The sequence below is a fragment of the Trichomycterus rosablanca genome, chromosome 10, assembly GCF_030014385.1.
Source record: "Trichomycterus rosablanca isolate fTriRos1 chromosome 10, fTriRos1.hap1, whole genome shotgun sequence".
Classification (NCBI taxonomy): Eukaryota; Metazoa; Chordata; class Actinopteri; order Siluriformes; family Trichomycteridae; genus Trichomycterus; species Trichomycterus rosablanca.
Genome location: NC_085997.1, coordinates 34709680 through 34781768, shown reverse-complemented (window position 1 = coordinate 34781768; position 72089 = coordinate 34709680). Strand labels below are relative to the sequence as shown.

Here is a 72089-nt window from a genome sequence, read left to right as displayed (position 1 = left end):
TTTAATAGCGTTTAATGTCCTGCTCTTAGCCATTAATTCATAGTGGCTGAGCAGCCAGCAAACATGAGGCAATGTTATATGACGAAAGGCGGACGGGAGGCGGGGAATGGGGTGAGATGGGTGTTATCATATTAATGCCTGTGTTTTTAAATAGGACATCAGGCAAGCTTTTTGTCATACTTTTGGCCATATAGTGTTACTTCACATTGCTGGAAAGGTAATAAATGTCCTTGGACCAGCCAGGTGGTGTCGGTAGGAAAAATTTTGGTCGTGCTTTGTAAAGACTGATTGAAGGTTCATGGTGTTGAAAGTAAACATGGCTGCAGAATCCTATCACAGAACTCTTACAGACTCTTTTACAACATGTCTGATTTTATATCAGGATTCTCTCTGAGGTTTCTCTGGTATGAGAAATAAACATGAGCTGTGTGAATGTGATCAACGACATGATGGTCTTGATTTCCCCGCCTCATGATGCACAGATAAATGTGTGAATATTTATGTTGATATTAATGGTTTATTGTTCTAGATGTTCTTTCTTGTTCTTAAATTCTGAATTAATTGTGAAACACTAAGGGTGCAGAAAAATGATAAAAAGCTCCATCACCCCACCTGATGGTAAAAACTCCAAACCACTGATTATAATCTTAGGAAATTTACAGTGTAGGAGACGGAACACAAGCAGGTTTTCAGTTGAAATGGAGACACACATACACTATATGACAAAAAGTATGTGGACACCTGACCATAAGATTAAGATCTTCTATGAGTCTGTGGTAGCGAGTGCTATCCTCTATGCTGTTGCATGCTGGGGAAGCAGGCTGAGGTTGGCAGATGCCAACAGACTCAACAAACTGATCCGCAAGGCCGGTGATGTTGTGGGTGTGGAGCTGGACTCTCTGACGGCAGTGTCGGAGAGGAGGATGCTGTCTAAGCTGCAGGCTATTATGAACAATGGCTCCCACCCACTCTATGACACAGTGATGAGACACAGGAGCACATTCAGTGCAAGACTCATTCTACCAAAATGCACCACAGAGCGCCACAGGAAGTCTTTTCTACCTGTGGCCATCAAACTCTATAATTCCTCCCTTAATGTGTGACACAATGGTTCATCTGTGCAATATTCATTATTCATATGTGCAATAATAATAATAATAATAATAATAATAATAATAATAATGTAAGTATTTGAATTATGTGTGAAATAACTTTTTAACTTTCTATTTGCAATTTTTTTCTTTTCTTTTTTCTTTGTTTTAAATTATTAGAGTGTTTATTCTTCTACATAAATGGGTGCTACTGTAAGAACTGCAATTTCCCTCTGGGATCAATAAAGTATTTCTGATTCTGATTCTGATAAACTTGGACATTCCATTTTGAAATTATGAGCAGTAATATTGAAATGTCTTTCCTTTTTCTGAAGAAATTTTTACCCATTTAGTCAAAAGAGCATTTGTGAGTTCAGTTACTGATGTCAGAAGACATTTGACCATTTGACCATAAATGCACATAAGTTTGTTTGTTTGTTTATTAGGATTTTAACGTCATGTTTTACACTCTTTGGTTATATTCATGACAGACACACGGTAGTTACTCGTTACACAAGGTTCATCACTTCTCAAGGTTATATCAAACACAGTCATGGACAATTTTGTATCTCCAATTTAACTCACTTGCATGTCTTTGAACTGTGGGAGGAAACCGGAGCACCCGGAGGAAACCCACGCAGACACGGGGAGAACATGCAAACTCCACACAGAAAGGACCCGGACCGCCCCACCTGGGGATCGAACCCATGACCTTCTTGCTGTGAGGCAACAGTGCTACCCACTTAGCCACCGTGCCGCCCTAAATGCACATAAGCATGCTAATCCAGCTAATGAATGAATAATACATTTCCACTTTCTGAGGAAAAGAATCTTTATTATTTTGTGCATTACACAGCCTGTAAGGATTCTACATAATAACAGAAATAAATTATTTTTCAAATTCTATCACACTAGCGTGAAAGATGAAACTAACAGATACATGCACTATAAAATCGTTTTTATAAAGTACAGTTGTACAATTTTATAAAATCATTCATCTTATTACTCAAAACTACAGTCAATAAATAAATAAATAAAGCAAATATCGATTAAATTTTAAACTGCTTTGATCAGAAATGATTCTAGTACAGAAAGAAACTTTATTCATAACAAACAATTCTAATTAATTCGTTTAAAATTATAAAGATCAACATGCATCTTTGTTCATGTCTTTTCTTCTCCATGCTCACACAGGCCTGATTGCAGCATCTTTTATTCACTGAAAAAGAATGAAAGGAACAATATAATTGTCACATCCTCAATAAAATAGATTTTTAAGCATTATTTCGGATTGGTTTAAAACTGGAAGAAACAACAAGTACTGTAGATCTTTAAAAATAAACAGCAACGTTTTCTGATCAACTTTAGAACCCCAGAAAAACAATTATGACCAATTTTAAGCATCATTTGTGTTAAAAACATCTTCCATTCACAGTTTGACTCATTATTAACCAAGAAGAGGAAAAACCCCAGACTGTTAACGCTCAGATGTCACGTAAACCAACAAGCACTAAACTCAGAACTAAACGCAAAGTGAAATAAATTATTTGTAATAAATTCTTTCACTTAATATATATATTGTTAAAATATTAATCAGAACAATTCACTACTCTCCTGACATTGATAAGAACATGTCTCTACCCTTCATACCAGAATCTACACCCACACTATTACACAAAGCAGATTTTAACAGCATGCCATCATAAATACCAACAGTCTCATTATTTCTTCCATCATCTCCATTCAGTTGAGTCACTCACCTTCCTTGGCGGTAACAGGCGAAGTACATTTTCTCCCTGCAGTCTCTGTTCTCACAGGTATTGGCTCCAGCTTTTCGGGCTCCACAAAAAAAAGGCCGATTAGGACATGAGGGCAAGGAAACCTGGCTCCCCACAAATTCCTCCTCGTTCACCCAAAACCATGAACCAGCAAGAAAGCGCAGACCAGTCCAGAAACTGCTCGTAATGTTCAGTCTTATGTCATTAACCACAAGCAGATCGGTCTGTGTGGTTACACTGAACAGATCAGTGTAGTAAGTTCTGCAGTGCTTCTGCGCCTCGTCCCAGGTCTTCTTCTCCTCAATCACAATCACCTCACTGTAGCAGAAGAAGGGCATTGGCCTGTCACAGTAGTAATCACACCATTTATTATTCTCTGTAGTAATACAGTGTTGATTGTTTATGTCGAATGCCTGCCCTGAGTCCCAGATTCTGAAACTCAGCGGGGTTCCATTACACCACTTAGTGTATTCAGTCTCACCCCGGTTCTTGCTGAGGCCGATCCAGCTTCGTACACCAGCATTCGCTGCTATCTGACTTGTGAATCTGTTATATTCCTGCTGTGTGTCAATGATCGACAGGTCAACATGATTTTGTCTGCAGTAGTCACGAGCCACAGACCAGTTCTTAGCTGTGCTCTCATGAACATGTTTTTTAAAGATTAGATTAGAAGCTGCTCCTGTTAAAGTTGCTACCAAGAGGAGAAACTGAGAAACCTTCATCTTGCTCTGGTGAGTTTGACTCTCCTCTGAAGATTCCTCCAGTAAATGGACAAGTAAGTTGGTAGGAGACAAACAAATCCAAAACCAAATTGCAGACTTTTGAATCCCAAACTATCAAGGTACGCATGGTCTGATACGGGTGTGAAGTCGTCACATCAATATAAAAAAATACCTACTTTTCTTGGAGCCTTAGTCACAGGATTACAAGATAGCAACAAAAATGGCTTTGTTTTACAATAATGAAACTTTTTAATGTTAATCACATTTGGGCATCAAAACCCTGCTCTTGAAGCCTTACAAGCCTAATATAATCATCCAAAACTGCTCAACTTACACCTTCAACATGACTGGCATCATACTTATTTAAACTTAGCACTAAATGAAACATTATCTGAATCATAAGCGCTGACCTTATTTGAGGCAGCAAGGCCTGTAATTTCTTCAATGGTCACCTGGGTTCTTTTGGAAGAAATTTAGTAAACCAGCTGCTTCTTTTAGCACCATTCTAAGTTTTCTCCCTTTGGCCAGGGATGGACTGGCCATCGGGAGGGTCGGGAATTTTCCCGGTGGGCCGCGCTGTATATGGGCCGCTGAGAGAGTGAAAAATAAATTCTGTTTTAAAATTTCCTGAATAATAATCCTGAAGTGTGCATTGGCCCACCATAGTATCCTCACTGCATGTCCATTCGCCAATCACAGAAATGTCCCTCCACCAGGATAAACCGTAATCACAACCACCGGTACAAAAAATACATAGTGAATGAGTGCGAGAATGAGAAAGGGTCGAAAAGCGTAAAGGAGGTGCAGAAAAAGCCCAGGATAAAAAAAAGAAGCTGCAAGCAGATGCAGAAAAGTGCAGGAAACTGGACAACCTGTTAGGCACTGAGGAACTACAGTAGAGCCAAAGAGCAGAAAAGGAAAAGTTAGTGTTCAGCACCTATGCTTCGTTAGTAACGTCGTTTAAGAAGAGACTGTGGGCCCATCTCAAATGTCGCCTATGCCCTACTTAGGGTACTTCTTAACAGTACAAAACATTTCTTTTAACAGTCACTGAATGATTAATAAGTAGATATCTAAGCTACTGTTGGATACAGGGGGCTTTAAACCAGTCGTTTTAAGGACTATTTTTGTAAAAGTTCTAGTATGTCATGTCCAACATAGTGCACTACATGGGGCAGTGGATATAATTTGAGATGGTACCATTAGTCTCTGCTCCTCAGTAAAAGTAAACACTATCTTGTCCTCTATAATACAGAAAGGAAAATGCAGTTGTTCAGGACATGTTTAGAGTGATTATGTGCATAGCTTACATGGTTCATTTCCCTTGTCAACATATTAAAGTATTTACACATGTGATTTATTTCTTTGCTCATCGGAGCAATGCGCTAATTTGGAACAAACGTGAATCACGTGTGAATAAAAGTGTGAAAAAAGCATATTTACCAGTGTTAAAGGTTTAAAGACTGATTTTATTTCTTGCGGTTTAATGAGACAGGATGGGGAAATCCAATAGAACCATTTAAGAAACTGTAAATTTTAAGAAAATTTGTTTGTAGTTATTTTTGTTATTATTATTTTAATTGTTATTATAGTGAGTTATTAACTTTAGTGGTAAGATAGATGAAAACTATCAATATCAATCATCTAACATTTGATTAGGGGGTGATATGTGTGTCACGATGTGCTTGTAGTGGGCTGGTCAGGAACAAAGTCCAGGGCTGAATTTTGTTCCCAGTCCAGCCCTGCCTTTGGCAATAACTTACTGTGAATGTTGGAGTTCCAGACCCATGCGAGTATACAGAGCATTTTTAACAGCATGCCATCATATATACCAACAGTGCCACATTGTTTCCTCCATTCACTTGAATCACTCTCCATTCTCAGTGTTTGCAGGCAAATGACAACAACAAATGTTGTGTTTCACTATAATGATATTTAGGCTGGTGGCATTTAATGTCCTGCTTTTGGTCAAATTAAGCTGTTTAACCACTATGGCTGAGCAGCCAGCAAACATGAGGCAATGTTATATGACAAAGGGAGAGTGGGTGGCAGGGAATGGGGTGAGGTGGGTGTAATATTATTAATGTCTGAGAGTTTTAAATAGCAAGCTGATTGTCAGGTGTCCACATATTTTATTCACATTTCTGGAAAGCTTTTATTTTCGTGATGTTTACATCTGACAGAGCTACAATAATCCAGTCTGGTGTATTTAATCTAATTAATTAAACCAGATTATTCATTACATTAAGTTCATTGGTTGTAACTAAGGGGGTGATTTCTACACAGGGCTGATAAATAGAACCAATAAATGAATAATACATACAGTGTATCACAAAAGTGAGTACACCCCTCACATTTCTGCAAATATTTCATTATATCTTTTCATGGGACAACACTATAGACATGAAACTTGGATATAACTTAGAGTAGTCAGTGTACAACTTGTATAGCAGTGTAGATTTACTGTCTTCTGAAAATAACTCAACACACAGCCATTAATGTCTAAATAGCTGGCAACATAAGTGAGTACACCCCACAGTGAACATGTCCAAATTGTGCCCAAATGTGTCGTTGTCCCTCCCTGGTGTCATGTGTCAAGGTCCCAGGTGTAAATGGGGAGCAGGGCTGTTAAATTTGGTGTTTTGGGTACAATTCTCTCATACTGGCCACTGGATATTCAACATGGCACCTCATGGCAAAGAACTCTCTGAGGATGTGAGAAATAGAATTGTTGCTCTCCACAAAGATGGCCTGGGCTATAAGAAGATTGCTAACACCCTGAAACTGAGCTACAGCATGGTGGCCAAGGTCATACAGCGGTTTTCCAGGACAGGTTCCACTCGGAACAGGCTTCGCCAGGGTCGACCAAAGAAGTTGAGTCCACGTGTTTGGCGTCATATCCAGAGGTTGGCTTTAAAAAATAGACACATGAGTGCTGCCAGCATTGCTGCAGAGGTTGAAGACGTGGGAGGTCAGCCTGTCAGTGCTCAGACCATACGCCGCACACTGCATCAACTCGGTCTGCATGGTCGTCATCCCAGAAGGAAGCTGACGCACAAGAAAGCCCGCAAACAGTTTGCTGAAGACAAGCAGTCCAAGAACATGGATTACTGGAATGCCCTGTGGTCTGACGAGACCAAGATAAACTTGTTTGGCTCAGATGGTGTCCAGCATGTGTGGCGGCGCCCTGGTGAGAAGTACCAAGACAACTGTATCTTGCCTACAGTCAAGCATGGTGGTGGTAGCATCATGGTCTTGGGCTGCATGCGTGTTGCTGGCACTGGGGAGCTGCAGTTCATTGAGGGAAACATGAATTCCAACATGTACTGTGACATTCTGAAACAGAGCATGATCCCCTCCCTTCGAAAACTGGGCCTCATGGCAGTTTTCCAACAGGATAACGACCCCAAACACAACCTCCAAGATGACAACTGCCTTGCTGAGGAAGCTGAAGGTAAAGGTGATGGACTAAACCCAATTGAGCACCTGTGGCGCATCCTCAAGTGGAAGGTGGAGGAGTTCAAGGTGTCTAACATCCACCAGCTCCGTGATGTCATCATGGAGGAGTGGAAGAGGATTCCAGTAGCAACCTGTGCAGCTCTGGTGAATTCCATGCCCAGGAGGGTTAAGGCAGTGCTGGATAATAATGGTGGTCACACAAAATATTGACACTTTGGGCACAATTTGGACATGTTCACTGTGGGGTGTACTCACTTATGTTGCCAGCTATTTAGACATTAATGGCTGTGTGTTGAGTTATTTTCAGAAGACAGTAAATCTACACTGCTATACAAGTTGTACACTGACTACTCTAAGTTATATCCAAGTTTTATTTCTATAGTGTTGTCCCATGAAAAGATATAATAAAATATTTGCAGAAATGTGAAGGGTGTACTCACTTTTGTGATACACTGTATCTCACTTTTTGTGAAGAAGAATCTGTATTATTACGTGCATCACACAACCTGCTTTAAAGATTTCCATAAAAGAGATGAAATAAATTTTTTCAGATTCTATAACTAGAGTGGAAGATGAAACTAGGAAATACGTGCCATATAAAAACAGCTTGTTTTTATAAAATCCATCACTTAATAACTAAGAACTACAAAACATCAGGTTTACAGTAAATAGAGTAAAAGTGAAAAACGTGTGTCTTGTGCTGGCAAGTTTGAGTTTGTAAAAGGACGAGTAAGAAAGTAGAAGACAAACAAATTCAAAACCAAATTGCAGAGGTTTGAATATCGAGGTGATTCAAAACTATCAAGCTGATGGTACGGGTGGCCTGATACAGGTGTGAAGTCGTCACAGGAACAATAAACAAATAGTTTATTTACATGGAGGCTTAGTCACATAATTCCAAGATGACAACAACAATGGCTTTGTTTGACACTAATGACACTAATGAACTAGATGGGTGTAATCATATTAATGCCTGAGAGTTTTAAATAGCAAGCTTATTGTCAGGTGTCCATATATTTTTGGTCATACAGTGTACTTCACATTTCTGGAAAGCTTTTATTTTCGTGATGTTTACATCTGACAGAGCTGCAATAATCCAGTCTGGTGTGTCTAATCTAATTAATTAAACCAGATTATTCATTACATTGAGTTTATTGGTTGAAGTAACTAAGGGGGTGATTTCTACACAGGGCTGTTACAACTAATAAATGAATAATACATCTTTCACTTCCTGTGAAGAAGAATCTTATTATTATTATTATGTGCATTACACAGCCTGCTTTAAGGAATTCCATACAAGAGAATAAATAAATTCTGTAATTAGAGTGGAAGGTGAAACAGCAGATACATTCCATATAAAAACAGCTTGTTTTTATAAAATCCATCACTTGATAACTAAGAGCTACAAAACCAGGTTTACAGTAAATAGAGTAAAAGTAAAAAACTTATATCTTGTTCTGGTAAGTTTAAGTTTGTAAAAGGACAAGTAAGAAAGTAGAAGACAAACAAATTCAAAAAACAAATTGCAGCGGTTTGAATATCGAGGTGATTCGGGTGAGGTGTATCGGGTGGCCTGATACAGGTGTGAAGTCGTCACAGGAACAATAAACAAATAGTTTATTTACATGGAGGCTTAGTCACATAATTCCAAGATGACAACATCAATGGCTTTGTTTGACACTAATGACATTTTAAAAATATTAATCACTTTTGAACACCAAAGCCCTGCTTATGTAGCCTGATATCATTTAAAACTGTCTAACTAAAACCTTCAACATGGCCAGCATCATACCCAACCCCAGCTCCTGACTTTCTGGATGGTGAGCCCACAAGAGGGTGCCATGTTACCATTTTGTTTATGGTCTGCTCAGTTTACATGAATATGCCACCCACCCAAATCTGTACTTTGGATCAGTCTGGCACATCACTGTAGAGGAACTCTGACCCAATACACTTAACATGAACTGCTTCACTTTAAGCTTAAACTGCTTATTTTACCACATCTTCTCAGCAGGGTTTAAGTCAGTTTATACTACTCCATGGTATCATTTTGTCTCCCTTGAGCTAGGGCTGGGCGATATGGCTAAAAAAATCTCAATATTTGATACGATATAATGAAAACCTTAACAAAGTATATTATGTTAAATTAACAGTATTATTTGTAACACCTAAAAAAGCATGTAAGGTCGGTTGCTTCCAACATAAAAAAAATCTGTAGGCACTTGTAAATAAAACTTACTTTAAAAAAATTAAAAAATTAATGAAAAGATGTTCATTGTGTCTTTCTAGTCTTTATCACATATAATCAAGCTGTTGGTGTTACCTGCATTTACCTGTCTCAGTGTTGCCAGGTCCGCTGTTTTTCCTCCCATTTTGGCTGAATTTGAAAGTTGGTAAGAGCATTGACGTGTCTCAGTGTTGCCAGTACAGCGGATTTTCCTCCCAGTTTTTGCTGCATATAACAGTACTGTACATCAAAATTGTCTATAAATATTATGTGCATTCTTCTCACTCAAATAACCCAAATGTCAGGTTATTTTCTTAACCCAGCACTTGGGTTAAACAAATAGAATAGAACGCCTTTATTTGTCAGATATACATATACATTTGTACGAATTCTTTCTTCGCATATCCCAGCTTGTTTATAAGCCGGGGTCAGAGCGCAGGGTCAGCCATCGTACGGCGCCCCTGGAGCAGAGAGGGGTTAAGGGCCGTGCTCAAGGGCCCAACAATGGCTGCATGGCAGAGCTGTGATTCGACCTCTCCTGTGTTGCCAGATTGGGCGAATTATATTTTAAACTGGTGGTGGAATTGGGAGGTTTTAAGGTATCGCCTTGAAATCAAATAAAAAATAATTATATTCAAATGTCTAAATATATATTCAAATAATTAAATAATTCTTTTCAAATGTCACTAAATTTGTAATTACTGATCTGTAAGATATCAGCAGTTAATTAGTATAATGTTTTTCATGCGTATGTTTCCATGCATTTTGGCGGATTTTGAAATACGTTTTGATACTTTAGCAATCTGGCAACCCTGGTAATGGCTAGAAACAACGGTTGGGAGATTTGCTGCAGCAGCATATTTGAGGTAAGTGTTTCTAGTTTATCTTAATACTTTAAATGCTCATAAAATAGATGTTTGAAATATTACTAACCCTATGTTTAAAAAACTTTCACTTCCTCTTCAAGTCATGAATATAAGTCTCCAGGAGATATTAAAGATGCTAACATTAGCGATAGATAAACTATCAGTGCAAGAAAGAATGAATTGTAGCTGCCTGCCTACTGGCAAGCTAACCAAAGATTAAAAAGTTATTTTAATTTTAATGGGATAGTATGTGGCCAATATAAGGAAAGCTAACTAAGCTGTGAAACACGATTTTAGAAGCTAGTTAACGTTACCTTATGCCAAGTTCACACTACATGACTTTCCAAGTCGTCAGGTCGCTGTACAGTTCACACTACACACCTGGATCTCTTGTAATCGGGAGTCTTTCAAGTCGGTGTGGCTTTCACACTACACGACTGATCGGCAATAGGGGGTTTCACACTACACCATCTATCACCAACTGGAATCGCAGGTGAGCTTCTCTGGTCTCCCAAACTACGTTTTGTCAAGAAAACAAACATGAGAAGTGACGAGGGGTTTAATGATTCCACGTCCAAAAATGCACGTCAACAAGTAGCGAGCGATCAAAATTTGTGCGCTGATGTGCTGCGTAAAATCAAAGAGAAAAAATAAATGAATCTGAGTGAATGTGGCTACGTGACCAGCATGGATTGTTCTATAGTGAGTTGTAGGTTAATAAATATTTTTTGCAATGCAGTGTTGGTGTTTTGTAGAGAACGATCAGGTCAGAAATACTGTAAAACTTGTGTGTGTGCTGATGTATTCTGATATAAACTATATTAAGCCCCGTTCCACCTTTTTACAACCTCTCACCTGTGTTTCTCCTCACACCGTATCTTGCGTTCTCACTGGCTGTTCGACACTACACTCATTGCCAGTTGTGCGACTGAGATCCAGATATTTGACATGCTAGATATCTCTCTTCAGTCGCGCTCCGCAAGCTGCTCGGATCGAGTTGTTGAGTAGTTCAAACATAGCGATTGAGAGCCGAGTTTCGATCCAGAGCCGGCAAATCTAGTGCCAACCAGTCGCAGAGAGGCAAAAATCGTGTAGTGTGACATAGGCATTACTTATCTAGCTACAGGGGAGATAAGAATTTACATCAGGGAAACGTTTGTGAGCACGGGCAAAGGAGTTCTTTACATTAAACCGTAATATCACTAACATTAGCATTTGCATCAGTAGAAACAGAGGAAGCCCTTTCCGATTGTATTATCCTTTAACGCAGCATTACCCTTGTCCAAGCATATACAAATAATATGTGTGCTGCAATCAAAGAAACGCATGTAACACTTAAATAAGTGTAAATGATACATTAACCTGTCTGATTTTATGTTAACATTAGTTTTTTTGTGTGTATCCATATAAATTTTTGTATTTAATAATTTATTTTTTGGGCATAGCCCAGTCCACTCGGATTCACTGATTTTTTTCTCCTTGATTTTACACACGTCAGAGCACAAACAACTTTGATCGCTCGCTTATTGTTGACGTGTGATTTTAGACGTGGCATCGTTAAACCCCTCATCACTTCCCGCGTGTGTTTTCGTGACAAGACGTTGTTTGGAAGACCAGACAGACTCGCCTGCAATTCCTCCTAAAGGTAGATGGTGTAGTGTGAAACCCCCTATCGCTGATCAGTCGTGTAGTGTGAAATACTCAACGGCTGAAGTGCAAGAGATCCAGTTGTGTAGTGTGAACTGTACAGCGATCGGAACAGCTTGAAAGTCATGTTGTGGGAACTTGGCATAAGGGAATTTAGCCAAATGGCAACAGGACATGGTAACCCAAGTGTTGGGTTGAGAAAATAACCCAATAATTGGGTTATTTGAGCGTGAAACAACCCAGCAAGGTGACCCAACTGCCTCAACCTAGCGTTTGGGTAGAAAAAAACATTCCAGCATTTTTAGAGTGTAGGTGTAAGCTGTGGTTTATTTGCATGGTTGAAATTTACTTATTACTTACTTATTAATTCCACTTGACAACTTTCCACATCACATGTCCTAGTTGATGTCATTAATTCGTTTTTAATCAGTTCGATTTATTAACACTTAATTGTATCAGTTGTAATCGCGTTTGTTTCTTTATATATTAAAACTATTTATTCACTATGGGTTAGTAGGCACAATACGGAAAGTGATACAGCAAAATCTGGGAGATAAATGACATATTTAAGGACTAAATAAATACGCAGCATGCCTGTTTATGAGAATAAAATTAAATGGACATATCTTTTAAGATTTTCTTAAGACTTTAGCATAAATAATTTACGACGTTCTGCTGTTTGTATTTGCGGAGCTAGAGGACAAATACGTATGCTTTTGGACTACTTTTTTAGTTAAACGGGAAGAATTTCAAAAGTATCTGGTCAATTTAAATTTATTTGTATAGCGCTTTTTACAATTGACATTATTATTTTATATATACAATAGATGACTTTACAGAATCCAGGACCTACAGACCAAAAACCCCTGTTGAGCAAGCCGAGGGCGACAGTGGCAAAGAAAAACTTAAAATTACAAGAAGAAACCATGAGATGAACCAGACTCAGCAGGGACCTCCTTGGGTGGCCTTACACAAATCATAGACTTACACAAATTATACATACACAAAAATTATTTTAATAGAAATTATAAACAAGCCGTCGGTGGGTAGCACTGTCGCCTCACAGCAAGAAGGTCCTGGGTTCGATCCCCAGGCGCGGCGGTCCGGGTCCTTTTTGTGCAGAGTTTGCATGTTCTCTCATAGTCCAAAGACATGCAGTCAGATTAATTGGAGACACTGAATATTGCCCTGTAGGTGAATGGGTGTGTGTATGTGTGAGTGTAAGTGTGTCTGCCTTGCGATGGACTGGCGCCCCGTCCAGTGTGTTACTGTGTGCCTTGTGCCCATTGTAAAGCTCCAGCGCACCCCCCCCCTCCCCCCCCAATTAAAGTTCTTCATTATTCTGCCAAGCCTGCAGTTCTCTTCGCATTTCGTACTTAGGTAACCGGGCGGGATTTCTGAAAAGGAATCAGACAACCCTGACCTGTTCTTTTCTCTGCGTATTTCACTGACTCAGCTGAGGATGGCGACGTTTAGGATGATAAAGTAAATTTGTCGTGCTGTGTTTTTACTGCATAATTTGCACAAACCTCTACAAATTTCCACACAGCCAACCCCTGCCGTTTATCATTGAGGTAGGCCTGAGTGAGCGTGATAAACGTGGTGTGTTTGTGTGTTTGTTATGGTTCCCACTTTTGTCTGACAGCAAAAAACCTGGACACTGGCATACCGATGACTGACTGACCGCTTTTGCGGTTTTACCATCGTGTTTAATTGAAACTTTTAACTCATCATGGGTTGGCTTTTTTAACTACAGTATGTGGTGTACTTTTCATTTCCCACCCAACTTTTTGACTGGCCGGTCAGATTTAGTCTCAGGTAAAAATTTCCAGTACTGACTGTTAAAAGAAGGACAATCCTGGGAAAACCGGGAAAATGAAAGAGAGCAAACAAAGGAACAGCCCTGATGGACTGACCTCACATGCTTTTTTTAATGAATGGGCAAAAATTCCCATAGACAAACTTCACTATTTTGTGAAAAGCCTTCCCAGTAGCGCTAAGGCTTTTATAGTTCCAATGAGTGGACAAGTTTATATTAATGCCTATGGTTTCGAAATAAGACGGCTAACAAGCTTGTGGTCAGATGTCCACATACTTTAGGCAACTTTATTTATGCATTTTTCTCCCAGTTTAGCGTAGTCAATTCGTCTTCTGCTGCTGGAGACTCTGGTTGTGTCTGAGGAGGGTATTTTTGCCCACCTCACACTCCCTCCGATGCATTCGCAGTTCACCAACCCCCATCTTATTCGCCCTATGGAGAGTCATGCCCTGATCTCCGTTCTCCTTCACTTTCTGTACAGGCGACTCGGCTACTAACCAGAGTCCTTGCACAGCGTCTAAGACCCCACCCACTTTCAGTCCAGTTTTTTTGCCACCCGGCCAATTTTTTCTGCTGCAGGCATTGGCAATTATGCCTGCTAGTGGCGCCTAGCCGACTTTCAAGATATATATACAGTATATAATTGTTATAAATAATATAATATAAAGAAGTTTTTAAATGTAAGCACATTTACAAAATAATGGATTCTATTCCTAATGGGACACATGCTTATAAATTTAATAGCATCTGAAAGTACAGAAGTTAAGTTAAGCAGCGGTTATAATTTTTTTTTTTGCTGTGTTTTGGATTTTGGCTGCTGTGCCTGATTTATTGCACTTTTGTTTTGCAATGAAAACAAAGTGTCAGTTTAAGCTTTTAACTGGTACCTTGGAAAGTAAAGGCATGAAGTAAAATGGATAAATACACTCGCTAATCTGTTGTTGTTTTTTACCTGAACTTACAGATTATTTGTTTATTTCTACGCTACATTTCCATTATATGTTTAGTGTTTATTATATTGACTCGTGACTTGACTCGGACTCTAGCCTAAAGACTCGTGACTTGTATGTTGTGACTTGTGAACATTTCTGATATGAGGACATTCCATAAGGTTGATACAGTGACCATTGCAAACTTAATGGGATGACACTAGGATTTTTTAGTGCAGAGTGTAGTGGTGTGGTACATCTGAAGGTTTTGCCTGCTGGTACAGATTCAGGTATTTTCTCCTCCAGTGTCTCATCCAATATCAGTGCCTGACTTCCACAAACACATTCTGATAGAAAAGTTGAGACGTTTAGTGAAATACAAGAAAAAGAAAAATCTGTGATTTGTTAATTCTTTTTAATCTTTATTGAACTGATAAAAGTAAAAAAGAAAATAAACTATTTCATTGTATTTTGTTAGTATTAACAAATTAAGAGTTTGATGCCTGCAATACACTCAAAAAGTTGGGACATGAGCACAAATACAAGCAAACATTTTACAGAATATTTGAGTTACAGCGTTTTGACATGTTTTACAAAAAGCCGGTGATTAGGTATAAAGGGAGGATTCAAAGATTTCACTTTATTTGAAATGGAAAACATCATCATGCATCTTTCCTCTCGTCTTTTCTTCTCACACAGGCCTGATTGCAGCTTATTTATTCTCTAAAAAAAGTTTGAAAAGAATATATTTGTCATATTCTTAATAAAAGTAGATTATTTTGCATTAATGTGGTTTGATTTAATATTGATAAAAACCACAAGTACTGTAGAGCACCTCTACCACCCATACCCAAATCTACACCCATGTTATTATACAGAGCAGTTTTTAACAGCAAGTCATCATAAATACCAACAGTCTTATTATTTCCTTCTTTATCTCCATTCAGTTGAGTTACTCACCTTCTTTGGTGGTAGCAGGTGAAGTATATTTTCTCCCTGCAGTCTCTGTTCTCCCAGGTATTAGCTACAGCATTTCGGGCTCCACAGAGGAAAGGCTGATCCGGACATGAGGGCATTGAGACCAGACTCCCCACAGGCTCCATGTTCACCCAAATCCACAAGCCGTTCAGGAAGCGCAGACCAGTCCATAAACTGGCTGTCATAATATTACTTATGTTGCTGACCAGAACCAGATCGGTCTGTGTGGTTACACTGAACAGATCAGTGTAGTAAGTTCTGCAGTGCTCCAGTGCCTCGTCCCAGGTCTTCATCTCCTCAACCACAATCACCTCACTGTAGCAGAAGAAGGGTAATTTCCACTCACAGTATGAATCCATCCACATATTACTCAGTGCAGTAACACAATCTCGATAGTATATGCTGATTGGCTGCCCGAAGTACCACTTTGTGAAACTCAGCACTGTCCCATCACACCACTCAGTGTATTCAGTCTCATTTGGGTTCTTTCTCAGGCCGATCCAGCATAGGAAACCAGCATGCAGTGACACCTGACTTATGAATCTGTTATATTCCTCCAGTGTGTCAATAATCGAAAGGTCAAAATAATTCTGTCTGCAGTAGTCCTGAGCCTCGGACCAGGTCATATAGTTGCTCACATGAACATGTTTTTTAATGACTAGATTAGAAGCTGCTCCTGTTAGAGCTGCTAAAAAGAGAAGATAGTGAGAAACCATCATTTTGCTCTGGTGTTTTCAATCTTGTCTCTGAAGATTCGCCTAGCATTAGGAAATATAAAAAGGCAAGAGAAAAACAAATGCAAAACCAAGTGCCAGAGTTTTGAATTTAGAAAAATGAGGTGTGAGTTCTTCATCGCAATAGTAAACGAATGGTTGCTTTACATAAAGCCTTCGTCACATGATTTGTTAGACAATTCTGACCTTTTAATGGTCACATTTGGGTATCAAACCCTTCTGCCATAGCACCCAACTCAGCTCTTGACTTTGCAGATGATGACCCCACAAGAGGGTGAAAGCTTGACCTTTTGTGCAGTGCCAGATCAGGTTACATGGATACACAAGCCACCCAAATCTGTTTTGGAGGTCAGTCTTTTACATCACTGTGGAGCAATTCAATTCATTTTCTATTATCATCCCACTTATTATATACGACAGAGTTTCATACCCACATAAACACTCATTCTTCAGTATGTAATGTGTATGCAATATGTTTTCTGTCTAAAACCTGATGAAAAAGAGTACTTAACCCTGGGATCGACTTTAATTCTTTTTTTATTATCAGGGTTCCTATGTTCTGAGCAGACCACCAGTCCCTGATGCTGCCTCTGCTGTGATTACAAAATAAATCAGTTTACAATAAATTAGATTATAAAATGGATAGAAAAGAAACTTTTATTTTTAAATTTGAAGGAATGTTCTATTTTCACTTCCTGATTATACAAATGCTCTTTTGGCTAAATGGGCACAAATTTGCACAGTTCGCAAAGACTAATAGTGATTAGGTAAATAAGGGGGTAAATACTTTTCTACTCAGTAGGGGTGTGCGATACTGCAAAATTTGGTATCGATCTGATACCAAGTAAATACAGGGCCAGTATCGCCGATATCGATACAGATACCTATACTTTTTAATAATTTAGGTAGATGCATAATCAAATTGCTAAATCTAAATGAATTTTTATCACATTTAAGTGTATTATTGTAATACATACATTTTTGTAAGTAGCTGCTCTCAGTAGGGTTGTAAATAAATCAGTTCTTTGAAGCAGTCAGATTTCTTGTTTCTGGTGCTTTACTTTCTCACAACGGTACCATTATGGCATATTAACACAAAGCGGCTAACTCATACCATTTAGTTGTGTTTGCAAATATGGATATTTTTAATAGTGACCGAATATATGTGTGCTTGTTAATTAAAAATAAAAAAAACGATGCTATTCTGTTTACATTTATAAGCACAATCAATCAAGTCAAAAGAAAAGAGCTCTCATTCATCAAAACACGGAATAAGAGCCTCACTACTTGTGCTCCAATTCATTTGTGTAGGGTTGCGCAATGTGCGTAAGGTGCTTCTGTACTTTACGTACGTATAGTTTACACTATTATTTCCATAAAGTCGTTCCTATTTCTGTATCTGCAAAGTATTCAAAAACTTACAATCTTCCAAATGCCTACCAGTGTACTGTGTAGGATTTTAACAACCTAACGTGACGGTACCTCAACAAAACACAGCAGAGCAGGAGGGGAGGAGCGAGGTGAGCATGTAAGACGTGAGAGGAGTGGGTCTGTACAGACATGGTGTTTACTTTCTAATGAAATGGGAGAAACGTGCTGAATGTAGCGGAGAAAAAGTGAAACTAAAGTATCGATTGAATCACACTAGTATCGATCCGATACCTATACCAACGTTGGTATCGATAATATAGGTATTTGGATCGATCCGCCCACCACTACTTCTCAGGGCGAGTTGATGTTGGGTAACTTTGTTTTCGTCTTGTTTTCGTCTCTTATTACATTTCATTTAAAGATGTAAAACAATTCAATATAACAAACATGCAAAGATTAGAAAGATTCAGAAAAACAATCTTTATTATATTGTGCATCAGCTTGATGTAAAAAATTCTACAGAAGAATAGATTCTACAGAAGTTATTATTCAAATTCTATCAGCTACAAAACAGTCATCAGATTTACAATATATAAGGTATATATACAGTGTATCACAAAAGTGAGTACACCCCTCACATTTCTGCAGATATTTAAGTATATCTTTTCATGGGACAACACTGACAAAATGACACTTTGACACAATGAAAAGTAGTCTGTGTGCAGCTTATATAACAGTGTAAATTTATTCTTCCCTCAAAATAACCCAATATACAGCCATTAATGTCTAAACCACCGGCAACAAAAGTGAGTACACCCCTAAGAGACTACACCCCTAAATGTCCAAATTGAGCACTGCTTGTCATTTTCCCTCCAAAATGTCATGTGATTTGTTAGTGTTACTAGGTCTCAGGTGTGCATAGGGAGCAGGTGTGTTCAATTTAGTAGTACAGCTCTCACACTCTCTCATACTGGTCACTGAAAGTTCCAATCTCTGAGGATCTTAAAAGACGAATTGTTGCGCTACATGAAGATGGCCAAGGCTACAAGAAGATTGCCAACACCCTGAAACTGAGCTGCAGCACAGTGGCCAAGATCATCCAGCGTTTTAAAAGAGCAGGGTCCACTCAGAACAGACCTCGCGTTGGTCGTCCAAAGAAGCTGAGTGCACGTGCTCAGCGTCACATCCAACTGCTGTCTTTGAAAGATAGGCGCAGGAGTGCTGTCAGCATTGCTGCAGAGATTGAAAAGGTGGGGGGTCAGCCTGTCAGTGCTCAGACCATACGCCGCACACTACATCAAATTGGTCTGCATGGCTGTCACCCCAGAAGGAAGCCTCTTCTGAAGTCTCTACACAAGAAAGCCCGCAAACGGTTTGCTGAAGACATGTCAACAAAGGACATGGATTACTGGAACCATGTCCTATGGTCTGATGAGACCAAGATTAATTTGTTTGGTTCAGATGGTCTCAAGCATGTGTGGCGGCAATCAGGTGAGGAGTACAAAGATAAGTGTGTCATGCCTACAGTCAAGCATGGTGATGGGAATGCCATGGTCTGGGGCTGCATGAGTGCAGCAGGTGTTGGGGAGTTACATTTCATTGAGGGACACATGAACTCCAATATGTACTGTGAAATACTGAGCAGAGCATGATCCCCTCCCTCCGGAAACTGGGTCGCAGGGCAGTGTTCCAGCATGATAATGACCCCAAACACACCTCTAAGACGACCACTGCTTTATTGAAGAGGCTGAGGGTAAAGGTGATGGACTGGCCAAGCATGTCTCCAGACCTAAACCCAATCGAACATCTTTGGGGCATCCTCAAGCGGAAGGTGGAGGAGTGCAAAGTCTCGAATATCCGCCAGCTCCGTGATGTCGTCATGGAGGAGTGGAAAAGCATTCCAGTGGCAACCTGTGAAGCTCTGGTAAACTCCATGCCCAGGAGAGTTAAGGCAGTTCTGGGAAATAATGGTGGCCACACAAAATATTGACACTTCAGGAACTTTCACTAAGGGGTGTACTCACTTTTGTTGCCGGTGGTTTAGACATTAATGGCTGTATCTTGAGTTATTTTGAGGGAAGAATAAATTTACACTGTTATATAAGCTGCACACAGACTACTTTTCATTGTGTCAAAGTGTCATTTTGTCAGTGTTGTCCCATGAAAAGATATACTTAAATATCTGCAGAAATGTGAGGGGTGTACTCACTTTTGTGATACACTGTATATATATACATATATATACTGTATATTAAATCATCATTATTATATAATAGGATATTAACCTCATGTTTTACACACTTTAGCTACGTTCATGCCAGGACAGGTAGTTACTGCTTACACAAGTTACTTATCAGTTCAAGTCTTTAATGTCAAACACAGTCACGAACAAAGCTCCCGGAGGAAACCCTCACAGACACAGGGAGAATATGCAAACTAGACACAGAAAGTGCTAGCCACCTTGCCATCCATATATTAAATAAACACAATTTTAAAAAGAAATGATTTTAGTACAGAGAGAAACTTTATTTACAACAAATGATTCCAGTAAATGTATTTGAAATGATGAAAATCAACATGCATCTTTTCTTCTTCATCATCACACAGGCCTGATTGGAGCTTCTTTATCCTCTGAAAGCAGAGCAGTTTTAACAGCATGCCATCATAAATACCAACAGTCTTATTATTTCTTTCATCACCTCCATTCAGTTGAGTCACTCACCTTCCTTGGCGGAGGCAGGCGAAGTACAGTTTCTCACTGCAGTCTCTGTTCTCCCAGGTATTAGCTCCAGCATTACGGGCCCCACAGAAGAAAGGCCGATTAGGACATGAGGGCATTGAGACCAGACTCCCCAGGGGCTCCTTGTTCAGCCACATCCACAAGCCATTCAGAAAGCGCAGACCAGTCCAGAAACTGCTCATTGTAACGTTCAATTTTATGTTATTGACCACAAGCAGATCGGTCTGTGTGGTTACACTGATCAGATCAGTGTAGTAAGTTCTACAGTGCTCCAGCGCCTCGTCCCAGGTCTTCATCTCTTCAACAACAATCACCTCACTGTAGCAAAAGAAGGGCATTATCCAGTCACAGTTGTAATTAATCCACAAATTATTCAATGTAGTAATACAGTTTTGACTGTACACATTGATTGGTGCCAATATGCCCCATCTTGTGAAACTCAGCAGAGTTCCATCACACCACTGAGTGTATTTAGTCTCACTCGGTTGCTTACTCAGGCAGATCCAGCTTTGCACACCAATTTTTGTTGCTACATGACTTCTAAATCTGTTAAATTCCTCCAGTGTGTCAGTGATCGACATGTCAACATAATTCTGCTTGCAGTAGTCCCGAGCCCCAGACCAGGTCATAGGTTTGTTCACGTGAACATGTTTTTTAAAGACTAGATTAGAAGACGCTCCTGTTAGAGCTGCTAAAACGAGGAGGAAGTAAGAAACCGACATCTTGCTCTGGTGTGTTTGATCCCGTCTTAGAAGATTCCTTTGGAATTAGGACATTTAGGAAGGCAGGAGAAAAACAAATGCAAAACCGAGTTTTGAATTTAGAGAAATTATGGTACAGGTGATTCAATTCAGGTGTGAAGTCCTCATAGCAATAGTAAACAAATGGTGCTTTACATAAAGCCTTAGTCTCATGATTTGTTTGACATTCCTGACCTTTCAAGGTGAATCACATTTGGCCATCAAAGTCTTGCTCTTGTAGCCTTGCAAATCTGATATCATCCAACACTGTCCAACACACAACCATCACAGCACTGGCATCGCACCCAACCCAGCTCCTGACTTTGCCAATAATGAGCCCACAAGAGGACGAAAGGATGACATCTTGTGCAGTGCCAAAACAGGTTACACTGATGCACCACCCACCCAAATCCGTTTTGGAGGTCAGTCTTTTATATCACTGTGGAGCAATTGAATGCATTTCCTATTATCAATATGACAGAGTTTCATACTGTATTGAAATATGAATGTAGTAACCGTCAACTCATCCTTAACCTGCTTGCAACATGTTTTTGTTCACGTGAGAGGTAAGGGTCATCCTGACCCACTTAGGAATTTTTTTTTTTTCATATATTGACACAGATGTTATTTATCAGATGTTCTTCGCATACTTTTAAGTTTTTATAAAAAAAACCTCAGAGGTCCACCTGACCACGATGTGCACTTGTGTCCAGGATTTTTTTGTCCCATTCAGCTGAGATCCTGCCAACAGCCGAATGAAGGTCCGCAATGGAAATGGCAGAATGAAAGGGTGGCTGTTTGATCTCAGTGCTGTTTTAGGATTTTTTTCAGTTAAGTTTAGATTTTACTTGATACCAGTTTTGTAACACTTACCAACAGAAACTTTTTTCAGTATTTTTCAGTATTTAATGTGAACCCTGGGCATTTTATAATATAGAGATTTATATACAAGTTTAAACCTGGGATCAACCACAATTTTTTTAATTACCAGGGTTTCCGAGAATGTGAGCCTGTCCAATTTTAGTTGCCGGGACCAAAGAGAATTATTTACAAACAGAACAAAGTTTATTATTTATTATGGACACATTAATATTTTACCATCATTTTGTTCACAGGATAAGCTGATGTTGGGTAACTTTTTTATTTAGCTTGTTTTTGTCTCTTATTGCATTTTATTTAAAAATGTCAGTCAAAATAAGCAAGAATAGAAAGAATCAGGAAAATAATCTTTATTTTTATGTGAATCGCACAACCTGCTGTAAAGAATTCTATATAACAGTAGATATAAATTCTTATGTAAATTCTATCAGCTACAAAACAGTCATCCGATTTACAATAAATAAAGTAAATATCTATTAAATAAATGCTATTTCAATCAGAAATGATTCTAGTACAGAGAGAAACTTTATTCATAGCAAATTATTCCAGTGAATAATTTGAAATGGAAAAGATCAACATGCATCTTTCCTCCCATCTCTTCTTCACCATCCTCACACAGGTCTGACTGCAGCTTTTTTTATCCTCTAAAAATAAATGAAAGGAATATTATAATTGTCACGTCCCTAATAAAAGTAGATTATTTTGCATTGGTTTGGTTGAATATTGGTAGAAACCACAAGTACTGTAAGAGTGCCTCTACCCCTCATACCCAAATCTACACCCATGATTTTATACAAAGCAGTTTTTTACAGCATGCTGTCATAAATATTGTAGCGTCGCCACTAGGGGGCCGCCACGGGCTTTACCCAGAAGCCCTTGCGGCCATGCTGTCCAGGCTTACCGTAGTCGTGTAGCCCAGTGATGGGGCTGGGGTGGCTGCGGTGAGAGCTGGATAGGCAGCTTCTATGTTTGTCTGTTGTATGAATGTTTGTGTGTATGAATGAGTGTATGTCCCAAACCACTGAGTGAACTGCCAAGGGCAGTTCACTCGCGGCCCTGACGCTCTCCTTCCTACTCGCTGGCACCACATTGGTGTCAGAAGTGGGATTGTGGCGTTTGGGTGGCTTTGGTGGTTCATTGGACCAATGTTCTCCATCTGCCTGAGTGCGCTAGCCCAGGTGGCTGTTGGGGCTGGGTGCCCGGTCCAGCAGTGGGTGGAAGGGCGGCTCGGCAGTGTAAGGGGGCGTGGTGCGGACAAGGAGCCACCCAGTGAACGCTGGTGAGTTGGTCACCGGGTCGGTTGACCATTAGGGAGGGGGCAATGTAGCGTCGCCACTAGGGGGCCGCCACAGGCTTTACCCAGAAGCCCTTGCGGCCATGCTGTCCAGGCTTACCGTAGTCGTGTAGCCCAGTGATGGGGCTGGGGTGGCTGCGGTGAGAGCTGGATGAGCAGCTTTAATGTTTGTCTGTTGTATGAATGTCTATGTGTATGAATGAGTGTCTGTCCTAATCCACTGAGTGAACTGCCAAGGGCATTGGTGTCAGAAGTGGGATTGTGGCGTTTGGGTGGCTCTGGTGGTTCGATGGACCAATGTGCTCCATCTGCCTGAGTGCACTAGCCCAGGTGGCTGTTGGGGCAGGGTGCCCGGTCCAGCAGTGGGTGGAAGGGCAGCTCACTCGCGGCCCTGACGCTCTCCTTCCTACTCGCCGGTGCCACAATATCAACGGTCTTATTATTTCTTTCATCACCTCCATTTAGTTGAATCACTCACCTTTCTTAGCGGAGGCAGGCGAAGTACATTTTCTCCGTGCAGTCTCTGTTCTCCCAGGTATTAGCTTCAGCATTTTGGGCTCCACAGAGGAAAGGGTAATTTGGACATGGGGGCATTGAGACCAGGCTCCCCAGGGGCTCCTTTTTCACCCAGAACCATAAGCCATTCAGGAAGCGCAGACCAGTCCAGAAACTGATTGTCGGAATGTTCTGTTTTATGTCGTTGACCACAAGCAGATCGGTCTGTGTGGTTACGCTGAACAGATCAGTGTAGTAAGTTCTGCAGTGCTTCTGCGCCTCACCCCAGGTCTTCTTCTCCTCAACCAAAATCACCTCACTGTAGCAGAAGAAGGGTACTGGCTTGTCACAGTAGTAATCAGTCCACACGTTTTTCTGTGTAGTAATACAGTGTTGATCGTATATGCCGGATGGCTCCCCTGGGCTCCAGCTTGTGAAACTCAGCACGGTTCCATCACACCACTGAGTGTATCTAGTCTCACTTGGGTTCTTACTGAGGCCGATCCAGCTTCGCACACCAGCATTCGGTGCCACATGAGTTATGAATCTGTTAAATTCATCCAGTGTGTTAATTATTGACAGGTCAACATGATTCTGTTTGCAGTAGTCGCGAGTCACAGACCAGGTCATAGGTGTGTTCACAAAAACATGTTTTTTAAAGACTATATTAGATGCTGCTCCTGTTAGAGCTGCCAAAAAGAAAAAAAGTGAGAAACCTTCATCTTGCTCTGGTGTCTTCAATCTCGTCTCGGAAGACTCCTCTGGCACAAGGGCATTTAAGAAGGCAGGAAAAAAACTAATGCAAAACCAAGTGCCAGAGTTTTGAATTTAGAAAAATGAGGGTCCAGGTGATCCAATTCAAGTGTGAAGTCCACATAGCAATAGTGAACACATGGTTAATTTACATAAAGTTGCATACTAGTCACATAATTTGTTCGCCATTCCTGACACTTCAAGGTGAATCACATCTGGGCATTAAAACCCTGCTCTCGTAGCCTTGCAAACCTGACATCATCCATAACTCTCCAACACACGCCCGTCACAGCACTGGCATCTAACCCAACCCAGCTCTTGACTTTGCAGATGATGATTCTGCAAGAGGGTGAAAGCTTGACCTTTTGTGCAGTGGCGGATCAGGTTACATGGATACACCACCCACCCAAATTCGTTTTGGAGGTCAGTCTTTTACATCATTGTGGAGCATTTCAATTCATTTTCTATTATCATCTCACTTATTACATTTGAGTTTTATACCAACAGAAACTCTCGTTTGTCAGTATTTAACGTGTATGCAATATGTTCTCAGTCTAAAACCTGAAGAACCTAAAGAGTTAAGCCTGGGCATCTTCTAATGTAGTTATTTTTTTAATTACCAGGGTAATTAAACCGTGTTCTGAGAAGACTGATGCTTGTGAAGGCTGCCACTGCTCTGATTACTGTACCAAACAGTTTACATATTATTTATCAGCAATGATTGATTCTGTTGCTGGGCTGAGAACCAACATGGTTCAATCACACCTCTGCATGTATCGGCGTGTATCTTACTCAGGCAGATCCAGCTTTGTTTATTTTAAAACATCAAGAAATCCTGGTGCTCGGATCTTCTACTCCAGTGTCATTTTGCCCTGCAAAACCTGAGTGTGCTCAGTAACACAGACACTCAGAGCTTTCAGTGTATTACAGGGAGAATTGAGATTATACAGAAGAGAAATGAGCAGCACGGTTGTAACACAGAGCTCAGAGGAGAAAAACAAGTTACCAAAAGTTTATGGACACCTTGATATTTTACCAGCATTCGTTTCATGACATAATGAATCAGGTAAATTTACTCTCTAGTGTGTCGTATATATGATAGACAGCAGTGGCGGCTACTGGTCTTTCATAGAGGGGAAGCTCATTGTTGGCTTACATCATAAAATTTGTTAATTTATTTATACATAAATTCTGCCCTCTGTTCCTTTTCAAGAAAATGGCCTGAACTTGAACAAGGAAATGTTGAAATTATGTTAAACTGAAACAAATACTATGAGTGTGTTTTATTTACACAATGAACAATGGAAATGGTCAAGTAATTTCACCAAGCAAATACCAAGAAATGGGTTGCAGTTTGTCCTTCGACTTCACTCGCAAAATCCGTGATGGGACTGAAGCTCCCAGTGATTAAGTGAAGGCGTAGATCTCAAAATAGCTGTCAATCAAAACGGGATCCTCCAATCATCTTGCAGAAGCTCCACGTCTAGACCCGCCCACAGCTCCATTCACCCCCAGATCACTATCCAATGACCGGCGAGTTTCGAAGCAATGAAAAAAAATTTTTTCCATGCAGTCCCATTGAAGGACTAGGAATCATACAGGAATGTATGAGAAGTTAACAAAATCGAGTCAGTCGATTTGTGATAAGTAGCTGATTCTGAACGAACTCGTCTTCGAGATGAACGTGTTCTAACGCATTTGTAGTCAATGAAATGTTAACACAACTGTACATAGTTGACCATTTAATTTTTGACATTTTAGTGAGATTATAATCTGATCTGCTCCTGTTGAAGAAATCAGTGTTTTTGGACCCTCCAGTTAAGATTCCTTTGACACTGTAAGGTTTCTTCTAGCCCCTGCCTGTTGGGTTTGTGGTTGGTGGATGGTTTGTGCCTTGAATGCTTAGAGAGCTCAAATGTACAGGCAACATACTCAACATCTTGTCAGAAAAAGGCCAGTTTTAATCTTCAACAAGCAAAAATTATATACCATACAACTATAGGTAAGAAGAGGAAGGGGGGTACGCAGATTTACACAGCTGCAAAGATTTGATGCTGATTAGGTAAATAAGGAAAATAAATTACTTTTCTACAAAGGGCCAGTTCATGTTGGGTAACATTTTTACTCAGTTTGTTTTCGTCTCTTATTACATTTTATTTCAAAATGTAAAATTATTCTGTATGACAAATAATCAAGAATAGAAAGAATCAGGGAAAAAATCTTTATTATTTTGTGAATCAAACCTGCTGAAAATTATTCTATATAATAGTGGAAATACATTTTTATTTAAATTCTATCAGCTACAAAACAGTCATCAGATTTACAATAAATAATGCAAATATCTATTGAATAAACCTATTTTAATCAGAAATTATTCTAGTACAGAGAGAAACATTATTCATAGCAAATGATTCCAGTAAATTAATTTAAAATGGTAAAGATCAAAATGCATCTTTCCTCCCATCTTTTCTTCTCCATCCTCACACAGGTCTGATTGCAGCATCTTTATCTTCTGAAAATGAATAACAGAAATATAATAATATTATAATAGTATATTGTTATATCCTTAATAAAAGTAGATTATTTTGCATTCATTTTGTTTGATGTAATACTTGTAGAGACCACAAATACTGTAGAGCGTCTGTACCCTCTTTATCCAGATCTACACCCATGCTATTATACATGCTATTTTTCTTCCTTCACTTTTTATTCAGTTGAGATTAGAAGCTGCTCCTGTTAGAGCTGTTAAAAAGAGGAGGAGGTGAGAAACCTTCATCTTGCTCTGGTGTCTTCAGTAGTCTGAGGACTCCTCTGGCACAAGGGCATTTAAGAAGGCAGGAGAAGAACAAATGCAAAACCGAGTTGCAGAGTTTTGAATTTAGAAAAATGATGGTACAGGTGATCCGACTTACAGTGGGGTCAAAAAGTATTTAGTCAGCCACTGATTGTGCAGGTTCTCCTACTTAGAAAGATGAGAGAGGTCTGTAATTTTCATCATAGGTACACTTCAACTATGAGAAACAAAATGAGAAAAACAATTCCAGGAAATCACATTGTAGGATTTTTAAAGAATTTATTTGTAAAATATGGTGGAAAATAAGTATTTGGTCAATAACAAACAAGCAAGATTTCTGGCTCTCACAGACCTGTAACTTCTTCTTTAAGAAGCTCTTCTGTCCTCCACTCGTTACCTGTATTAATGGCACCTGTTTGACCTTGTTATCTGTATAAGAGACACCAGGAAGAAAATTGTAGACCTGCACCAGGCTGGGAAGAGTGAATCTACAATAGGCAAGCAGGTTGGTGTGAATAAATCAACTGTGGGAGCAATTGTAAGAAAATGGAAGACATACAAGACCATTGATAATCTCCCTTGGGGTCAAGATCTCATCCCGTGGGGTCAAAATGATAATGAGAACGGTGAGCAAAAATCCCAGAACTACACGGAGGGACCTGATGAGTGACCTGCAGAGAGCTGGGACCAAAGTAACAAAGGCTACCATCAGTAACACACTACGCCGAGAGGGACTCAAATCCTGCAGTGCCAGGCGTGTCCCCCTGCTTAAGTCAGTACATGTCCAGGCCCGTCTGAGGTTTGCCAGAGAGCATATGGATGATCCAGAAGAGGATTGGGAGAATATCATGTGGTCAGATGAAACCAAAATGAAACTTTTTGGTAAGAACTCAACTCGTCATGTTTGGAGGAAGAAGAACATCCCAAGAACACCATACCCACTGTGAAGCATGAGGGTGGAAACATCATGCTTTGGGGCTGTTTTTCTGCAAAGGGGACAGGGCGACTGATCCGTGTTAAGGGAAGAATGAACGGGGCCATGTATCGTGAGATTTTAAGCCGAAACCTCCTTCCATCAGTGAGAGCATTGAAGATGGAACGTGGCTGGGTCTTCCAGCATGACAGTGATCCCAAACACACTTCTCGGGCAACGAAGGATTGGCTCCGTAAAAAGCATTTCAAGGTCCTGGAGTGGCCTAGCCAGTCTCCAGACCTCAACCCCATAGAAAATTTGTGGAGTCCGTGTTGCCCAGCGACAGCCCCAAAACATCACTGCTCTAGAGGAGATCTGCATGGAGGAATGGGCCAAAATACCAGCTACAGTGTGTGCAAACCTGGTGTAGACTTACAGGAAACGTTTCACCTCTGTCATTGCCAACAAAGGTTATGTAAAGTATTGAGTTGAACTTTTGTTATTGACCAAATACTTATTTTCCACCATAATTCTTTAAAAATCCTACAATGTGATATCCTGGATTTTTTTTCTCATTTTGTCTCTCATAGTTGAAGTGTACCTATGATGAAAATTACAGACCTCTCTCATCTTTCTAAGTAAGAGAACCTGTACAATCAGTGGACTAAATACTTTTTAGCACTAGTTTCACAGCACTAGTAAACACATGGTTGCTTTACATGAAGCCTTAGTCACATGACATGTTCGACAATCCTGACGTTTTAACGTAAATCACTTTTGGGCATCAAAACCCTTCTTTTGTAGCCTTGCAAACCTGATAATTTGTAGCATCCAAAACTGTCCAACACACGCCCGTCACAACACTGGCACCACACCCAACCCAGCTCTTGACTAGGTTACATGGATGCACCACCCAAATCCGTTTTGGAGGTCAGTCTTTTACATCATTGTGGAGCAATGTGTATGCAATATGTTCTGCAACCTAAAAGAAAAAAGTGGACTTAACCCTGGGAATCATCTAATGCATTAGTTTCAATTTAGACCTAGAATCAACCACAATTTATTTTAAATTCCCAGAGTTCCTACATTCTGGGAAGACCGTCAGTCCTTGATGCTTTGAAGGCTGTCGCTCCTTTAGTTATAGAATAAAACAGTTCACATACCCAACGTTTTGTCAGAAAAATCTCTAGTTTTACTCTTCAGTAAGCAAGAGTAAATAAGTAAATAAGGGGGGTAATTACTTTTCTACAAAGGGCCAGTTCATGTTGGGTAACTTTTTTACATTTTATTTCAAGTTGTAAAACAATTTTATATAACAAATAATCAAGAGTAGAAAGAATCAGGAAAAAATCTTTATTATTTTGTGAATCACACAACCTGCTGCAAAGAATTCTTGATAAGAGTAGAAATACATTCTTATTCAAATTCTATCAGTTACAAACAGTCATCAGATTTACAATAAATAAAGCAAATGTCTATTGAATTAAAACTATTATTGTGTTGTATTATTTTTGTATTGTATTGTATTATTATTATTTTAGTACAGAGCAAAACTTTATTAATAACAAATGATTCCAGTAAATTAATTTGGAATGGAAAACATGCATCTTTTCTCCCATCCTTTCTTCTCCATCCTCACACAGGTCTGACTGCAGCATCTTTATCTACTAAAAAATGAAAAGAACATTATTTTAGTTTGGTTTTTCTTAGGTAGATACCAAAAATACTGTAAAGCTTCAAGTTTTACATTTTATCAGCAATGTTGTGGTGTTCCCCCTTTTCCTGCCAAAACAGCCCTGCCACTGTGATGCTCTGTGTATTCTGTCACCTTTCTATCAGAACCAGCATTAACATCTTCAGCAGGTTGAGCTACAGTAGCTCGATCCAACACGAGCTAGCCTTCGCTTCCCACGTGCATCAGTGAGCCTTGGCCGCCCATGAGCCTGTCGCTGGCTTACCATTGTTTCTTCCTTGGACCACTTTTGATGTGTGTTCTCTGGGCCCAAAATCATCTGAGACATGTTCTGAGGTCAGACAAGTCCATCATTGCCTCAGTAGCCACAGAATGTGTGATCTGCGTATATGTGGAGGTACCATTGCCGCAGAGACTCATATTGGTATTCTGAAGAGACACATGCTGCCATCAAGACGCTGCCTGCCTGCAGTCCAGATATGTCTCCTATTGAAAATGTATGATGCATCATGAGGAGGAGAATCAGACAACAGCGACCATGAATGGACGAGCAGCTGAGGTCTCGTATCAATTAAAAATGGACAAAAATTCCACTTTGCAAAACTGTTTATTAATTTAGCTTATTCAATTCACAAACAAGTTACGTGCCTCTGTCTCAACTTGTCTTGCAGTCATCAATCTCAAATTTTTTCTAGTTAACAAAGAATTAAGCCCCCTTTCATCATTAAAAACACTAAAAATCGTACAGCTTTTCTGGAAATAGAGTTTGTACTGTGTTACTGGACTAAAAGCCACTTTAAGTGTCTCTCAGAAATAAACAGTGTCGTTTTTAAATCAGTCAATTTTAAATCAGTGCAATTAACCAGCATTATGGGAGTATGTTGTAAAACTGCTAAGCACAAGTAATGCCACGAATATTTAATCAATTCTACGATCGTCCAGTCGTTTCCTCAACTTTCTGTTTCTGGTCCTGTTGTTAGATTAATAGCAGCATTGTGAAATCAGGAACGTGAGCGAGTAGCAGAGATGTTGGGAATCTCGTTGATGCATGAATTTGTAATATTTAACATAAACCTATTTTTCATTTGAGGTTTTAGGTCGATCCAAGGGTTACATACACCTCTAAAAGATGTCATTCGTTTTTACCACTGTTCCTCTATGACTGATTTTTTAGGAGTTTATTATGGGTTTGCCCCATAAAAATATACAGACAGCATTTAGATGATTACATTGCTGGTGTACATTTACATTTCGGAATTTAGCAGACGCTTTAATCCAAAGCGACTTACAGTTATCAATGAATACAATTTAAGCAATTGAGGGTTAATGGTCTTGCTCAGGGGCCCAACAGTGGCAACCTGGCAGTGGTGGAGCTGGAACTGGCAGCCTTTTGATTACTAGTCCAGCACATTAACCGCTGAACTACCACTGGTGTAAAAATTTGTAGAATATCATTTAACCCGAACTTACTTTATATGCTAAGAGCGTTCAGTTGGATGATTCACTACTCTCCTAACATTGGCAAGAACACGTCTTTACCCTCCATACCCAAATCTTCGCCCATGCTATTATACAAAATAGTTTTTAACAGCATACGATCATACATACCAACAGTCTCATTATTTCCTCCATCACCTATATTTACTTGAGTCACTCACCTTCCCCGGCGGTAGCAGGCGAAGTACATTTTCTCACTGCAGTCTCTGTTCTCCCAGGTATTAGCTCCAGCATTTTGGGCTCCACAGAAGAAAGGCTGATCTGGACATGAGGGCATTGAGACCAGGCTCCCCAGGGGCTCCTTGTTCACCCAGAACCATGAACTGTCTAGGAAGCGCAGACCAGTCCAGAAGCTGGTCGTCAGAATGTTCTGTTTTATAGTGTTGACCACAAGCAGATCGGTGTCTGTGGTTACGCTAAACAGATCAGTATAATAAGTTCTGCAGTGCTTCAGCGCCTCGTCCCAGGTCTTCTTCTCCTCAACCACAATCACCTCACTGTAGCAGAAGAAAGGCAGTCCCCTGTCACAGTAGTAATCAGTCCACACGTTTTTCTGTGTAGTAATACAGTGTTGATCGTATATGCCGGATGGCTCCCCTGGGCTCCAGCTTGTGAAACTCAGCACGGTTCCATCACACCACTGAGTGTATTTAGTCTCACCCGGGTTCTTACTGAGGCCGATAAAGCTTCGTACACCAGCATTCGGTGCTACCTGAATTGTGAATCTGTTAAATTCCTCCTGTGTGTCAATGACTGACAGGTCAACATAATTCTGTTTGCAGTAGTCTCGAGCCACAGACCAGGACATAGATGTGTTTATTAAATGATATTTTTTAAAGACTAGATTAGAATTTGCTCCTGTTAGAGCTGCTAAAACGAGGAGATAGTGAGAAACCTTCATCTTGCTCTGGTGTGTGTAAACTTGTCTCTGAAATCTCTTTTAGCATGGGGACATTATGGACTGTTGAAGACACGCTAATGCAAAACCAAACGTCACTGATTTGAATTTAATAGAGAGGCCGATGCAAAATGGGATGATGTTGTTTTCTTAGTACGTGGAAAAATGGTGTCTCATGTCTAGGGGTTCTGTCTGCTCCAGGTATGGTACGGCACATTTTAAATATACACAGATCCTTCTGTCATGTCATTACAAAATCACAACAACAAATGCCATCATTCACCTTAATGACATTTAGGCTTTAATGTCCTGCTTTTGGTCAAATCATTTCATTTAACCACAGGAACTGAGCATCCAGCAAACATGATGCAATTTTACAGAACTGAGGAAGGTGTAATCATATTATTGCCTGTAAGTTTAAAATAGGATGTCAATCAAGCTTGGGTCAGGTACCCACATGCTTTTGGTCATATAGTGTACCTTGCTGAAAGGGTTGTATTTGAGTGAAATTTACATTTGAAGAGGCTGCAGGAGTGGTTATGCTGATCAGTAAGATCTGCAGGGCTTCAGCGTCTCGGCCCACGTCTCCTTCTCCTCAACCACAATCACAATTATGTTGCTTGGTATCCTAGAGCTCAACTTTTTTAAACTCAGCATAGTTCCATCACACCCTTGACCATATTCTAGATCCAGCTTCATACACCAGCATACACATGACGTGCATCTGTTATATCCCTCCAGAGTGTCAGCGATCGACAGGTCAACATAATTCCGTCTACACTAGGCCTGAGTCTCGGATCAGGTCACAGATGAGCTCGTATAAACCTGTTTTTAATGATTTGTTAAGCAGGTGCTCCTGTTATTGTTGCCCGGAAGGGGAAGCTCCCTTTTAAAGATTCCTCTGGTATTAGGATATTTAAAAGGTTGAAGATAAACACATGCAAAAAAGGTTTTGAATTTTAAAAAATTATGGTAAGTTTGTTTGCATAACAATAGTAAACAAATGTTTTATTTACATGAGACTTTGGGCTGTCCTTATACTTGTAGTTTGGTTCCCTTGGTTTAGACCAAATGATATGAGACATTTATACCATAGTCCTGGTTTGCTCAGCGTTCACACTCAAATTTACAATTAAACCAAAATAAGTAAAAACATCTATTCTCTCATACACATACATACACATATATACTCTTATACACACATCTATACTCTCGTAAACATAATTATACTCTTATACACACATCTATACTCTCATAAACTTAATCATACTCTTATACACACATCCATACGCTCAAACACAATTATACTCTTATACACACAACTATACTCTCATAAACATAATTATACTTTTATACACACATACATACTCTCATACACAAATACATACTCTCATACACACATACATACTCTCATAAACAATTATACTCATACACACAATTATACTCTGATACACACAACTATACTCTCGTAAACATAATTATACTCTCATACACACAATTATACTCTTATACACACAACTTTACTCTCGTAAACATAATTATACTCTCATACACACAATTATACTCTTATACACACAACTTTACTCTCGTAAACATAATTATACTCTCATACACACAATTATACTCTTATACACACAACTTTACTCTCGTAAACATAATTATACTCTCATACACACAATTATACTCTTATACACACAACTATACTCTCGTAAACATAATTATACTCTCATACACACAATTATACTCTTATACACACAACTATACTCTCGTAAACATAATTATACTCTCATACACACAATTATACTCTTATACACACAACTTTACTCTCGTAAACATAATTATACTCTCATACACACAATTATACTCTTATACACACAACTTTACTCTCGTAAACATAATTATACTCTCATACACACAATTATACTCTTATACACACAACTATACTCTCGTAAACATAATTATACTCTTATACACACATCTATACTCTCATAAACTTAATCATACTCTTATACACACATCCATACGCTCAAACACAATTATACTCTTATACACACAACTATACTCTCATAAACATAATTATACTTTTATACACACATACATACTCTCATACACAAATACATACTCTCATACACACATACATACTCTCATAAACAATTATACTCATACACACAATTATACTCTGATACACACAACTATACTCTCGTAAACATAATTATACTCTCATACACACAATTATACTCTTATACACACAACTTTACTCTCGTAAACATAATTATACTCTCATACACACAATTATACTCTTATACACACAACTTTACTCTCGTAAACATAATTATACTCTCATACACACAATTATACTCTTATACACACAACTTTACTCTCGTAAACATAATTATACTCTCATACACACAATTATACTCTTATACACACAACTATACTCTCGTAAACATAATTATACTCTCATACACACAATTATACTCTTATACACACAACTATACTCTCGTAAACATAATTATACTCTCATACACACAATTATACTCTTATACACACAACTTTACTCTCGTAAACATAATTATACTCTCATACACACAATTATACTCTTATACACACAACTTTACTCTCGTAAACATAATTATACTCTCATACACACAATTATACTCTTATACACACAACTATACTCTCGTAAACATAATTATACTCTTATACACACATCTATACTCTCATAAACTTAATCATACTCTTATACACACATCCATACGCTCAAACACAATTATACTCTTATACACACAACTATACTCTCATAAACATAATTATACTTTTATACACACATACATACTCTCATACACAAATACATACTCTCATACACACATACATACTCTCATAAACAATTATACTCATACACACAATTATACTCTGATACACACAACTATACTCTCGTAAACATAATTATACTCTCATACACACAATTATACTCTTATACACACAACTTTACTCTCGTAAACATAATTATACTCTCATACACACAATTATACTCTTATACACACAACTTTACTCTCGTAAACATAATTATACTCTCATACACACAATTATACTCTTATACACACAACTTTACTCTCGTAAACATAATTATACTCTCATACACACAATTATACTCTTATACACACAACTATACTCTCGTAAACATAATTATACTCTCATACACACAATTATACTCTTATACACACAACTATACTCTCGTAAACATAATTATACTCTCATACACACAATTATACTCTTATACACACAACTTTACTCTCGTAAACATAATTATACTCTCATACACACAATTATACTCTTATACACACAACTTTACTCTCGTAAACATAATTATACTCTCATACACACAATTATACTCTGATACACACAACTATACTCTCGTAAACATAATTATACTCTCATACACACAATTATACTCTTATACACACAACTTTACTCTCGTAAACATATTCTCTTATACACACAACTATACTCTCGTAAACATAATTATACTCTCATACACACAATTATACTCTTATACACACAACTTTACTCTCGTAAACATATTCTCTTATACACACAACTATACTTTCATAAACACAATTATACTCTGGTAAACATAATTATACTCACAACTATACTCTCATATACACAATTATACTCTCATACACACAATTATACTGTTATACACACAACTTTACTCTCGTAAACATATTCTCTTATACACACATCCATACTTTCATAAACACAATTATACTCTGGTAAACATAATTATACTCACAACTATACTCTCATATACACAATTATACTCTCATACACACAATTATACTGTTATACACACAACTATGCTCTCGTAAACATAATTATACTCACACACAACAATATTCTTGTAAATATAATTATACTCACACGCAACTATACTCTCGTAAACATAATTATACTCTTATACACACAACTGTACTCTCATGTACACACTTATACTCTTATACACACAACTATACTCATAAACACAATTATACTCTCATACACACAATCATAACTTATACACACATCCATGCTCTCATAAACACAATTATACTTTCACACACACAATTATTTTCTTATACACACAAACATACTCTAATGCCCTAAAGTACAGGCATTAACACAATTGAAATAAGAAAGAGAACATAAATGGAGCAACAACTGATCCCTGAGGAACTCCTTTAGTAAGATAATAAAAAGACCACGTTAAAGCTGTACTAAATCCTGCTGCTTGTAATTACATGGTAAAGGAACATTTTATGTTTGGTGTGGTCAGCATTTCCACCAACTTCAACTAAATTTGACATATTAGTCATGTCTGCAATCTTATTATTAGAACATACAATTTGCATTGGAAATTCAGTCGCAGACGCAGAGGTTTAAAGCTGGTACTTGCAGCACAAGTTTGAAAAACACTAACTCATGTAGTAACCTGTCACACTAAACTACACACTCATGTAGCCTATGTAGTAACCTGTCACACTAAACTATAAGCATAAGTGTTTTTCATTATGTAGCAAGTCATTGGTATATGGGTGTGGCATTTGCATGGCAGTGTTTTTCAAGATAAACACAGGGTTTTCATTTTGCATAATGTGGGAAACTAATGTAGGAAACTGTGTTCAGTGTTTTGCGAGGGGTTTTAGAATCTCTTAAGTAAACGTAAGGCAGAAACTGAGCTTATGTTCTAGTGAACCAGATCATAGATGCACTACATGGGTTTTCAAAATTGTGCTACAAGTACTGGTTTTGGGTCTTAACGACTGCAAAAAACTGTAATCTGGTCTCAAGTTTGAATCCCGGAAAGAGGCAGGTCAATTATTCCAAATCTGTGTGTCTGTATATGAGGGGCGGCACAGTGGCCCAGTGGGTAGCACTGTCGACTCACAGCAAGAAGATCCTGGGTTCGATTTGCATGTTCTCCCTTTGTCTGCATGGGTTTCCTTTGGGAGCTCTGGTTTCCTCCCACAGTCTGAAGACGAATTGTCCATGACTGTGTTTGATGTTAAAACTTGTAAACTGATGAATCTTGTGTAACCAGTAACTACCGTTTCTGTCATGAATGTAACCAAAGAGTGTAAAACATGACATTAAAAACCTAATAATCAAACAAACAAACAAACTGTATATGAGATATACACCGATCAGCCATAACATTAAAACCACCTCCCTGTTTCTACACTCACTGTCCATTTTATCAGCTCCACTTATCATATAGAAGCACTTTGTAGTTCTACAATTACTGACTGTAGTCCATCTGTTTCTCTACATACTTTGTTAGCCCCCTTTCATGCTGTTCTTCAATGGTCAGGACCCCCACAGAACCACCACAGAGCAGGTATTATTTAGGTGGTGGATCATTCTCAGCACTGCAGTGACACTGACATGGTGGTGGTGTGTTAGTGTGTGTTGTGCTGGTATGAGTGGATCAGACACAGCAGCGCTGCTGGAGTTTTTAAACACCTCACTGTCCCTGCTGGACTGAGAATAGTCCACCAACCAAATTATATCCAGCCAACAGCGCCCCGTGGGCAGCGTCCTGTGACCACTGATGAAGGTCTAGAAGATGACCAACTCAAACAGCAGCAATAGATGAGCGATCGTCTCTGACTTTACATCTACAAGATGACACAACTAGGTAGGAGTGTCTAATAGAGTGGACAGTAAGGGGACACGGTATTTAAAAACTCCAGCAGCGCTGCTGTGTCTGATCCACACATACCAGCACAACACACACTAACACACCACCACCATGTCAGTGTCACTGCAGTGCTGAGAATGATCTACCACCTAAATAATACCTGCTCTGTGGTGGTCCTGACCATTGAAGAACAGGGTGAAAGCAGGTTAAAAAGGTATGTAGAGAAACAGATGGACTACAGTCAGTAATTGTAGAACTACAAAGTCCTTCTATATGGTAAATTGAGCTGATAAAATGGACAGTGAGTGTAGAAACAAGGAGGTGGTTTTAATGTTATGGCTGATCAGTGTATATGAGAATGCTCTTCCCTCTGCTGTGAATTTAGTTAATTCTAGGAACTGTAAGTTGCCCTTCACTCAAAAAAAACATTCAAATTCCTGCTTCCCAGATGTTTATGTAAATCTTGACCTTGATGGTTGTTCCTGGCACACTAGTTGAAGTTTGTGGTGCTGAAAATCTTCTGATTTGCATCAAGCTGGACACAGACGCTTTTAAGGTCATATGGGACAGACGAGGATGTAAATGGGCCACGTGAGGGTTCTCTGGGTGAGTGACGTTCATCTATGATGGCACGGCGTCTATTTGGCCTTCGTGTTAAAGCTAAGAAAGAAAGAATACATTTGTATTCATAATTATTGTATGTGTAAAGGAGCAGTTTGCTTGAATCATTTTTACAAGAGAAAGTTCCAAAAAGCTGGAACAGTAAGTAAAATTTGAAAAAGAACAGAAAGCAGGGATTTGTACATACAGTATATTGCCAAAAGTATTTACTCACCCATCTAAATCATTCAATTCAGGTGTTCCAATCACTTCCATGGCCACAGGTGTATAAAACCAAGCACCTAGGCCAGGAGAACGGTACTCGTCTGACTGCATTGTGCCAAGTGTAAAGTGTGGTGGAGGGGGGATTATGGTGTGGGGGTGCTTTTCAGGAGTTGGGCTCGGCCCCTTAGTTCCAGTGAAAGGAAATCTTAATGCTACAGCATACCAAGATATTTTGGACAATTTCATGCTCCCAACTTTGTGGGAACAGTTTGGGGATGTCCCCTTCCTGTTCCAACATGACTGTGTACCAGTGCACAAAGCAAGCTATATAAAGACACGGATATGCGAGTTTAGTGTAGTCCTGACCTCAACCTGATAGAACACCTTTGGGATGAATTAGAGCGAAGACTGTGAGCCAGGCCTTCTCGTCCAACATCAGCGTCTGACCTCACAAATGCCCTTCTGGAAGAATGGTCAGAAATTCCCATAAACACACTCCTAAACCTTGTGGAAAGCCTTCCCAGAAGAGTTGAAGCTGTTACAGCTGCAAAGAGTGGGCTGACATCATATTAAACACTATGGATTAGGAATGGGAGTCACTCAAGTTCATATGTGTGTAAAGGCAGACGAGAGAATACTTTTGCCAACACTTTCCAAAACAGGAGCATCAAAATGTGGAACTTTTTACCTAAGATGTGTCACAAATCGAGTTTTCATTCTCAAGCCAACGCCCCTTATTATGATTGGTCTCCTGCTAATCATGTACAGCTGCACCTTGTTTAAGATCAGGGCATTTAAGGAGGCAGTTTCCAATACTTGATTGTAGACTATTTTGAATTTGACTTTGGTTTGTTTGACCCTAGCTGCGTCCGAAATTGCATACTTACAGAGTACATACTAGATTAGAGGAAGTACGCACCGCTCGGCCGGTAAAGAAGCACGCCCTTTCAGTACAGAAGTGTGCAGTATGCACGCAACACCGCTTCGTACTACATCCGCCATCTTACCAACGTCAAGTGATGACGTGAGGACGTGATGACGTAATATCACCATAGTTACAGACCACGTGCTCATTACAGGCCCCACTCGCCAAAATTTTGGATATTTATCGTCTTTTTGCGCTAATCATAACGTTATTTATGGTTGTACACAATAATAACATTTTTATTTTGTTTATCTTACTTACACTTGTAAACAGAGGACTCTCCGTTTTCCGCCATTTTTCTTGTTTCTTCTTCTGCTTCAGTTGAATTATTAGCGGACCGCAAGTGTGCATCGTTTGCATACTCAAACATGGCTGCCCAAGAAGTAGGTCATCCGGGTACTTCTCGCGGACCTTTTTATGTATACTATGTATTCGGACATAATAAACGGTCCCGCGCACTGCTTTCGGGTACTATTGAGTGTGGAAGTATGCGATTTCGGACGCAGCTTCTGTCATGTCGGTTAGTTCCTTGCTCATGGTCTTTTGAGTTTGTCTTTGACTTGTTATGGTTTGATTTTGGTTTGCTTGGTTTCTTACATATGCTATTTTGGTTTTCCTGCTCGTTTTGATTTGGTTTTTGTCAGTATTTTGGTTTAGTTTGGTTCTGCTCTTGTCTTGTTCATGCTCTTTGTGTTAGTTAGTGAGGTCACCCTTGAATCTGAAGCTTCGAGGCGTGTGTTGCTCGATTCGTTCTACAATGATCACATGACCGATGACGTCCAAAGCTTCATTTCGGCACACAACAAGGTGACTGCTTCAGGGAAAGATTCAAAGCAGCAAATCCTGGTGTGCGCTTTAAGGGTTGTTTGAATTAAAGAGATTTAAAAAAGATACTGATACACAGAAAAATTTCGAGTACAATGGAACCAGTGCGAAAATGAGGCCGTTCTGAAGTTTGCGAGGTTTTTAACGTGTGCCTTATCAAGATGTGTTCTGAGTGTATAATATATTTATTCAGAATATATTACTGTTTAATGTCTTGTAATAGAATACATTACATTATTCAGCCATCAAAGTATTCTGCCAAACCATGAATGTATGTACACCTCAGCAATGACATTTTGAAGACATGCACAACAAACAATTTAGTTTTTTTAATGCACTGGAACACAGTTTTAAAAGCTGTAAAAAAGGTTCCCTTGTCCACTAGATACACAAAGCACTTTGAGTTATGAAGCTTTGAGTAATTCAATTCAGTTAGGAGGAAAGCTCCTATATACAGTGGACTCTTGAGTTACGAACGGTTTACCATAAGAACATTTATGGTAAACCGTATGATCGATCTTTTTCAACTTAACGTACGAACAAATTTCAGATTACGAACCAAATTCTCGAAACACGTGACGAACAAATTGACTCCGACCGTCTCTCTCTCTCTCTCTCTCTCTCTCTCTCTCTATATATATATATATATATACAGGGGTTGGACAAAATAACTGAAACACCTGTCATTTTAGTGTGGGAGGTTTCATGGCTAAATTGGACCAGTCTGGTGGCCATTCTTCATTAATTGCACATTGCACCAGTAAGAGCAGAGTGTGAAGGTTCAATTAGCAGGGTAAGAGCACAGTTTTGCTCAAAATATTGCAATGCACACAACATTATGGGTGACATACCAGAGTTCAAAAGAGGACAAATTGTTGGTGCACGTGTTGCTGGCGCATCTGTGACCAAGACAGCAAGTCTTTGTGATGTATCAAGAGCCACGGTATCCAGGGTAATGTCAGCATACCACCAAGAAGGACAAACCACATCCAACAGGATTAACTGTGGATGCAAGAGGAAGCTGTCTGAAAGGGATGTTCGGGTGCTAACCCGGATTGTATCCAAAAAACATAAAACCACGGCTGCCCAAATCACGGCAGAATTAAATGTGCACCTCAACTCTCCTGTTTCCACCAGAACTGTCCGTCGGGAGCTCCACAGGGTCAATATACACGGCCGGGCTGCTATAGCCAAACCTTTGGTCACTCGTGCCAATGCCAAACGTCGGTTTCAATGGTGCAAGGAGCGCAAATCTTGGGCTGTGGACAATGTGAAACATGTATTGTTCTCTGATGAGTCCACCTTTACTGTTTTCCCCACATCCGGGAGAGTTACGGTGTGGAGAAGCCCCAAAGAAGCGTACCACCCAGACTGTTGCATGCCCAGAGTGAAGCATGGGGGTGGATCAGTGATGGTTTGGGCTGCCATATCATGGCATTCCCTTGGCCCAATACTTGTGCTAGATGGGCGCGTCACTGCCAAGGACTACCGAACCATTCTGGAGGACCATGTGCATCCAATGGCGGTGCCGTGTATCAGGATGACAATGCACCAATACACACAGCAAGACTGGTGAAAGATTGGTTTGATGAACATGAAAGTGAAGTTGAACATCTCCCATGGCCTGCACAGTCACCAGATCTAAATATTATTGAGCCACTTTGGGGTGTTTTGGAGAAGCGAGTCAGGAAACGTTTTCCTCCACCAGCATCACGTAGTGACCTGGCCACTATCCTGCAAGAAGAATGGCTTAAAATCCCTCTGACCACTGTGCAGGACTTGTATATGTCATTTCCAAGACGAATTGACGCTGTATTGGCCGCAAAAGGAGGCCCTACACCATACTAATAAATTATTGTGGTCTAAAACCAGGTGTTTCAGTTATTTTGTCCAACCCCTGTATATATATATATATACAGTATATATATACAGTGTATCACAAAAGTGAGTACACCCCTCACATTTCTGCAAATATTTCATTATATCTTTTCATGGAACAACACTATAGACATGAAACTTGGATATAACTTAGAGTAGTCAGTGTACAGCTTGTATAGCAGTGTAGATTTACTGTCTTCTGAAAATAACTCAACACACAGCCATTAATGTCTAAATAGCTGGCAACATAAGTGAGTACACCCCACAGTGAACATGTCCAAATTGTGCCCAAATGTGTCGTTGTCCCTCCCTGGTGTCATGTGTCAAGATCCCAGGTGTAAATGGGGAGCAGGGCTGTTAAATTTGGTGTTTTGGGTACAATTCTCTCATACTGGCCACTGGATATTCAACATGGCACCTCATGGCAAAGAACTCTCTGAGGATGTGAGAAATAGAATTGTTGCTCTCCACAAAGATGGCCTGGGCTATAAGAAGATTGCTAACACCCTGAAACTGAGCTACAGCATGGTGGCCAAGGTCATACAGCGGTTTTCCAGGACAGGTTCCACTCGGAACAGGCTTCGCCAGGGTCGACCAAAGAAGTTGAGTCCACGTGTTCGGCGTCATATCCAGAGGTTGGCTTTAAAAAATAGACACATGAGTGCTGCCAGCATTGCTGCAGAGGTTGAAGACGTGGGAGGTCAGCCTGTCAGTGCTCAGACCATACGCCGCACACTGCATCAACTCGGTCTGCATGGTCGTCATCCCAGAAGGAAGCTGACGCACAAGAAAGCCCGCAAACAGTTTGCTGAAGACAGGCAGTCCAAGAACATGGATTACTGGAATGCCCTGTGGTCTGACGAGACCAAGATAAACTTGTTTGACTCAGATGGTGTCCAGCATGTGTGTCGCCGCCCTGGTGAGAAGTACCAAGACAACTGTATCTTGCCTACAGTCAAGCATGGTGGTGGTAGCATCATGGTCTTGGGCTGCATGAGTGTTGCTGGCACTGGGGAGCTGCAGTTCATTGAGGGAAACATGAATTCCAACATGTACTGTGACATTCTAAAACAGAGCATGATCCCCTCCCTTCGAAAACTGGGCCTCATGGCAGTTTTCCAACAGGATAACGACCCCAAACACAACCTCCAAGATGACAACTGCCTTGCTGAGGAAGCTGAAGGTAAAGGTGATGGACTAAACCCAATTGAGCACCTGTGGCGCATCCTCAAGTGGAAGGTGGAGGAGTTCAAGGTGTCTAACATCCACCAGCTCTGTGATGTCATCATGGAGGAGTGGAAGAGGATTCCAGTAGCAACCTGTGCAGCTCTGGTGAATTCCATGCCCAGGAGGGTTAAGGCAGTGCTGGATAATAATGGCAGACCCCCCCCCCCCCCCCCCCTCCTTACCTAACTTTTCTAATGTCTTAAATGCTCTTTTACTGTACCAGGTTTTTATCTAAAAAATTATTATTATAGGAACGAATTATTAATATTCTTTAAATTAAACGTGAAAATGAAAACATGGCAGTTTGATGATGATTTTGAGCTTGTAAACACGCAGGGACTCGTTTAGGACTTTTATTATGAAAAACAGGCTGATTCTGCTGTTTGAAGCTTCAGTGTCGGTCACATGACTCTGAAGTGAAGGATGTCTTCTGTACAGTGGTGAGAAACAGATTTAATTTTCTTCATGTGTTCATCCTGATTTTCCTAATTCATCATGATCATCACATTTATACTGCATGTACTGCACACACAACTCACTTCCGCTCACTGTACACTGTACACACTGCTCACTGTACACACTGCTCACTGCACACACTGCACACACAGCTCACTGCACTTCTGCTTCTACCATCAGTGTTAAGACAGTGTTCTGTCTCTTCTCATCATCTTACAGACATAAAACCCTTCACAAAAACACCAATCAGTAAAACTCTCTGTATTCACGAGGATTATGGGAGTGGCTGTTGTGTGCAGTGGTTTTCAGGAACTGGACTCAAGGGTTAAACTTCCAAAACACCAGGCTGTCACTGTCACTGTTGGACCCCTCAGCAAGACCTTTAATTCTCACACACGGAGGCTGAATATAAATATCTGACTAATGCATGAGTGTTAAATGTACAAAACACCCAGTATACGTTTAATGTTTTGTTCATGGTTAATAATAGAGCATAATAATAGCAATAATAATAATATCAATAGTGACAGTAGTAATTCTATGTGCAGAATTAAACATATTATTGATTTATTTATTAGGATTTGAACGTCATGTTTTACACACTTTGGTTACATTCATCTTACACAACATTCATCAGTTTAAGTCATTAATATCAAACACAGTCATGGACAATTTTGTATTTCTAATTCACCTCACTTGCAAATCTTTGAACTGTGGGAGGAAACCGGAGCTCCCGGAGGAAACCCACACAAAAAGGACCCGGACTGCTTTACCTGGGGATCGAACCCAGGACCTTCTTGCTGTAAGGCGACAGTGCTGCTCACTGAGCCATCGCACCACCCCGAATTAAACATATAAACTATGCATGAAACTAAATGTGACACAGGGGCGGCTCGGTGGTAGCACTGTCGCCTCACAGCAAGAAGGTCCTGGGTTCGATCCCCAGGTGGAACGGTCCGGGTCCTTTCTGCGTGGGTTTCCTCCCAAAGTACAAAGACGTGCAAGTGAGGTAAATTGGAGATACAAAATTGTCCATGACTGTGTTTGATAATGAACTTGAACTGATGAATCTTGTGTAACCAGTAACTACCGTTCCTCTCATGAATGTAACCAAAGTGTAAAACATGACATTAAAATCCTAATAAATAAATAAATGTGACACAGAAATGTGAATATTTAAATGTTTTATTAAATAAATAAATAATATAAAATCAGTGTCAACAAGGAAATCTGTAGTCTGTGTAAAAACTACAACAAATAATAAATTTACATTTTCTGCATTTAGCAGACACTCTTATCCAGAGCGACTTACAGAAGAGCTTCAACAGTAAACATTACCTTACTCTAGTTTAAGTAGACAACAGTCCAAGAATATAAATCTGCTGAAACCCTATGTCAGCTTAGGTGCTTAGTAAAGAGTAAAGAGATAACGAGGTAAGTGCTTATTAGAAGTGATTTACAGTCATTCCTGAATACAATTAGAGCAACTGAGGATTATGGACCTTGCTCAGGGGTTCAACAGTGTCAACTGGTGATGATGGGGCTTGAATCAGCAACCTTTTGAATACTAGTCCAGCTCCTAGTCCAACTGAGTTACCACTACTCCTACAAGGGTTTTGTAACATCATCCATTATGCTTATATTTATTTAATTATTCACATTATGCAAAATATGTATATTTATTAATTTATTTATTTTAATTATTTGTTTTAAAACAGCTGAAAGATTAAGATGATAATTTTAACAATAGCTAAATAGTTCAGATAGGTAAACAGACTCACCTGTACAGCTGTGATAGGTAAACAGACTCACCTGAACAGCTGTGGTAGGTAAACAGACTCACCTGAACAGCTGTGGTAGGTAAACAGACTCACCTGTACAGCTGTGGTAGGTAAACAGACTCACCTGTACAGCTGTGGTAGGTAAACAGACTCACCTGTACAGCTGTGGTAGGTAAACAGACTCACTTGTACAGCTGTGGTAGGTAAACAGACTCACCTGTACAGCTGTGGTAGGTAAACAGACTCACTTGTACAGCTGTGGTAGGTAAACAGACTCACCTGTACAGCTGTGGTAGGTAAACAGACTCACCTGTACAGCTGTGGTAGGTAAACAGACTCACCTGTACAGCTGTGGTAGGTAAACAGACTCACCTGTACAGCTGTGGTAGGTAAACAGACTCACTTGTACAGCTGTGGTAGGTAAACAGACTCACCTGTACAGCTGTGGTAGGTAAACAGACTCACTTGTACAGCTGTGGTAGGTAAACAGACTCACCTGTACAGCTGTGGTAGGTAAACAGACTCACCTGTACAGCTGTGGTAGGTAAACAGACTCACTTGTACAGCTGTGGTAGGTAAACAGACTCACCTGTACAGCTGTGGTAGGTAAACAGACTCACCTGTACAGCTGTGGTAGGTAAACAGACTCACCTGTACAGCTGTGGTAGGTAAACAGACTCACCTGTACAGCTGTGGTAGGTAAACAGACTCACTTGTACAGCTGTGGTAGGTAAACAGACTCACCTGTACAGCTGTGGTAGGTAAACAGACTCACTTGTACAGCTGTGGTAGGTAAACAGACTCACCTGAACAGCTGTGGTAGGTAAACAGACTCACCTGTACAGCTGTGGTAGGTAAACAGACTCACTTGTACAGCTGTGGTAGGTAAACAGACTCACCTGTACAGCTGTGGTAGGTAAACAGACTCACTTGTACAGCTGTGGTAGGTAAACAGACTCACCTGTACAGCTGTGGTAGGTAAACAGACTCACCTGTACAGCTGTGGTAGGTAAACAGACTCACCTGTACAGCTGTGGTAGGTAAACAGACTCACCTGTACAGCTGTGGTAGGTAAACAGACTCACCTGTACAGCTGTGGTAGGTAAACAGACTCACCTGTACAGCTGTGGTAGGTAAACAGACTCACCTGTACAGCTGTATTTACAGTTTTGCTGGATTTGTGTTCTTAATCACTGTGGTTGTTTTTTTCTCCTCTACATTATTTATGATGTAAATACATTCCTTGTGTTCTGTTTTTCTCTTGAAGGCACTCACGTATGCGTAATTATGGCACTGAGATGCAGAGCTGCCGTTCAACAGCCATTCCGGTTCAGAACGGCGACTTCCACCCTCTCAAACCCATCATGGTGAGTCCAGTAGAAACGTGGGCTGCGTCCGGAATCGCATACTTCCATACTAAATAGTACGCGAAATGAGGACGCGAGAGCGGTTAGTATGTCCGAATACATAGTATACACAAAGAGGTACGCGAGAAGTACCCGGATGACCTACTTATTGGGCAGCCATGTTTGAGTATGCAAGTGATGCACACTTGCGGTCCGTTAATGTATCCCATAATGCAACTGGAGCTGCGTAGGCGTTCGAAGCGTAATAAGAAACAAGAAAGATAGCGGTCCTCTGTTTACAAGTGTAAGTAAGATAAATAAAATAAAACATTTTAAAGACAAATTAATAACAAAAACACGATAAATATCCAAAAGTTTGGCGAGTGGGGTTTGTAATAGTCTGTAACCATGGTGATATTACGTCATCACGTCCCACGTCATCACTTGACGTTGGAAAGATGGCGGATGTAGTGCGTAGCACATACTGCATACTTCTGTACTGGAAGTATGTACTTTTTTACCGGCAGAGTAGTGCATACTTCCTCCAATCTAGTACATACTCTCTAAGTATGCGATTCCGGACGCAGCTGTGGTGTTCATAAGAAGGAAAACCGGTTATTTATTAATTTATTTTTACACAAACCTGATATACACGTCCACCAGCCGTGAACAGAGGAAGGCGGTGCGGTGGTCTGTTGTGGATTGAAAAATGCCCGTCGACATTGTCAATGCCAAGTGTGAATGAAGATTTGTAATGAATCGGAAAGGCACTTCTACAACCCGCACCTCCAGTCTCATTTCATTCACTGGAACGCAGAAGTTCACCTACATTTTTAAGCTAAAGGGATTCACAAACTTTTTTCACCTCACAGCTCCATGCCAAACAATTAATCCATGCCTTCCCAAGTTCCCAATTTGTCTCTCGCAGGTGACGGACTCCACGACGAAGTCCAGACGTGGAGGACGGAAAGGCAGCACATCTTCATCCTCCTCCTCCTCCAGCTCCGTGGCCCCTGACCCTCTCAGCTCCATGATGGAGGGAACCGACCCCCTGTCGCTCTTCGCCGCTGCATCAGCCCATGAGTCTCCCGCCCTGCCTCACAGCAGCTCTTCGGTGGTGAGATTCTGATGCTGATATGATGAAGGGAACTGGGTTCAGAACTTTGATCATTCACCCATGTGTTCATGTATCAGACCAGATAGGATCCAACCAAGCGATACGACCACTGGTCCACCTAGTTTGTCCCAGATAGAGAGAAATGAAGACGGGTGGTAAAATGAAGATGGAAGTGGAAGAAATGTTCTTCATGTTTAGTTCTTTATTTAAGAAGAAAAACAGTATGTTTAATATGGTGCCATCTAGTGGCTGAGTTGAGTAAGTGCATGTCCAGTCTCGTCACCAAGATGAAATGCACTAACGAAACTATCACTAGTTTACAAGAAGCACTGGTCTGCACAGATGTGGTAGAATGCTAGTTGTGGTAGCTCAGCAGTTACTAGTAATCAGAAGGTTGCTGGTTTAAGCCCCACCACTGCATGTTTGCCACTGTGGGCACCTGAGCAAGTCTTCACTTGCTTGGATTGTTGATTCTTCATTTGGCCACACTTAAAGTCGCTTTGGATAAAAGTGTTTGTACTGCCAAATGTTGTGGCCTAGTGGTTAAGGTACTGGACTAGTACTGGTTAAAGCCCCACCACTGCCAGGTTGCCACTGTTGGGCCTTTGAGCAAGGATTTAACCTTAAATTGCCTACAGTAAATACTATCATAGTACTGTAAGTCGCTTTGGATAGAAGCGTCTGCTAAATGTCGATAACTGTCAAGTGGCATACACCAAGAGAACGGTGCAGACCTAAATGCTTGATCATAATGAACACCTGACCGATTTGACGAGCGATTTCAATGCTGATAAGAGTGGGTTCTTCCAAACTGACATCTCCCATCTAAAGTTCACAATAGCTAAAAGAATGATTTGATTTTTGGACTGGTTTTGTTAAATGGCATCTTCACCTCCACCACCGTCACCATTACCAACAGAGCAATTAAAGGACAAGCTTAGGACAAAAACAGTGTTCCATCCCTGTAGTGACGTTCCAGATTTGCACACTAGAGGAACCCTGGAGCGTGTGGTGTTCCTTTAATTTGTCACCAGTATGCACTTTGGTTCTAGCTGCTCCAGAGCTTGTGGTTTAAGTCTCACTGCGTTTCGTTTCAGGAACTGGGGAGGAAACATAAGGAGAACGAGGAAGAAGTGGGTTCAGACTTCGAGCCGTGGTCTGCCAAACGTGGTGAGATCCTGGCCAGGTTCACCACCACAGAGAAGCTCTCCATAGTAAGAACCTCACTGTGTTCCACGTTCACAGACGTGATGCTTGGAGGAATCACCTTTCCTTCTGTCCTAACCTTTTGTTTTGTTTTTGTTTTCAGAATCTCTTCATGGGCTCAGAAAAAAGTAAGTCTTTGAGGATCTCAAAGCTTAAAGGAGAACATGGTCCTCCTACACTTCTGCCAGGCATCATACAAAGTCTAAACATTCACTTAAAGTCTGAATGCTAGACCCTAAAGAGAGTTCCAGTGCCTCTAATCCTGTGAATGACATTTTGCTGGTTTATTCTAACCCATCATCTAATGAACAAAACATTTCTACCCTAAAAGTGGTCTCTTCCAGGTTGACAGTGCCATGGTCTGTCAGATATTGTTACTTCAGATGGTACAAAATCACTTGCAGTGACATATTTCTACCAGAGGGGTCGCCCCTTCCACTTTGTGGCTATAACAGCCTCCACTCTTCCTGCCAAGCTTTTGGAATGTTTCTGTGGGAATTTGTAGTGATGCTGTAACTGACAGTGTAGTGACGGTGTAACTGACATTGTAGTGATGCTGTGACTGACAATGTAGTGATGCTGTAACTGACACTGTAGTGATGCTGTAACTGACACTGTAGTGATGCTGTAACTGATACTGTAGTGATACTGTAACTGACACTGTAGTGACGCTGTAACTGACACTGTAGTGATGCTGTAACTGACACTGTAGTGATGCTGTAACTGACACTGTAGTGATGCTGTAACTGATACTGTAGTGATACTGTAACTGACACTGTAGTGACGCTGTAACTGACATTGTAGTGATGCTGTAACTGACACTGTAGTGATGCTGTAACTGACACTGTAGTGACGCTGTAACTGATACTGTAGTGATACTGTAACTGACACTGTAGTGACGCTGTAACTGACATTGTAGTGATGCTGTGACTGACAATGTAGTGATGCTGTAACTGACACTAGTGACGCTGTAACTGATACTGTAGTTATGCTGTAACTGACACTAGTGATACTGTAACTGACACTGTAGTGATGCTGTAACTGACACTGTAGTGACGCTGTAACTGATACTGTAGTGATACTGTAACTGACACTGTAGTGATGCTGTAACTGACATTGTAGTGATGCTGTGACTGACAATGTAGTGATGCTGTAACTGACACTAGTGACGCTGTAACTGATACTGTAGTTATGCTGTAACTGACACTGTAGTGATACTGTAACTGACACTGTAGTGATGCTGTAACTGACACTGTAGTGACACTGTAACTGATACTGTAGTGATACTGTAACTGACACTGTAGTGATGCTGTGACTGACAATGTAGTGATGCTGTGACTGACAATAAAGTGACACTGTAACCAACATTGTAGTGATGCTGTAACTTACACTGTAGTGACGCTGTAACTGTCACGTAGTTACATTGTTACTGAAGCTGGAGTGGCAGTGTAACTGAATGTAGTGACGGTGTGACTGACACTGTAGTGATGCTGTGACTGAGACTGTAGCAATGCTATAGTTAATGTTGTAGTGACACTGCAGTGACGGTGTAACAGACGGTGTAACTGACACTGTGGTTATGGTGTGACCGACATTGTAGTGCCGCTGTAACTGACACTGTAGTTACATTGTTACTGAAGTTGGAAGTACAGTGTACCTGACTAGTGATTGTGTGACTGACAATGTAGTGATGCTGTAACTGACACTGTAGTGATGCTGTAACTGATACTGTAGTGATACTGTAACTGACACTGTAGTGATGCTGTGACTGACAATGTGGTGATACTGTAACTGACACTGTAGTGATACTGTAACTGACACTGTAGTGATGCTGTAACTGATACTGTAGTGATACTGTAACTGACACTGTAGTGATGCTGTGACTGACAATGTAGTGATACTGTAACTGACACTGTAGTGATGCTGTGACTGACAATGTAGTGATACTGTAACTGACACTAGTGATGCTGTGACTGACAATGTAGTGATGCTGTAACTGATACTGTAGTGATGCTGTGACTGACAATGTAGTGATACTGTAACTGACACTGTAGTTATGCTGTAACTGACACTGTAGTGATGCTGTGACTGACAATGTAGTGATACTGTAACTGACACTGTAGTGATGCTGTGACTGACAATGTAGTGATACTGTAACTGACACTGTAGTGATGCTGTGACTGACAATGTAGTGATGCTGTAACTGACAATGTAGTGATGCTGTAACTGACACTGAATTTCTGCCCATTCAGGTTCCAATTTATCCCAAATGTGTTGAGGTCAGAAGTTCCTGTCAGCCAAACTCAGCTCATCAGCCTAGCGGTTAAGATACTGGACTAGTAATCAGAATATCCCTGGTTCAAACCCCACCACTGCCAGGTTGCCACTGTTGGGCCCTTGAGCAAGGCCCTTAACCCCAATTGCTTAGACTGTATACTGTAAGTCGCTTTGGATAAAAGCGTCTGCTAAATGCTGACAATGTAAATGTCATCAAACCATGTCTTTATGGAGCTCATAAAATAGGCAGAGTCATGCTGGAACCACAAAAGGGGTGGTCACATACTTTTGGCTGTACAGTTTGTACATTTTTGTACTGAATTTTTACCTGTGTGTGTTTTGGGAAGGCAAGGCCACCAGCCCCAGCTCTGCAGTTTCGGAGAAGGTTCGCACCCGTCTGGAGGAGCTGGATGACCTGGAGGAAGTGAGTATGAAACAGAACGCTGAACTGTCCCTCTTAATTACAATTATTCACAGTTGACGTTCCAGTTCATTCCAAAGTTGTTTAATAGGGTTGAGCTCAGGCTTCTTTGCAGGCCACTCAAATTCTTCCACACCAACCCATCGACCTGACATTGTGCACAGGGGCCCAGTCATGCTGGAACAGGAAAGGGATTTCCCTAAACTGTTGCCACATTATTAAAAATAACATTTATTTTATATTTTTTTAAATTATATGTGTTGCTAAAACACCTGGACTTAAATATAAGAAGGAGCATCCACATACTTTTGGTATTAATCTACAGACGCTGTAACACTGTGACACTGTAGTGATGGTGTGACTGAAAATGAAGTGACACTGTAACCAACATTGTAGTGATGCTGTAACTGACACTGCAAATGACACTGTAGTGATGCTGTAACTGACACTGCAACTGACACTGTACTGACGCTGAAACTGAGACTGACACTGAAACTGAGACTGTAGCAATGCTGTAGTTAATGTTGTATGTAATGGTGTAACTGACACTGTAGTGATGCTGTAACTGAGACTGTGGTGATGGTGTAACTGACACTGTAGTTACATTGTTACTGAAGCTGGAGTGACAGTGTAACTTACTGTATTGACGTGTGACTGACACTGTAGTGATGCTGTAACTGAGACTGTAGCAATGCTATAGTTAATGTTGTAGTGACACTGCAGTGATGGTGTAACTGACACTGTAGTGATGCTGTAACTGAGACTGTAGTGACATTGTTACTGAAGCTGGAAGTACAGTGTAACTGACTGTAGTGACTGTGTGACTGACACTGTAGTGACGCTGAAACTGAGACTGACACTGAGACTGTAGCAATGCTATAGTTAATGTTGTATGTAATGGTGTAACAGACGGTGTAACTGACACTGTAGTGATGCTGTAACTGAGACTGTGGTGATGGTGTAACTGACACTGTAGTTACATTGTTACTGAAGCTGGAGTGACAGTGTAACTTACTGTATTGACGTGTGACTGACACTGTAGTGATGCTGTAACTGAGACTGTAGCAATGCTATAGTTAATGTTGTAGTGACACTGCAGTGATGGTGTAACTGACACTGTAGTGATGCTGTAACTGAGACTGTAGTGACATTGTTACTGAAGCTGGAAGTACAGTGTAACTGACTGTAGTGACTGTGTGACTGACACTGTAGTGATGCTGTAACTGAGACTGTAGTGACACTGTAACTGAGACTGTAGCAATGCTATAGTTAATGTTGTAGTGATGCTGCAGTGACGATGTAACATACATTGTAGTGTTGCTGTAACTGACACTGTAGTGACATTGTTACTGAAGCTGGAAGTACAGTGTAACTGACTGTAGTGATGGTGTGACTGACACTGTACTGACGCTGTAACTGAGACTGTACTGACGCTGTAACTGAGGCTGTAGCAATGCTATAGTTAATGTAGTGATGCTGCGGTGACAGTGTAACAGACAGTGTAACTGACACTGTAGTGCTGCTGTAATTGACACTGTAGTGACATTGTTACTGAAACTTGAAGTACAGTGTAATTGACTGTAGTGAATGTGTGACACTGTAGTGATGCTGTAACTGAGACTGTAGTGATGCTGTAACTTAGACTGTAGCAATGTTATAGTTAATGCTGTAGTTATGCTGCAGTTACAACAGTTACAGCATCACTGCTGATACTGTAGTGATGCTGTTACTAAGGCTGTAGTGACACTGTAGTGAGAGTGTAAAAGATGCTCTAACTGAAGCTGCAGTGACGCTGTAACTTGTAACTGAGACTGTAGCATATAGCTGTATAGCATGTAGCTGTGGTATAATTTATGCTGTAGTGACGGTGTAGTGATGCGGTAATAGTTGTTGTAACTGATGCTGACGCGACGCTGTAACTGTTTTAACTGATGCTGATTCTGTAGTGACGCTGTAGCGACGGTGAAACAGACGTAACTGACCCTGTAGTGACACTAATCTTTCAGTGCTTGTTTTTGGTTCCAGGGTTCTCAGAGGGAGCTGCTGAACCTTTCACAGCAGGACTACGTGAACCGTATCGAGGAGCTGAACCAGTCACTGAAGGAGGCCTGGGCTTCAGACCAGAAAGTCAAAGCCCTAAAAATCGTCATCCAGGTCAGAAACGGACTGATGTGTTAGGCTACATGTGGGCATTACCTAAGCAGTTAGGGTTCACAAGTAAAAAGTTTGTGAACACTTTTGAGAGCTAAAGTTCTGTGTGAATAAAAGTGGTCTGATCTTAATCGAGGTTCTAATAACAGATAAACTCTTTCTGCCTGAATTATTCACACTCACTCTTGGACTTTTCATTGTGCTTTTCAGTGCTCCAAACTGCTTTCCGACACCTCTGTGATCCAGTTCTACCCCAGCAAGTTCGTCCTCATCACAGACATCCTGGACACATTCGGTAAGCATTGAACACAAGCCTCAGGAACGTTTAGTTTTGATTTATTTAATTATAGAATCGTGCTGTTGAGTTCTCGATTCTGATTGGCTGTGAAGTATGGTTTGTACAGTGGGTTGAAGAGTTTGCTCTGGGGGAATTCCAGTTACCTGCACAAAAAACTGACCTCAGCCCCAGTAAACACATCAACACAACAAGTCAGGTAGTCTAATATTAGTGCCTGAGCTCACAAATACATTCCCAGAAGAGCGGAGGCTGTTATAGCCACAACTGGTGATAACTTAATATTAATTATAGCTTTGGAAAAAGACACGGTCAGCTGTCCACATACTTTTTTTGCCATATCGTTAGAAAAGTTGTCTGTTTGTCAACTTTAGGACCCCAACTGTTCTCTTATAATGAGTCGAAATTTATCAGGGTGCTCAAATGTAATCCAAAACACTTAAAATCAGAACCTGGGTTACTGTCCACAGTCAATCAAGCTTTACCTCACCAATGGCTCAGATGCTGCTGCTTAACTTTTATTTTTTGCTTATATGTGATCAGCAAAAAACTCTAATCAAGTTTTGAGCCACTGATTTTGGAGCAAGAGTTTCTTTCTCTAAGCCCATTGTGACATAAAGCTTGCTTGAATGTGGACGGTGTCACCAATGTTTCAGCAGCCTCTAATTTGTCGTCAATACTTGTTTTCGCTGCCTGTTTATTGCCACCTCATCCAGCGCTCATCACATTAATTGCGATCAGTGACACAGTAAGTCTTCCAGACCTCGATAACTACTCTGGGTGTAGGTTCGGGATCCACAGCCTGGTAAAATCCCTGGTATAAATTATTATGGTAGATGGATTGTCCATGGTTTTATGCTGTCAGGGTTTCTGTGAAGTTTGTAAATTGGACTGAGGATGTTTTTTGTCACTCCAGGTCGTCTGGTTTATGAAAGAATCTGGACCATGTGCTCCGATCCTGAACCTCTTCCAGGTAAGACAAACACGCGCCCAGCAGCAAGCTGTTCAAAAGAATTGTGGGTTTGCACAAAGCAAAAATGGTTCAGAACTGAGGAGCACAACGAGTTTGGCCTCCAAATTTCCCAGATCTTAATCCAATCAAGCATCTGTGGGATGTGCTGGACAAACAAGTCCGATTCATGGAGGCCCCACCTCACAACTTAGAGGAGTTAAAGGATCTGCTGCTGACATCTTGCTGCCAGATACCACAGCACACACTCAGGGGTCTAGTGTAGTCCATGCCTTTACGGGTCAGGGCTGTTTTGGCTGCAAAAGGGGGACCAACACAATATTAGGATTGTTTGATATTAGAATACTTTATCGTTTTGGAATCTTTTAAGGATTTTATTTATCTTCCTTATAGACTTCTTCTCAGTGGAGGACGTGAACGACACGGCTAAAGAGACGTGCCTCAACTGGTTCTTCAAAATCGCCTCCATCAGAGAGCTCGTCCCTCGTCTGTATCCTCAGAAAGCTTAAAACCCTCTTCTGTTTACGAGAACGCTATCGTTATCTCAGAATGCAACACTGGTCATATTTCCTCAACGTCTTTTTTTTAGATATGTGGAAGCCGCCATACTGAAGTGCAACCGGTTTGTGAGCAAGAAGTGAGTAGCAGATTTTTGGGATTTGGGATTTAATCTGAGGTTCAGAAGGTACATCAGAAGATGGACAGAGAATGTTATTGTCTGTATATACAGAGTCGTCTGATGCTTCTGATCTAATTGCGCAATAAAGTTAGCTGCATCTCTGAGGTTGCCGGGTTTCTGCACCAGTGCTACAGAACAGAAACAGCCGTGGTCCTAAAGTTTTGGCTCATCGATGTGTATTTTTATTAAATATGATATGCCCAGGTAGCGCAGCGAGATATTCCGCTAGCACACAAGCGCCGAGATTCTGAACTCCTCGGTTTGAAACTTGGCTGGGTACCATATAGCAGGCATAACTGGCAGTGCCTGCAGCAGACACGGTTCTGCTAGGGTTGGATGACCAGACTATGTGGGTGGGGTCTTCAAACGCTGTGCAAGGACCCTGACTGGCAGATAGAGACGTACCTTTGCAGAATGCACAGCTCCGCTAAGGGCTGCGCGCGGGTCATCAGTGGGTTATTCATACACTCATGTTTACCACGTGTTCCTCTTTGATGGTGCGCAGTGGGATTCAGGAGACTCTGCCCCGGCTCACGGCGATGGTTCGAGGGATCGGGGACCCGCTGGTGGGAGTGTATGCCCGAGCCTACCTGTGCAGGGTATGATCTTTCTTTTTCCTCCACACTGCTCCTCCTCTTTTGTTGTGAATGTTATTTATTGATCTCTCTGGTTCTCCTGGTGCAGGTGGGCATGGAGGTGGCTCCTCACCTGAAGGACTGTCTGAACAAGAACTTCTTCGACCTGCTGGCGTCTTTCCGGCAGATTCACAGTGACAGTGTTCAGAACCAGCTGGTGATCCAGAGGGTGGAGATACCCGTGTACCTCACACTCTATTCTCCAGCCATCAACTGGATTCTGCAGTGTGTGGCTTACAGAGCACCTGATGTAAACAAACACACACACACACACACATACAGACACATAGACATGTATCTAGATTAAATATGGAATAGCTGCATTAGTGATGTTTGTTTTCCTCTTTGCTAGGTGCTGCTTACTGAGATGATGGAGAGGTGTAAAAAACTGGGCAACAAGTGAGTAATCACCCTTCCCCAAATTGTTTATTCACTTTCTGCTAATGTCATTCTGTGTATCATGTCACCGCTGTTCCATAAAACTACATGAATCTCACATTTTACAGTCAGAAGTTTACAGACACCTGTAAGGAACATGTGTCACATGGCAGGCTCGGAACTGTAATGTCCAAAAAATAAAGATCAATTTACGTTTGTTCAGGAACGATTGTAGGTTTTTCAAAATTTGACTTGTTCTGGAGCTGGTTCTGTGTTTTGTTCTGGTGCCGGTTCTGTGTTTTTGGTTCTGAGGCTGGTTCTGGAGTTTTTTTTAGCTTGGTTCTGGAGCTTTTTTTTTGGAGCTGGTTCTGTGTTTGGTTCTGAGGCTGGTTCTGTGTTTGGTTCTGTGGTGGGGTCTGGATATATTTCTGGAGCTGATTTTGTGTCTAATTCTAAGGCTGGTTCTGGATATATTTTTGGAACTGATTCTGTGTTTGGTTCTAAAGCTATTTCTGAGGCTGGTTCTGTGTTTGGTCCTGGAGCTGGTCCTGTGTTTGGTTTTGAGGCTGGTTCAGAAGCTATATCTTGCACTGGTTCTGTGTTTAATTCTGAGGCTAGTTCTGGAGCTATTCTGGTGTTGAATCTGTGTCTAGTTCTAAGGCTGGTTCTGGATATATTTTGGAGCTGGTTCTGTGTTTGGTTCTGGAGCTGGTTCTGAGGCTGGTTCTGTAGTTATTCTGGTGCTGGTTCAGTGTCTGGTTCTAAGGCTGGTTCTGGAGCTGGTTCTGTGTTTGGTTCTGGAGCTTTTTCTAGAGCTGGTTTTATGTCTGGTACTGGGGATGATTCTGGAGCTGGTTCTGAAGTTGGTCCTGGAGGTAATCTGGAGCTGGTTCTGAGTGACCTTTGGACTGCTGTTTTGTGCAGAATGTTTACATTTTAAAAGTCTATGACCTTTTTCCATTACAAGAATTCCAGCTCAAAACCTAAAACTGTATTTTTAAAGTAGAGGATATGCCCAAAAGTATGTGGACACCCCTTATTAATTATTAAGTTCAGGTGTTTCAACCACACCCATTGCTGTAAGATGTACAAAACCAATTGTTGAACTTTGGGATGAATCAGAATGTTAGGGCTGGATGAGCCTTGCACATGTTCTATTGACTGAATGTGCACACTCCCAGATGTGGGCGGGGGGACTCCATATTTATATCCATGGTTTTGCTAAGTGATGTCCACCAAGCTTATGGTCAGGTGTCCACATACTGTTGGCCGTACAGTGTACTAAGTATGCATGTTTTGGTGTTGGGTCATTAATGCTGATGATTTCCTGCAGTGCTCTCCTGCTGAACTCTGTCATGTTGGCCTTCCGGGCCGAATTCGTGGCTGCAAGAGCCACCGACTTCATTGGAATGATCAAGGACTGTGATGAAGCTGGATTTCCCAAGGTGAGAGGAACCATACACACCAACAAACTGCTCACACTGGTCCTGTCTTCTGTCCACTATGAACTAGTTTATACATCATGTCATACCAGGCCATCGTTCAATAACATTCAGCTGGTGGAACAGTGGACTCATACCAGGGTCAGGAAGAACATCCAGACTCTTACATTAATGCTGAGCGTAAATTAGTCCGGGTGTTCAGATCTGAGTCAAGACCCAACAAAAACTGGTCATAGCATAAACTACAATCTGCTGGATCAGTGGTGTCTCTGCTGACAGTCAAGCAAGCTGTATATTACCAAGCTGCTTCTAAGCTGCTTCATGCTAAGCAGTCTGTTTGCTCACAGTGATTTTAAAGCATTCTTGACAGTGGACACTGGCTCTTCTACTCCAGGATCTGTTTCATGGGGGTTCTTGGATTGCATCTGTTCCAAGATCAGCACCTCAAATGTGATCTGAGGCAGGACCAGAGGCTTCTTTCTTGCATGGCAGCCTTTTAGCTTATAGTATAGTAGAGTAAATCTTGCTCGACAGTGGGTATTGGATCTCTTATCTGACTATACAGACAAATGTCCTTTCAGCATGAGACCCTTAGGTCAGTTGCAAGCCAAAAAAATGTGTCGCAAAGACAAATAATAATAATTAACTGAGCTTGTATGTAAACGCCCCCTTGAAAAGGCTTTATGTTACATTTTGTAAACCACAGTGGGACCAGATTGTACAGAGCATAGCAGAGAGAGTGAGATGCATTGTTTGTGTTGCCTGGGTCACGTAAAACGTCATGGGCAGAATGTGGGTGGCTTAAAAAAAGTTTGAAAAACCAGTAGTTTGTACTGGGCACTGTTAAACTAGCCTTATTTTTCGGGGCACAGAGAAGTCACCAGCTGCAGTCAATTAGAATCACTAATGATTAGTTAGGCTATTATAAATATATGTGAAGGCAGTTTGTTGTTTGGCAGAATTGATGTTCCGGGGACTCGCACAGCAGAATTGCTCAGTGCTTTGTGGTTGTAGTGAATATTGATAATGTGTTTTCTAAAAAATGCTTTTTATTTTGTTTTTGTCTTTCAAAATGACTCCTCCAGCACCTATTATTTGGTTCTCTGGGCCGGAGTTTGGCGTGTGCCGACCCTCCAGAGAGCGAGAGGTTGCCCATCCTCAACGAGGCCTGGAAGGTCATCACTAAAGTGCGCAATCCACAGGTAACCAACCTTGTTTTTTCTCTACAGTTCACTATTTCTTAGTCTGTTAGCACTTCTCTGGTGCTGGTGCTTTCTGGTGCTGTGAACCTGTTACGTCAGGGGCTTGAACAGTAAGTTGTTGATCTGGTGAAAACAAGCTGGTTCCTAAAGGGTCCCCAGGTCTTCTGTGCACCAGTTCCGGCACCTTCACCCTCCACCTTTTGTGCCCCTTTTCCACCGACAGGGAACGGGCTCCGTTCCAGTTCGCAAACTTGATTTTTAGCCATTTCAGCGAGTTTCAAACAGCTGTCAGCACAGAATACTCGCTTTTTTTTAGCGCAAACCATCTGTGGGCGTGTCAAGTTGTAGAGGTTTGGGTTCTTTCACATGAGAATCAGCAGAACCGCTTTTGTGCTGCTGTGCCGTTGTTTACTACGTAGCTTGATGCTGCAGTTCCATCTTTTAAAGTTCATCTGATTGAACTTTGTCCCAGTTTGCCGCTGATACTTTCAAAGCGCCTGTAATGAGACAAAGTGTTTGATATGACATGGTAAAAGCGACCCACACAGTATCGTTTAACGTGAAAAATAAAGTTAAACGTGAGGAATTTCGGCAGTACAGAGCACCTATAACCAGTATAACTGAGAGAAGTTTAGTGTTTCTATGTCGACTTTTAGTTTGTTAAGCTTTTTATACGTGAAGCTGATTCTCAGCACCCCGAGCTGCATAACACAAGTTTAAAAGTAAAAACACCACCCAGTGAAGTAAATACAGATAAACATGGATATATGTGGACATTTTTATAGTGGATTTAATGGATGTTCATGTCACTAGAGAAAGCAACAACGTCGACAAATACAAGAAACGGTGTCGCCTTCTGTGATGCTTTTTGCATAAAAACTAACATCAACAGGTAATCTACACGCTCTGTCACCTTGCCGCTACTCTTTACTTCGGTTGCGCAACGTCCACCGTTGATGACACATGTTGGCCTCCAAAAAACTGGTGAAAATGTGGGCGGTTCTTTAAAAAACACCAAGGTTCAAAGAAGCCCAAACAGAACCGGTTCAAGAACCGGAGTTCTTTTGGTGGAAAAGTGCTGCGTATTTAATTGCAGAAATATGAAACCTGCGCTCGGGTAGCACAGCGGTATAATACACTAGGATTCTCTATCGAATTGCAGCACCTGCATGAGTCCTGGAGGAACACAGAGCATAGCGTGTTCCTCCGTAATAGCATGGGCGTTGTGCGGTAAGCAGAGGTCGCCAGAACGCACAGGGGTATTGAGTATATCCACAAATAAATCATATCACACTTGACGTGCTTTTCTGTATGCTGTGTTTCAGGATTACAACAACTGTGCTGAAATCTGGGTGGAGTTTACCTGCCGTCACTTCACCGTGAGTTACTCATGACAGCCGCACGTGTTCGCATCAGTCACCCTAAAATCATCACACGCAGCCATTTCTGATTCCTTTCATGCTCTCCCATCGCTATAGAAACGAGAGGTGAACACCGTGCTGGCTGACATCATCAAGCACATGACCCCGGACCGGGCGTTCGAGGATGCTTATCCACAGGTACAAACTGGCCATATTTATATGGACACACCACCACGTTCATCATCTAAGCTGCTGTCTGTATATTTTTCAAAAAGATTTTAAGAAATTGTTCATCTATTGATTTGAATGCTAGTGATAAATTAAATCAGACCTGTTTTATTGCAGTCTGATACTGACGTACCCGATTATAAACATGCTGATCATTAGATTTGTTTGCTTCTGTTTCGTTCAGTTGCAGTCGGTGATGAAGAAGATCCTGAACTATTTTCACAACTTCTCTGTCCTCTTCTCTATGGTGAGAGTTTACAGTCCACAATCTGCTGTATTCTTATCAACACTGCAATGTAATACCAAATACATAAACACTATACAGAAAGTATGTGGACACACTATTTAACGATGGTCAAATTAAACGTAACCTCTCACTACATGCCCAGATGACCAAACCAAATCTCTCTTCTGCTGGAACATGCATGGTCCTCCCCAAACTGTTGCTACAAGGCTGGACGAATGTATACTTTTCCAAATTGGATTTTATACCCATGATCAGCAAGTGTGGATGGAATCCCTGAACTCAATAATAATATGTGGTGTCCACATACATTTGGCAGTATAGTGTATTTTTGTGTTGTGAGAAAGCAAAACATCTCAAAAGTTTTGAAATTTGGCAAATCTGGACGGTAAAAGCAAGAACTTTGAGGAGGAAACATCATCCACTTTAGATTGTGATGTTCCTCTTTACTCTTTTGCGGTTCGTCTATTAATAATGGGACACGTCGTCTGTCATTTCATACACAAACAATATCATCAAACCCCCTTCCAGCACTTATCACTTTAGAGATTTCTTTAATGCTGCAGTACGATATTCTTTGGTTTGGTTTTCTGATTCTGATGTCCAGGAGAAGTTCCTGCCCTTCATGGACATGTTCCAGAAAGACAGCGTGAGAGTGGAGGTCTGTAAGTCCATCATGGAGGTTTTCATCAAGTAAGTTCACTTAGCTTCTTGTTCTGTGGCGTGCTAAAGTATTAAAACAGATGCTACATACGGTTGTTTGTGTCCATCAGTCCTCTCGGCTTTTGACCCCAAGGGTTGGGCAGTAGTCAGAAGATAAGCAAAGCATTATGCAAACTATTCAACCTCTTTTTGCAAATGTCACACATGTCTAGTCTGAACACTCTTTCACTTGGAAAGTCTTATATTTCCACATTAGGTCTCACTTTGCTGATGACAAGCCTTGAGGCGTCTCTAAGCAGCTGACCTGAGAGGACAGGGGAAAGATTTAAAATGATAAAAAATAGGGCCCGGATCTTGTTTTTTTTCACAGATCTCACTAATTTTTAAAGAAAAGTGTCACATTTCATGGCAGTTATTATATTACACGCATAAATTGAATGATAGAATAAAAAGAAGCTACAATACACAGCACAGCTGCCTTAATGGTTGAATGTAACCCTAAGACATCCAGTGACGGTGCGAGGCTTCATGTTCTGTCTCAAATATGAAAATACTCGTCCGTGTTTTGACCCCCCCTTACGTTCACAGAATTGGTTGGGATTCCAAACTCAGTCGTGTTTTAGCTGCTTTACACTTCCACATCTTGGACGTTTTGATTAAGCGATTGCTAACTGAATTGCTGTAGGATTGCTAGGACGCCTCATAGTGCAGATTAACCAGTAAACGTGAGGCACTTGAACGCTACACGAATAAAAAATGTTAAATCGCCAAACACAAATCCTAAAGTTCGATTTTTACAGCAAATTGCATATTGCACGGGAAAAGGCTCATTTCACTATGTGACCAAAAGTATCTGAACACCTGACCATCCCATTTCAAAAACCAACGTTATTAAAGCAGCCGCTTTTTTGAGAAATCTTCTCACAATACTTCGAAGTATGTCTGTGACGCAATTTTCATGGCTGTGAATTTGGTAGGGCCTTAGATATAAAAGTACTTCCAGATCGCATCTGCTGTTGTCCAAACTGGCCAGAAAGGCAAAGCAAAACCCCTGTATGAAAATGATTGACCTGCAGGAATGTTCAGCTGACAAAATATGCTTTGATGGTGGTGCACCAGATTAGATATGTCCACATACATTTGGCCATATAGTGTAAAACACAGGAAAACTCGGCACGGTGGCTCTGTGGGTAGCACTGTCGCCTCACAGCAAGAAGGTCCTGGGTTCGATTCCCAGGTGGATCGGTCCAGGTCCTTTCTGTGTGGAGTTTGCATGTTCTTCCTGTATCTGCATGGGTTTCCTCCAGGAGCTCCGGCTTCCTCCCACAGTACAAAGACGTGCAAGTGAGGTAGATTGAAGCTACTAAATTGTCCATGACTGTGTTTGATATTAAACTTGTGAACTGATGAATCTTGTGTAAGCATTAACTACCTTCCCTGTCATGAATGTAACCATGTGTAAAACATGATGTTAATGTCAATAAATAAATAAATAAATAAATAACTTTCAGCAGAGTGGTGATATGTGAACACATTATATAGAAATGTTCATATCTAACCTTGATTTGTGTTTTTTAGGAACCAGCAGGAACCGACTCGAGATCCCGTCATCCTCAACGCTCTGCTACACGTCTGCAAGACCATGCATGATTCTGTGAAGTAAGATCTCAGAGGTTCTCAGCCTGATCATGCCTGATTATTTTACCTCTCTTGTATCCACAGTGGATCCTGATCAGATTTGTTTATAGATTAAGAAGCAAAAGTATGTGGACACTGCTCCTAATTATTGCAGGTGGTTAAGCCAACAGGTCCCTGGATTTGGAACAGGATGTCCAACAATCTTTTAGTCATGTGTCCACATACTTTTGGCCCTATATTGTCCATGTGGTGTTTTTAAATGTAATGAGCTGACAGTGTTTCTCTGATCTTCAGTGCTCTTACGGTGGAGGATGAGAAAAGATCTCTAGCTCTGCTGATCAACGGCTTCATTCGAATGGTCAGTGTTGCTTCTTCTATACACCGTCAGTCACACTTCAGTGTGTGAAACTTTAGTATGTTCTCCATCTTCAGGTCTCGTTTGGACGTGACTTTGAGCAGCAGTTGAGTTTCTGCGTGGAGGCCAGAGCGACATTCTGCAACCTAGAGCCCGTCATCATTCAGCTCATTCACGTGAGTTCTGCCAACACTCCACCTGAAACAGTGTGTTTACCTGTGACAGTATTTGTGTGTGTATTTACGTGTGTGTTTGAGTGCGTTTTTATGTGTGAGTGTATGTTTACCTGTAAGAGTTTGTGTTACCTGAATGTATGTTTGTGTGTGTGTGTGTTTTGTGTATTTGTGTGTGGTTATGTGTGTGTGTGTTTGGGTGTGTTTCTGTATGTATGATTACCTGTGTTTGTGTGTTTACGTGTGTGTGTGTGTGTGTGTGTGTGTTTTCACCTGGAAGTTTGTCTGTGTATGTTTGTATGTTTGTGCGTGTTAACGTGTGTTTGTGTGTTTACGTGTGTGTTTATGTGTGTATTTTTAAATGTGAGTGTTTGTGTGTGTATGTGTTTGTGTTAACGTGTGTGTGTGTACTTATGGTGTGTTTATATGTGTGTATGTTTTGGTGTGTGTGTGTTTACGTGTACATTCTAATGTGTGTGTGTTTACATGTATGTATTTGTGTTTACATGTGTGCATGTGTGTGTGTTATTTGTGTTTACATGTGTGTGTGTTATTTGTGTTTACATGTATGCATGTGTGGGTTTGGATGTGTATGTGTTTATGTGTGTGCTACGGATGTGTGTGTGTAGTGGAAAATAAACTGTTAACGGTTTTTGATACAATTCTTTGAGAAGGCTTCTCACAAAACTTTGAAGTATGTCTGTGGGGATGTGTGCCCATTCAGTCAAAAGAGCATTTGTACGGCTGAGCACTGACGTTTGTCACACACAGTTCATGTGTGTGTGTGTGTGTGTGTGTAGGCAGCTGTAGCCTAGTGGTTAAGGTATTGGACTAGTAATCAGAAGGACACTGGTTTAAGGGCCACCACTTTCTAGTTGCTGCTGTTGGGCCCTTAAGCAAGGCCCTTAACCCTCAGTTGCTCAGACTGTATACTGTCACTGTACTGTAAGTCGCTTTGGATAAAAGGGTGTGTAAATGTATAAATGTAAATGTGTGTGTGTGTGTGTGTGTGTGTGTGTGAACGTTGAGCTATATTGGTGAGTACTTGTGAAAGTCGTGATGTTTGACCCTCAGACTCTTGTGTTCTCCTCAGATGGTGAACCAGTTGGCCATGGAGACCAGACGAGTGATGGGTGGGAATCACTCCCGCAAAACAGCCGCGTTTGTTCGGGTTCGTCTCCGCATGATCCAAGTTATAAATGAATGAATCAGTGAAGCTGGTTAATCAGATCTCGATGTTTCTGCTTCGTATCTCGCAGGCGTGCGCGGCCTACAGCTTCATCAGCATCCCGTCGCTCAGCAGCATCTTCAACCGCCTTCACCTGTACTTACTCTCAGGACAGGTGGCGCTGGCTAATCACTGCCTCTCTCAGGGTGAGTGGACTCATCGTATTGAACTAACCTAAACTAATTACACTCTCTAGGACTCCCGGTCATAAATACACATCTACATGAATTAAAGTTTGGAGGTGCCTCCTTTTCCAGCTACAACAGTCTCCACTCTTCCGGAAAAGCTTTCCACAGAATTTTGGCGTGTGTCTGTGGGAATTGTGGACAGAGATGCGCTGGTTCTAGTTGTTCCAGCCTCAGCTGGGCTGAGAAACACGTGCCTCAGAGCACTTTGAGTCTCGGTGGTGCTACCAGCCTGGCCGGGGCTCACCAGACGCAGTTGGACGTGCCTGAGGGAGGGTGGGTCGACTGCTGTCTGGTTAAGTAGTGGAGAAACATACATTTACATTTTACATTTCCATTTTCAGCATTTAGCAGACGCCTTTATCCAAAGCGACTTTACAGTGACAGTATACAGTCTGAGCAATTGAGGGTTAAGGGCCTTGCTGAAGGGCCCAACAGCAGTAACCTGGCAGTGGTGGGGCTTGAACCAGCGACCTTTTTTTTATTACTAGTCCAGTACCCTTACCGCAAGGCTACAACTGCCTTGCATACGGTGAGCGCGTCTCCTCAAATCAGAGGCTGCGTCCCAAATCACATCCCACCGTCTGTAATGTCAGTAATGAGTGCTGATTGGTGAGACCTTATGGCTCAATACAATACAATACAATATATGGTCAAAAGTACCTGGACACCTTAACATAAGCTTATAAAGAAAATGTTATTAAAACAGCCACTTTTTGAGAAAGCAGCTTACAAGAATTTAGAGTATGTCTGTGGGGATTTGTGCCCGTTCAGTCATATGAACATTTGTGTAGCTGGGCGCTGACGTTGGTCAAGAAAGCCTCGATTCATTCCAGAGCTGTTCAGTGGGGCTGAGGGGCATTTCTATTATATAACTAATATAATTAGTTTATTTAATACATCTGTTAGCACAAGTTCAATAATTAGAAGAGGTGTCCCAATACTTTTGTCCATCTGGTGTATTTGGTTGACCAGTTGAGAGGGGCAGTTTGATTGCCGTAGATGAAGTTCATAAAAAGTCTCTCTGTGTTCCAGCCGACTCCTTCCTGAAGGCGGCCATCGGTATTTTGCCCGAAGTTCCGCGCATGATTAACGTGGAGGGGAAACTGCGTCCCTCTGAGCCCTTCCTGCTGGACTTCATCAACAACTTCCTGTCCACGCTGCTGGTGGTGCCGGTGAGGGACACCGAAAATAGAACACACTTTGCATTTTGAGTCAGTGACAGGGTTCAAAGCTAATTCAAACAGCCACCTGACCACGAGCTTCATAAGATGTTTTTGAATTCACAACCATGAGCATTAATAAAATCCCCACCCCCTTTTTTTGCAGTGTTAACAGCCTCCATCAGGAGTGTGTCTGTGGGAATTTGTGCCCATTCAGTGAAAATAGCATTTGTGAGAAATAAGATAAAATACATTTCTCACTCACTCACTTAATTAAACTCTTATCCAATCAGGGTTGCGGGTGGGTGCTGGAGCCTATCCCAGCTTTTCAATGGGCGCAAGGAACACAGTAACATCCTGGATGGGGCGCCAGTCCATCGCAGGGCAGACACACATACACACACTCATTCACCTATAGGGCAATTCAGTGTCTTTAATTAACCTGACTGCAGGTTTTTGGACTGTGGGAGGAAACCGGAGCTCCCGGAGGAAACCCAAGCAGACACGGGGAGAACATGCAAACTCCACACAGAAAGGACCCGGACCGCCCCACCTGGGGATCGAACACAGGACCTTCTTGCTGTGAGGCGACAGTGCTACCCACCGAGCCACCAGTTTAGCGTAGCCAATTAGTCTACCGCTGCTGGGGATCCCAATTGCATCCGAGGAGGGTATATTCGCCTGCTCCTTGCCCCCTCCGTGCACATTCTCTTGACCACTTCTTTTCCACCCGTGCCTCGGTGGATTCGCACATGAGGCTTCTCTACTTCTGCACAGGTGCCTCGGGCCTCTAACCAGGGTCCTCGCTTAGCGTGTGAAGACCCACCCACTTTATTAGTGCGGTCTTTTATCACCCAGCAGACTCTGGCCAATTTTGTCTGCTGCAGGCACTGCCAATTGTGCCAGCTAGATGGCACCCAGCCGACCGGTAGCAGAGCCGAAAATCAAACTTTGGGGTGCTGATTGTGGAGCAGGAGCGTCCTTCTTGCTCGGCCGCCTTTAAAGCCTTGGAGCTTTGAATTCATGGTAGGCCTGTTGAACGTGTAAAACTGTGTGTGTGTTTGTGTGTGTGTGTGCGTGCGTGTGTGTTTTGCAGGACCACCCGGAGCAGGGGGTGTTGTATTTGGTGCGAGGGTTGTTGAACATGGTGCAGGACTACACGTGGGAGGACAACAGTGACGCCAAAGTGCGAGTGTACATCAGCGCCCTGCCACTGTTGGCTGCTATGAGCCAGGAGAGCTTCCTCTACACCGTTCCTAAAGGTGCATACACATGGCCAAAAGTATGTGGACACCTGACCATGAACTTGATGGACATTCCAAACCCGAAAGCATTAATATGGAGTTGCACCACATCATCCACTTAGAGTTTGGAATGTGGCTGCAGAAATTTGTTCCTATGTAGTTAACAGCCTGGCTTGCAAGTGTTGATGTTCCAATTCATCCCAAAGGTGTTCAGTGGGGCTGAGTTCAGGGCTGTGTGCAGGCTATTGTAATTACTTCCCAACAAACTTGTCTTAATGAAGCTTACTTGGTGCACAAGAGCCACAATTTCTGAAGCATATTATTAATTTTACACACACATTAACTCAATCAGTAAATAAGGGTGTCCACATACTTTTGCCCATATAGTGGAATTTATTATTTCTCTGAACAAATGTATGGTCAGTCCTACCTGTACACATAAGGGGTCTGTCCAAAAACCTGGTGATCTCTCTACAGACGCATTTTACGTCATCATACACTCCTGAGAAGAGGGCGTGTCTAAATTCTTAGATTCCTTAAAATGCTCCTACTGAGACGCCTTAATTCTGAGTGATAATCTGACTGAATAATGATGGAGCATCTGATGCTTCCTCAGCGCTGAAGGCAATCCCAGCATTCAGTGCGGCACAACTTTTCTCACCAAAAATGACAAATATGGCGGATGAATGTGGAGCAACCAACGGAGTTCTTTTTAAATGTAAATAAATTCTAATTGATTTATAATTTGTATAACGGTGCACAAGTGTCATATATTGATAAATTTGGGCTCAGTTTAATCACTGTTGGTACACGGAGGGAGACGTTAGCTGGCGTGCTAACAGGCTGTGCTGCCTCAGCTTGTTGCTTTAAATGGCCTGAGGCTAACTGTGTTAGCTTATTAAGCTAAAACTGTGGTGATGTAATCGGCGTAATTGCTGTAGTAGTGCGTCTAAATAACCTGCCTTATGAGTCGATGTCTTATTAGAATCCTCTCTACTGAGGCAGCTGATCAGGTTTTCAAACAGACCCCAAATCTTTGCAAAGATTTTCCCCAGACGTTCAGTCCTGTTAGAGATCATGTCTGACCCCAGGACCATGTGTCCATAAAAATGGTGACCCTGGTGTCCACACACCTAATAAACAACTGAGCGTTTTTATTTAATGACCTGCACGCTAAACCGACTCTCTTCTCTCCAGTGGACTCTAACGAGACGCTGTACGGTGGAGACCCCAAATTTGTGGCGGAGATCAGCCGAGTGTGTGAGACTCTGACTGGTCAAGTGCTGGACCACCTAAAGACTCTGGGCCGAGACGAGGTAACAACACACACACACACACACACACACACCTATAGAACCATTAACACAGAGTGTGCAGAGTTGGTCAAGTTTCTGAGCTCATGTGATGCTGTGTTACTGTCACACTGAAAACTAATGTGTGTGTGTGTGTGTGTGTGTGTGTGTGTGTGTGTGTGTGTGTGTGTGTTAGGGAGTACGCAGGCAGGCTACGCTGGCGTTCTCTCTCTTTAGCAGTTTGCTAGCCCACGCAGATCTACGCAACAACAAACTCAACCAGCTTGCTGTCAACCTGTGGAACCTCAGCCATAAAAACGGCTACTGTGATACACGGACCTCGGTTAGACACACACACACTTTCTTACACATACCTAAAAATACAAACCAAATACACATACACTCTCAAACACACACCAAACACACATACACTGTCACAGAGACACACCACATACACTGTCACAAACACACACCAAACACACATACACTGTATTTCTCTCACACACACACACACACACACACACACACAAACCAAACACACCTACACTTTCTCTCTTTCACACACAAACAACAAACACACATACACTCTGTCTCTCTCACACACACACATACATACACATAAACCAAACACATCTACACTCTCTCTTTCACACACACACCAAATACACATACTCATTAAACACACACACACACACACCAAATACACATGCACTCTCACAGATACACAACAAACACACACACTCACACATAAACACACACCAAATACACACACACACACCAATTGTACACACTTAACAAAACTCACATGAATGAATACACACCACTCAAACTCACCCACAGACACACACATTTACACATCAACACATTGTGCACACACAATGGGGGTAAACACTGGAGTAAATGTACATGTGTGAAAGGGGGTAAGAGACACTTGCATCTCAGTTGTGGTGGTAAAGACTAAGCTCAAATATACATTTATATTTTCAGCATTTAGCAGACGCTTTTATCCAAAGCGACTTACATTTGAGGATTAGCAATTGAGGATTAAGGGCCTTGCTCAAGGGCCCAACAGTGGCAACCTGGCAGGGGTGGGTTTGAACCAGCAACCTTCTGCTTACTAGCCCAGTACTCTAACCGCTAGGCTACAACTGCCCTATACAGTACACACAATATACAGTACAGTACACACTTTGCAAAACCAGTCCGTGTACACCAGTATAATTGTGTGTGTATGTGTGTGTTGTAGGTGCGCACTCTGGATCACATTAAGCATCAGGCTCAGCAGTCCCAAATGGCTCACCTCTCCGAAATGTTGCTGCGCCTCTCTCTGCAGTCACGAGCCTGAGAAACCAGCACGGACCTTCTGCCTTCACTAGTGTCAGAACTGGTGCCCAATCTAAAAGCGTTCCATGCTTTTCTACTGCACACGTGTGCTGTCACTCTGCAAGCAGTTTCCATTCATATGTCAAGAAACCGCTCTTCATTTACTTCCACTTCGTCCTGGTCAGGGCTGAGGTGGGTGTGGTGCCACACGGAAGGGCCCTTTACTTGACACCACCTTTATTTTTTGATGGCTGCTCTGAATTGTATTGTGATTTCTGCCAGACCCACTGGGACCCTGAACATGAATGAGTGATAGTTGTGGTGTAAAGACGCTGATTGGGGTGATTTAGAAGGCACTCTAGGTTCTGATGTGCCGCCATATCAATGGAAACTGGCTCAGACTGAGATTAAGAGTGAGAAAGTCTGGGATGGATGACCCAAAGTTCCTGTACTAATTCCTCTGTGAGACTTAATAATAATCAGCACTTTGTTTTTGTAACATTCTAATATCTAATCTCGCATTAAATCAAATTCCACACTTTTGTTCCTGTTTGTTTTGTAGTCTTTTGTTATTGCTAGGTTGGTAATGTTGCCCATTGTGCACCAACAAGGTCTAACTGTGATGGATTTCACAAAACAATGCACACGTCCACTCCTGTATTCTCTTATAGAGGTTACTACACTCAGATCCTAGGGCAGCATGGTGGCTCAGTGGGTAGCACTGTCGCCTTACAGCAAGAAGGTCCTGGGTTTGATCCCCAAGTGGGGCAGCCCGGGTTTTTTCTGTGTGGAGTTTGCATGTTCTCCCCGTGTCTGCGTGGGTTTACCCCGGGTGCTCCGGTTCCTCCCACAGTCCAAAGACATGAAAGTGAGGGAAATTGGAGATACTAAATTGTCCAGGACTGTGTTTGATATAACCTTGTGAACTGATGAACCTTGTGTAATGAGTAACTACCGGT

At 41.2% G+C, this 72089-nt stretch overlaps 2 protein-coding genes across 2 annotated transcripts; one reads left to right on the top strand and one right to left on the bottom strand.

Moving 5' to 3' along the window:
* Nucleotides 1-2091: 2091 nt before the first annotated feature.
* LOC134321461 (E-selectin-like) lies at nt 2092-3380 on the bottom strand. Its single transcript, XM_063003227.1, has 2 exons — nt 2852-3380; nt 2092-2310 (listed from the first exon to the last, which is right to left on the bottom strand). The coding sequence occupies exons 1-2, from the start codon at nt 3205-3207 to the stop codon at nt 2304-2306; spliced, it is 363 nt and encodes a 120-aa protein (XP_062859297.1). The 5' UTR covers nt 3208-3380; the 3' UTR covers nt 2092-2303.
* A 40700-nt stretch (nt 3381-44080) lies between these two features.
* Nucleotides 44081-71674, top strand: vps35l (VPS35 endosomal protein sorting factor like). The gene is made up of 30 exons (XM_063003212.1): nt 44081-44117; nt 47182-47281; nt 48189-48377; nt 49475-49591; nt 49687-49711; nt 52208-52284; nt 54307-54435; nt 54643-54727; nt 55644-55700; nt 56091-56187; nt 56287-56334; nt 56882-56975; nt 57061-57261; nt 57364-57410; nt 58723-58834; nt 59917-60033; nt 61359-61412; nt 61512-61592; nt 61807-61869; nt 62474-62559; nt 64108-64188; nt 64462-64525; nt 64600-64698; nt 65789-65866; nt 65955-66069; nt 67144-67283; nt 68368-68533; nt 69713-69831; nt 70004-70150; nt 71054-71674. The coding sequence occupies exons 1-30, from the start codon at nt 44101-44103 to the stop codon at nt 71150-71152; spliced, it is 2904 nt and encodes a 967-aa protein (XP_062859282.1). The 5' UTR covers nt 44081-44100; the 3' UTR covers nt 71153-71674.
* The last annotated feature ends 415 nt before the right edge of the window (nt 71675-72089 follow it).

What these genes read in the sequence shown, in the direction of transcription:
- LOC134321461 (XM_063003227.1), bottom strand. Translation starts at nt 3,207, where the DNA reads ATGCCCTTCTTCTGCTACAGTGAGGTGATTGTGATTGAGGAGAAGAAG.
- vps35l (XM_063003212.1), top strand. An exon ending in AGCTGGATGACCTGGAGGAA is followed by an intron (nt 52,285 to 54,306) that starts GTGAGTATGAAA and finishes TTTTGGTTCCAG; the next exon opens with GGTTCTCAGAGGGAGCTGCT. An exon ending in TGTAAAAAACTGGGCAACAA is followed by an intron (nt 57,411 to 58,722) that starts GTGAGTAATCAC and finishes GATTTCCTGCAG; the next exon opens with TGCTCTCCTGCTGAACTCTG.